The sequence below is a fragment of the Sceloporus occidentalis genome, unplaced genomic scaffold (genome assembly GCF_023333645.1).
Source record: "Sceloporus occidentalis isolate IW3139 unplaced genomic scaffold, rSceOcc1.0.p SCAF_49, whole genome shotgun sequence".
Taxonomy (NCBI): domain Eukaryota; kingdom Metazoa; phylum Chordata; class Lepidosauria; order Squamata; family Phrynosomatidae; genus Sceloporus; species Sceloporus occidentalis.
In genome coordinates this window covers 153,978-226,066 of record NW_028317029.1, presented here as the reverse complement: position 1 = coordinate 226,066, position 72,089 = coordinate 153,978, and the positions used below count along the sequence as shown (strand labels likewise).

The window sequence follows — 72,089 nt, the reverse complement described above, 5'->3', positions numbered from 1 at the left end:
TTCGAGGCCAGCGGCCACTGAATCATGTACATGTAGCCCCGAGCTGGATATGCACTGCCCCATGCTGTGCTCTTACACTGCCTGGGGACTCCAGGTGAAGCACCGCTTAGCCAGGTCACCACAGAGAAAAGCTGGGCCGCCGGGGCACCATTGCAGCACGTTTTCAGTGGGACCGCCCATTGACATCAGCAGGGCCGCCCATTGACATCAGTAGGGCCACTCATTGACGTTAGCAGGACCACCCATTGACATCAGCAGGACCACCCGCCAACATTAGGGGACTGCCCACCAACATCATCACAGCAGCCAACTTAAGTCTGGGTAGCCGGAGTCTGGATGTTCCAAGGTATGACTATAGGTGGCCCGTGTAATCTGGCACCGACCTACAGGATAATTGCCAGATGGCCAGACCGGGCCTGGATTCACCAATACCCGATAAACATTTTGAGTGCCTACAAAAGAGGGATGTCAGAAAAGGAGGGCCTGGAGGATTTGGGTCCCAGAGAGGGACTGTTCTTCTCTCCGATTCCTTCTCTACTTATTTTTTCTTATTTCAATATAGATGCTGTCCTTATATGTTTCTCTCTATGACTGCAGTGCTAAATATGTTATTGTACTTTCCATTGCACTTCATATACCATAGCTGGTTGTACTGCAGGCCAAACATTCCTTCTCTAAATGGAATGTTTCGAAAGCGATCGAGTATTTATACAGGGACAAGAGTGAACCTTTTCAGAAGAGAATCCTTATTCAAAAGCTTGCTAATATAAACACCCATTGCACAGAATAAACCCATTTAAGGACCTCTGCTTTTATTACACACCCTATATTTTTTTTTTTATAGGAATGTCTTTTTGCACTCGAGTATCAAACTTTTGAACCATTTGGGCTTATTGGCTGGACTCATGAGAACTCATCGCAAGCTTCAACCAACATGTGATGAGATGGGGTGATGTTATGACCGCAGGTAACTGGTCAGGCAGGAGTCTCTGTGTAGCGAGAGCTTCAGGCTTAAACCGCAGCTTGGGGCAGGCAGGTGTAGATGCGCCCGGTTGCAGGCCGCTGAGCAGTCTGGCAGAATTGGCAGTCGGAAACGGAGTCTGGGGAAACTGGCAGACAGAGAGTCAACGGTCTGAAGCAAGGCAGCAGGCAGGGGGGACCGGCAGACGACAATGACAACTGAGTCAAAGGAGATGAAAGTCAAGCCAAAGTCATTTACGTAGAGGAACAAGTACATGGGACCAAAGGAAGGAAGGTCCAAGCCATAGGTCAAAATCTGGATAACCACAATCAGGCGAGGTATGGAGGGCAAAAACATGATCGCAATCAGAGTCCAAGAGATCAAAACCAGGAGATACATAGAACGACCAAACAGGATCCACAATAATGCAGGGCCAAGAAGTACAATGTGCAAGCCAGGAGCAACCCCGGTTAGGAATGCCCTTGTTTACTGGATGGGCATCATGCGTGTCTCTGGTTCCTGTCACACAAGACAGGGACATGGAGGAGACAAGAATCTCAACAACGATCGCTTCTCGGCCTTTTTGGCTGAGATCAAGTGTAGTATCTGTTTGTTCTTATCAGTTTAATATCTGATACGTCCCCTATCTGGGGACCATATATTAAATGGATTTTTAGAACAGGGAGATGGAAGAAGAGCTTGCTCTGTCCACTCCACGCATTGACCTGGTATTGCAGTACCTCCAGAATCTCAACAACCAGAGAGCCTTCTGGTGGCATCACCCATAGGTGAATGGTCAGCCGTAATCAGGGTCTCTGGTTCAAATCCCGTCATTCCTTACAGGTGATAAGATCCTGCTGTGCAAACTGTCAACCTGGGTAGGGACCCTTCATCACAGCTCGCTAGGATTTTGTGTTATGCCACTGACAAGAACCATGGCTTGTCAGGAGATGAAGGTTTTCTGAATGAAGCCACCTGTACTTAAGCAGGAATTTCAGCTGGAATGTTACAGTGTCATTAAATTAGGGTAGAATACATGTACATTTGCTAAATCAGAAGATGACATGTTTGTCCTAACATGACATACCCCAGTTCTATGGGGACCAATCTCATAGTCAAAACATTATATATAATAAATATTAGAGCAGGCTAGATAGGCCAGTTGGAATAGGAATAATGCTTCCAAGAGCTTTAAAAAGGATAATGACTTTTTAAATTAATTTTAAAATGTGTATTTTTGTAATATTAATTTTTCTTTGATTTACTGGAAAATATAGCCCTCAAAATACCATATGTGGGCAGAATTTTGTCATTGCTTTATAATAACCTTGAGGTATTCGAGAGTCCTAAGCTGCTGCCAAACTTTAAAAATAAAAGCCTAATTAATAAAAAAAAGAGATTTCCATGGGTCTGTATTTGAGCAGCAGAGAGAATAACAAGGAGAAAAACATTTAACGCAGTGATGGTTATTTACAGAAAAATGAATTTACTGGCTAATGGATATTCCGTTTGGACTAACAATTTATCAAGTGATTTTATTGTGTCATTTACGTTTCTTTCCTGTTAAAGGGCATACATCCCAATATCGGTGCTGCCAATTTTTGCATTTATACCACCAGACTAACATGGCTGTCCTCAACAAGGTAACCGTGTGTGTGTATATGTATTATATTTCCATATATATATATATATATATATGTACATGCATGCATACATACATATACACACACTTACACACGGTACCTAAGTATATAAAGTACAGAACTTATTTTAATCCTGAATGTATTTTATTTTCTAGGCTACGTGCACCATTAGTTGGAATAAAATTACGCATGTAAACCCAAAATGAAAATCATGAGACTCTCATTAACAAAATCAGAGTCTCTCGAGGGATTAGTGCCACTAATGTAATCTCATCATGTACTCTGTGCAGACCGGCGCCTGATTCTAATTAATCTTCATGGCAATCGGCTGGCGGAGCAGTGGGACTGCAGGAGTGTAATTATTCGTTCCTGCATTTAACATAGAAATGGAGAGGACTCTAAAATAAGGAGGCCAGGAGAGAGAGAGAACCTTAAATTTTAGGTGAAAACAGGGGTTGCTCTATGTTTTTAAGGGTACTAAACATTTAGATTGGGGTCTTTTCCATATATATATATATATATATATATATATAAGCTGGCAGTGCAGGCGTAATGTAAAACTTCCTGTTTTGGGGGAGTGGCTTTATCAAGGGTTGGGGCTAGCCTTGATTAGCCTTTAAGTGGGTGGGGCATGTAGCAACCTGGGTGTGGAGCAGGCTTGGCCAAATTATGCCCCCCCCCCCACCCAGAGACTGAAGAATTGCTGCACTACACTGTACATTAGGGCCATAAACCGCTAGGGGTCCTCTGACCAAATAGGGGCCCTGAGTGGCGTCTTCATCTATTTACATGATTGACCACCACTGGGTGACAGCCTTACATTTTACCTATTATTTTAAGATCCCGAGCCCCCTTAGTACATTTATGGAATAAAATGTAATCCAATGTAATCAACTTCATGTTTTTAGTGCTAGGAAGTTCTGCCATTACTTATGGAAACTTATGGAAAGAGTCAGAAAGTTACAAACTGACTAAATACATGTTGCTTCTTTTTTTCTTCTTGCCCTAAAACCCACTGATTTAGCCCTAATTAAAAATAAAAAGTAGCATGGAAGGAACATAACCCATCCCGGAGCAGTGCGTTCTACCTACATAAGTGGAGTTTCTAGGCCAACAGATTTGCAACAACACAAAGTCTGTACTTGCAATGGCTAAAGGCACCCCAGGTGGCATGCGCTACGGTGCTCAGGCCGATGAATAGTCCCTTTTGATCTATACCATTATTGTAAACTGACACTGAATGTCATTATTTTTCCATGATCTGACCCTCCACCCCAATAAACCATTATGTTAAGTGTGGGTCCACCCTGTGTTAAAATCATACCAGCCTGATCCAGGACACCAATAAAATATTAATTAATAGAGAACATAAACACACTCAAACACATGCTAACACAAGATAATAGGCAGATGCAACAGTGTCACTGGAATAATGTCTGCTTTCCCTTGTAAAACATTCTTTCCTATATAAACAATGAGTTATTTATTGACAGCATACGCTGCACGCTATTACATACCATGCTCCAATATATACCACACAATTGTTTAAAGAGGCATTGGGTATTTTTCCTTCTTAGGTTGCCTTATTATTGTTTGTGTATTCAACTTTTGTTATTATTGATATAGCTTAGCAGATAAAACCCTTTCGTGCTTCTGATACCATGGTATGGTGGAGATCTTATTGTCCTTGGTGTAACCATTAGAAGACCCTTCTGCATTTTCTATGTTTTCTGGAACCCCCTGCACCCCCGGAGGCATTAAACATAATAGAGTGACACGTCAGAAAATAAGTAGGTCTAGCTGGTGTTTCAACATATTTCCCATTTACTATGTTGGTCCAAAATGGAGGTGGGCACTTGACCATTGCCAACCGAACAAAGGCCTGGCAAGGGACATGTTTTAAATCACTTATTTTGTATATGGCTTTAGATATTTTACATTTTAAATTAAATGCGACAGGCTTGACAGCGCCTAGGGGATGTGCCCTAGTTTTGTGAATTTAATACCGAGAACATGTCCCAAGGCCCCCCGGTTTCCATCAGTTCTGTTTAGTTTATAATGGAGCGGTTTTCCAAAAATGAACATAAGAAGCAGCAGAAGAACCACCACTGGTGTAGCAGGGTTCTTGAGTTTCTTTAAGATGGACACTTTGCATTGAGATCCAACAAGACATAGCGCCCTCAGAGGATTTCTCTCCGAAACGGACCTTCGTTCCTTGTCATGCGACCCGGTTATCACATCACCTGTTTGGCAGCATTCTGAATCGCGCAGGGTCTGTGGACTTTGAAGAATGGATCGTTAGTAAGGGATTAACCCAGTACTCTGCCTTTGTGTTCGAAAAAGAATCTGCCGGTATAGGGGCTCTCTCTCCCAAGCTAACTTGAAATTATCCCCCCATCGTATTGAAATCCCATCCATCTTTTCTTTTTCCTTTCTTTCCTTCTCTAGCTTCTTCTGGTTGCCCGCGCTCATTTAGTTTTCTACAGAATAATTTTCATATTCACAAACATTCATGATCAATATATCTACAAATGTTGTAATTATTCCAAGTGTTCCAGTTTTTCCAGAATATGCATGTGTTAGATTCTTTTAAGCACCTCGTTTTTTTTTGTTGTTTTGGTTTTTTTTTTTAAAGTTTTCCACGGAAATACGAACTAGCTACTAGTACAAGGCTAGAAGACAAGGGTGCCGCAATTATGTATGTATTTATTAGTACCGGTGGGAAGGACGCTATCAGAGCACAAGCCACGATTAGTCCAACAGAAGCCAGCCTTCTTTCGTTTAAAAAGTCTCTGAAGAAGGTGAAACTAAAATTAGCATAAATGTACAAAGTTCCATTTTTAGATTTTATTTTCATTTTTTTCCCCATTTTGATTTACACATTTGCATGATTAAAAATTAATGAAAACCACAAAATACCTTTCCTCCTTTTTTGTAATATCAGTGCAAAACAGAACAAAGAAACAAGAATTAAGAAAGACAGAAACAACGTAAATTCCAGGAGTCAACGTTCAAGCACAAATTTCCTAAAATGCCAATTACTTTTTTTGAATTTGATTAGGTTTACAGGTTTTTATACCCTGCGTAGACGGCACAGGACTGGGGAGGGGGGTGGCCGTAGCCAATGAGAAAGATAACTAAAGATAATCTAAAATACCAATTTATGGATTAGCGTCATGTGATCTAGTAGCGAAAGAATAAGCAGGGGAATGTAAAAATCACCGTAACTGGGAACTCTTGAGAATTTGCTTGGAGGCAAGTAAAAGCCACCGGCTTTCTCACTCAGATCTGCCCTCTCCCCATGCTTGTTCTGTCCTAATCCCAGATTCTTTTGGGGCTTAACCCAACGTGGCTAACCCCATCCCGTCAAACCAGACATACCCCTGTCCTGCCATCTATACCAAGTAAAAGAAGGAAAGCTCCAGTGGGCTAGCCCTACAAAGGTATAATAATCACTAGTGGAAAAAAAAATTATTTAATGGTTCATGACATGGAACCTATTTAAATAAATTGAACATGCTTAACCCTGAAACAACATTCAATGGAGGAAAATGAGAGAACATGCATCTTGTACCCTTTTCAGCTCCTTGTACTACATGAAAGCTGACAGCTCATTAGATCGAGATATATATATATGGAACTCCTATAACATACACTATATTTTACAATATTCCATATGCATAGCAGAGGTGGGAATTTAGTTTTTGGTAAAGAGCAACATTGTGTTTTCTGCATGTTGCGGTAGGTGGTATCAAACTTGACGTTTGAGTCATTTTACTACAATTTTTTTTTATTATTTTTTTTTTTTAAAAAGGGGTAATCAAAAGGCAAAGCCAATTAAAAATAAAAAGGTATATTATATATTAATAAAACCATTGTTTATTTTCAGCTAATCAACACATTAATCATGGGGAGCCACACACCCAATGAAGAGTTTGAGGACGACTGGAAAAAGCTTCTAGAGCAGATGTATGGAATTCTTAAAATGTGCCGTTCCAGCGCTCGGCTCCCACACCTGTTACAGATCTTTGACTCTTATCTACTGCTTTTTAACAAATTATCAAGTATGTAGGAAATATTTTGATCCTCAGTGCCTTTTTGAATACTGATATCGACCAAACAAAGCTTGTAATAAAAACAGATAATTTAATAAAAACATATTTGATCTCGCATAGAATCTTAGATAATTCAATATCCAGTGAAGGTACCCGTGCAGTTGCGCATGCACTATTTCTTTTAACCATGACCGTTTGATCACAGTCCTGGTTGTGGCCGGCTGAGTAGTCATCAACCCAAAAAGTTCCAATGGCTGGAGATTGGTAAAACCCCCCACCCCCCAAAAACAACCCAAAAACAACCAAACTGGTGGGAAAAAAAATTAAAATGGCCTTTTCCCATAATAATAAAACACTTCTGAAATCCAATTAAAAAGACACCTTTTAGTTTAGCATTTTGGATGATACCAGTCCCCAAATTCCTTTATTTCCTATTTTATAGATCACGGTTATGTAGTAAACATTCACAAAGGAGAAAAACCAATAATTTATACATGAAAACCTCAGTTTATTCTACTGTCTCCGCTACGACCTCCAGCATTACTCGTGATTTCCGGATTCCCAGCTGTCCGATGAGACGCGCCGCCGTCACAACACGGAACCGCGTTTCCAACTCCATAATTAAAACCTGTACTTTGTCACCAAACACCTCTAAAAACCCATTAACAGAATACAGCACAAGGTCCTTCATCAACCCCTTCAAAACACACGTCAATGCTACCTAAAAACACCCCCCCCCCAACAATACTGCTCAAGACACAACCGGAACAAAAAATAAGAATGTTTAGACTGGGTGAAAAATTGCACCTTTTGTACATCTCCTGGATATCCACATAATTACGACAGCCAGTACCTAAAACATTAAAATAAAAAAACAAGCGCTTAAGCATACAATAATATAATACATCATTTTGTATTTGATGCCAGGTTCTCTGGAGCTAATGGAACAGGAGCATTCCTTTTCTAGACCATATTATATCCCGTATTAAATTTCTTAAGCTATCAACAAATGTACCCGCAAAAGTCGATTATATATATCACTAAAAAACAAAAACTAAACGTATAACATGCTAGACAAAAGCTGGCGACTGCTGGTCATCATGACATCATGATTAAAGATTTTTTTAGCACTGGTGAATATATCAGATCAGCCTTCAATATTTCCAAAGCTGGTTTATGGGTACTTGCCACGCTCTTATCGGCCTACATTTTCCGACCTTCCATAAGATTTCTTTTCAGTTTTGGAATTCAGCGGTCTTATTATTGCACATTCGTTTTAAGTACATTTTTTAAAAAAAGGATGATTTTTCTCAAAAGGCCAAACTTTTAAATGGAAGTCGGCGCGACTTTCTTTGTTCCTCAGGGAATGTGTCAAAAAAATTAGATTGAAAGCCAGTTGGTAGCTCTTGGGCAAAGTTAATTCAAAGCCAGCATTAGTGATGCATCTAAACAAGTCTAATTCCTGTGGATTTTACTAAGAAAAGAAAAAAAAACCCACTCATAGACATGGTAGGAACTGAGGGTATTTTGGTATGGATTCCACTGGAATTATGAATGACTTACTGTAAAGTGCTAGCACATGAAACCCAATCAGCAGTATCGTCACCATGTATATAGTAATTCAGTCTTCGTATGCTCCTGACTGTCCTACGAACCTCTGGAGGACACTGCTACCGGCAAACGACGCAACAGAGAAAGATCCACCAAAAGCACCAAAGATGGCATTCAGACCCAATGCCAACACGCCCCATAGTCCACTTAATATGTCTATGACAACATCTGGAATGGCACAAAGTGTGTAGTAAGGAAAACTAGCTATGTCACTGAGAAACCTCAACGGTAGCCTAAGTACGAGACACACAGCAGAGAACACATTGTTAATTATTCTTACAAAGCCACAGATAACGTTTCCGATAACACGAAGGACATCATAAGGGATACCCAACAAGACTTTGCACAGTGCAAAGATATAGGTAGTAACGGCGGTCCAGATCCAGTACAACCGCCCCAACACCAGGTTACAGACTTGTTTTACGAGGAACCATACCAGATACAACACACTTTTCAAGATTTCATATACAATACAGATAAGGAACTGAACGAATCGGAAAAAAGGTCCCGTCGCTGCACCGGGGGGTTCTGTGTCGGTCTGAGCTGAGGAGTCGGAGGTTGCTTTTCTCTCTGGATGGGCAGCACCTCCACCGCATTGATTGGAAAACAGTTTGGCGCCACCAAGATACTTGTTCTCCAGCTCCTCCACCGTTAGGTCTTCCAGGTTATCCAAACCTCCGGTTCCCTTAACGATTCCAGCAGACCAGGCATTGGGGACGTTACAACAAGCGGCAAGCCACACAAACTCTGGAACGGACACCTTGTCATTTAGTTTAACGCTGGATGGAACGGCACCGGCAATAAGGTGCAGGTTCTCCCCGTTTTTACAATAAGGTAACAAGCTTTCTTTTACAAATCTGTCAGCATCCGACACCCATTTTTCCTTGAAGCTATTTGTCAACGGCACGGTGTTAGTGAGCGTAGAATGAGCTAAATGGAACAGAGACCCTGGTTGGTATTCCGAGGAGGAATAGTCTTCTTCCAAGGCTTGGTTCCCACCAAGACCACTGATCTGATTAGAGACCTCGTTCCCGCTTGTAGCTTCATCCAGACTGCTTCCTGCATCATCCAGCTGAAATAATAAAATAAAGGGGTTTATAAGCATAAAAAAAAAACATAATAGATTTTTTTCTTTGAGCAGAGAAAAGTTTATTAATATTGTTTATATTATTTATATAGTTTTACTTTTTCCCCCCCCCATTAACTTCTTTTATCTGCACGATTATTGGCTGTAGCAACATTTTGGGTGACTTTCCTTGCTAAAGATCATTCTTTACGTCAATGAAGTTCTGCTTCTCCAATGAAGTCATTACCCCATCATTTTTCATTAGTCAAATTATTAGGCTAGGTTATTAAGACTTTATTTATTTATTTATTTATTATGTAGCCGTCTAAAATAAGTATGTGAAAAGTAGATTTGGTATAAAACAGAAAAGAATACAATAAATTTTGAAATCACCTTTAAAAAATATCCTTTCAGCAGACTAATTACACGATAGAACCATCTAGATTATTTTCTAAAATCTATATGTAACCCAACATATCAGTTATCTTTAGTATCAGAATTTTCAAGGTAGATCTTTCACTTGGTACAATCAATGGTCAAGATATGCAGCGCTCTAACAGCAGCAAAACCGCCTTTAGAATTTACTACAGGACCGGATACAACCAAAAGTGGTGCAAACTTTTCATAAAAGAAAGTGCTCTGTTCTTATAAATCATATTCAACTTAATAAACCTACATTGTGGTGGTTAGAGAGTAAAGATTTTATATACGTATTAGTAACCTACACTACATGTATACCATGGGTGCACGCATCTTATTGTCATATTTGTTGAATCATATCCGTTCCTTGAAATGAGGTGCATCCGTACACCCAGGCTGCCCTTGATCTGCGGAGTGTTTATATGCAAAATATTCCACCCCTTTGATTGCACATTAGCTTTAATGGGCTTATAGACCACTATGTTCTATGAGCATCTGTCCTCCAGCGTCATTACCTCTTCCCACTGCCACGTTCTGGATTTCACCCGCGCTGCGCCCTATCGCTGGAATCCCCGTCCCGTCAGACTTTATCCGTCAGGCACAAGTTTCAAAAGCTTTCTGAAAAGCCCCCCTGTTTCGAGAAGCGTACAACTTTTTTTCCTAACACTCTCAGCCATCATCCTATCTTCAACAGATCATCCGGACCCGATCAACTCACACCCGTTCCAAGCCGTCCTCTCCTACTGTTTCACTTCCTCCTCAACCACAGACTAGATTGCAAGCTCACAAGAGCCGTTTGTTATTGTGTGTGATTTAAAAAAAATAATAATTCGGACCCTGTTGTAACAGCGCTTAATATTTGCCATTAGTAGGAGTTGATCCAAGACGGAAGACAGGGGGCAAGGGCAGAGTTCCTCTTACGAGCACTCATCTTATGTAGCTTTTTCAATTATCCTTAGAGTTTATCGTCCCAACTTCAGTATTTGTTACTAGACGATGTTTCTCCTTACGGATCCGGAAGGGATGCGGGCTTCGTTTTGGTTCTTCATTTCCTGCTCTTTTGCATCGTTTTGCTAACGACCTTGGAATATGACTAGCTGTTCTCTGTGGCCAGGAATCGATCAATAATAGCCATTATCACTGGGGAGGACACAAATGAATCCCACGCCAGAAATAGGTACGCGGATGGAAGCTTTCTAAATCTATTCTCAATTCTTCTCCACAAGGATGTTCTCAACAACAAAATCCACAATATATATATATATATATATAATTGTATAGATTTATACAAGTTTATCACATTTAGAAGACTGCTGTGTGTGCGTTCGGCACAATGTCCCGGATAATGTTAACCCCTTAATGACAAAGGCATTGTTTTCAATGGGTTTAGGGACCGCCCATTGTCCTTAAGGGGTTAAAAACGAATGTAGTCAAACTACAAAACCAAGCCAACTGCTTGTTGTGAAAATAAATGACTCAATTCAGGGCAAAGTGTTCAGGGTTTGGAGCCACATTTTTTTTTTTTTTTCGCCGTCAGATAAATTCTTTTAGGAATTTTATTGCCGTCAAAAACAGGAAGCAGAATTATTTAATAAAAATGTAAAAATAAAAAAAAGATTTGAAAAATGTTCTAGAATAAAAAAAAAAAAAAAAAAAGGAAAAGCAAAAAAACACTACAATTTGTAGATATTCAAATATTCACATAAATGTTTAATTTTTCTCTCTTTATTTGCTAGGTTTAGTTGATTTGGTTAAAGTTTTTTCCGTTATATGAAACAAAAAAATTGGATAAAAGAAATGCTGACTTTTAGCTTTATTTTAAGAAGCGTTTGAAAGAGGTAGGAGTGACTCGCGAGGTTTCTAGCGACATCTCTGTTCTAAATGCATGTAGTCTTACATTCATCTCAAACTCGATCCCATAATGATTTTCTACAGAGAAAAAAAGCGACTGCACTGCAGAGATAAGACTATTACTGAGAAAACCAGGAATCCTTAACAGAAAGAGAAACACAGAACTTAACGGCAGATCAGACCCATCCGGCCCGTCTAGTGCGCCCATTTTTCCCGATGTGAAGACTCCGACCTTAATCAGTCCTTTAGTCTAGTCTTAGATTCTGGAAGGCGATACCATGTATCTACCACTATTTATATTGCATGCTCAGGGTAACTGGTTCTAATGGTGGGCTTCCAGACAGCGTAAGATAGAATGATTGGGAGCAGGGTCTTCTTTACCTAATGTATCGGTTTGTATTAGTCTGTTTAGTCTGTTTAAGACCCTTTGAATGTAGGGACTGTAAGAAGTGCTGCGGAAATTGTTGGCGGCATATAAATAAGATAATAATAATGTGATGTGTGAAAGATTTAACAATGTAAGAATAAAGGGGGACACGTTTACTTACACCTTGGATTTAAAGGGGTGGAAATGAAGACAATGAAGTCCGGGATGTTTAGTGAATGAATGAACACAAGGTCTTCACATCAGTTCTGCTTTTTCAATCGTACATAAAGGGACATTTTCAGATTGCACTTCCAGGAATAGGTTCAGATACTCTTCTGCGCTCCCTTTCCGGCATGACGAATAACTACAAGTCTCTTGATCAGTGCTGTCTCAGACAGAAGGCATCGCAGAGAAATGAGACATTTACCGTTGGCCAAAAACTCACTTATGTACCATCAGTCTTGCATTGTGATCATACACCAGGAATTATCTCAGCCAACCGGGGGCCTCAATTCAGTTATACATTAGAAGAAGAAAAAAAAATAAAAAAATAAACTTTCTTTATCTACTCATAGGCTGTGTTCTCGCTAGGGTCAGGTAGTGCTGCTTGGTTTTCTGCGCATACACGCGTTCTCATGCTCTCAATACATTCTCCTCTACATATATATTAATATAAGCAACAGCCATATCAAAAGCTTTTGTTTAACCAATATGTAGAGTTCAGTCCATTCAGAGACAGGTGTACCGCTGGTCACCAGGCATTCCCTTTCGGTAACCCGGTAATGAGACAATGCAATCCACGGGCGCAGCCGCCCTTCAGAACGCTGAGTTGTTACAAACATCAGAGAGCCCATAGTTACAATGTTACCTGACGGGTTTTGTAGCGTAAACTCAAGCCGTCTCAGAAAACAGCCAACGGCACAAAAGTTACGCAAATACGGCAGATAATTGCCGCTCCTCACGACTGGTTCTTTGCCATGGCTTCAGTCCATGAGAATGCGGCTTGTAGATCTGTGGAACCTCGCGATATCCACGACTGGCTGTTTTCACTGAACACATTCAGAAAGAAAGCTTAAGCATGTCGGTTTATTATTATTTATTGGTGTATATATCGCCATCATACTGCGCTGTACAAACAAGACATGACGTTTGTCATGGTGGAACCAGGGCTGGAGGATTTCTGTATCATTTGGGAGCCACACAAAAAAGTTCATGGGAGATCTTAATATTCAGGTGGAAGGAAGGTATACAAGATGCCCCAAAAGGTGAGGACCAGCAGCACAAGGTCCGTGGCCACCTGACCCCTGTGAGTTGTCCAGCTCTAGTTAAAAGTCTTAAGGCACCTAAACATGCCAAATCTTCCTTCTGATGGAGATCAGTTTATTTAATTCTGTTGGGCTGTAAATTGGTGGGACCTCCATGGATATGGTGTGTCAGGGAACACAAAGGAACACATCTGGACTAGCCGTAGATGATGGAAAAAGGTCCCAGGCTATGTATGACTGGATGGGGCGCAGGCCTCTGGGTCCAGGCTGTCATATAATTCGCAGTCTCAAACTGTACAAGCTCTATAACTGCACAAGAGGCAATTGACCACATTAAAGTGGTTGATGCGACCCATCATAAAACAAGGACTCTCATTCCAGATGCACTACAATGCCTATCATGCCTATTCATGGGATGGCTGACAATCATGAAAGTTGTAGTTCATGATCCTCAACTTTACTGAACACCTTTAACAAACATGCGAAACCGGCTACATTCCACAGGTGTCGGGATTTGGCCCTGTGGGAGGCCAGGCTATGGTTATATTTAAATGACAAAAAAAACACCTTTTATTTTATTTTTTTCATGTTTCCATGAATCATGCCGAGGAACTGATCTACCAATAGATCAGCTGCCAGCATGCAGTGTTGTTTTTTTAATACTTGCTTACGTGGCTCAGATCATCTTTTTGTCTTCAGAGAAGGTCCCAGGGCATTTGAATTGCTTGTTTGGACACGCGAAGCTTCTGCGTACGAGGAAACTCTTGTAGTATAAAACAATGCAAGACTTTCTCCGAGGGTAAGGAGTGCTTCACTACACTACAGAACCAGAACTATGTTTAGTGTGTGTTTGCTTTCAGCAATTGCAGAGATGGTCACTTAGACACAGTTGCCCCCCCCATCTTCTCTTGACCAGCCATGGGTTGCCAAACACCGCTGGCATTTAAATAACGGATGCATTTCAGCATATGCTATTAATTTAATTTACAGTATGTCTGATTGTGCACAAGTAAGTCCATGGCTGACCTTTTTTCTTTGTACAAATGCTCTCAATAAAAAATGCAGACTAACCAAGCTAACACATTACGGCTTGAGGTGCCTGCCCTACTCTTTGTCTGACTCTTGCGCATGCCTCTCCAAGTAAGTAGCCACTAATCAACTACTTTCAATCAAGCCGGACTAGAAAGGCAAGCCAATCAGGCTTTCTGACCAATGATAATTGTCTAGCACCTGATCCCATGATGACCACCAAAGGTCAATCCCAGTCAACTAAGAAGTCCTCGTTTCCCATGTAATTTCTCTCCTATAGAATGCATGGTCTCTATGGTGCTCAAGGGGGTCAAACTGAGCATATATGGTCCACACTGCATCAAATTAGCTTCTACAATAAAGAAAAAACCCATAAAGGGCAAGTTCTTACCCCCCTGTGGCCACAACCTCACTGACATGGATCAGCTGTAGACCCTGTTAACCCACCAAGTGATACATTACAAACCTAATTGAATACTGTGTGATTCAATGATCACTAATGGAAGTCTTGAAGTGTCCCATCATCCCTTGCCCGGTATTCTTAAGAAATAGAATAGCTCAATATAATAACCTAAAACATCTCCCCCAATAACATAGATTTCTACAGCTCTCAGTGAATAACGATACGGCTCTCCAAACAGACGATCAATAATGGTGACATCATCTGTAATAGCTGATGTGCACTTAAGCTTCTGACATACATAAAAAACACGCACTTCGTTAAAATTACAGCTTCCTTGCGGACTCCTTTGTCTAGCAGAATTCCTAATGGGATTTAGGAGACTAAATTAATTATAAGTATATGGTAGACCAATTCGCCCCTGAAGAGTTCCTTACATTATGTAGATACCCAATTTGCATGTTAATAAAAAAAAAAAAATGAAATCTGTATGAAGACCTGAGCCAGTGTTAAAATTAATATAAGAAGGCATTGGTGGAAATAATTAATTTTAATCTATTTTTTATATTGCAGCCATTTTTAGAACGCACAGATGGCATATTGGAAACCGCGAAGGCTCGTAATCATTGGTTTATGGATACAATATGTTAGAATATTACAATGTATATAAAATATCAAAGTGGTATTAAATTATATTTGCACAATGGAAGCTAAACCTTAATTAGTGATGGGTAAATGTATAAAAAATATGGAATAAATTCTAAATTTTAAATATTAATACTAATAATAATTATAATTATATTATATATTAATATAATATAATAATAATTTATTATTATAAATAATAATTTTGCTAGTCTAGAAGAAGGCGATGTTGTATATGTTGTATAATGTTGTATATGTTGTATAATGTTGGATGAGGGTGATATGTGTACAAGAACAAAAGATCAGCAGATACCGATTCTTGATACAAAAGCGACCCTATAGAACGGAAGACAAAAGCTTTACGTCCCCGGAGAGCCGATTCCATCGCGTCTACAAACTGAGTAAATGCTGACTGTCAGGGTGGGGACAGAGCGTGAAAATCTTAATTTAAGCAGAAGAAGCAGATCATTAGAGAGACGTCACTCCAGATATGCCGCCTCTAGAACCCCGGAACCTGTAACACCGCTCGGGAACTCTGATACCGGAGCTGAAAGGGCGTCTGGATGGGAGAAGAACAAGAGGCTGGATCTCACTTGCTGCATCATAATAATAGTGAATAGCAGGTCTTTATATCACAGGCCTGCGCTGCAAAAAGACCCACAATTCATTGCTGCACCATGAACTTAATCTTAATAATGTAGAAGGACATGGACCAGACTGAAGGGATTGTGGCTTCAAGACATCAGGGAGCCAAATATACAGAACGAGCACACGAAAAAACAAAACAATGTACAGGCTTTGCCATGAAGGGGTTAATATCTGAAACTCTATATTATTGCAGCGGCTCATATGGATATTATATTATTTGATTAGTATAGCACCATCGTATAAAGTACCACTGTAGAACTACAAAAGTCGTAGCGAGTAGTGTATCACGTAACATTTTGGAAACAAAAAGGTAAAAAAAAGGGTTCTGCTCCAAGGAGCTTACAATCTATTATCTTACGCCGCATTCCCTAGTATATGGAAAATTCGGTGGACGATCTGCAATTAAAAATCAACCCTATCCACTAAATACGTTAACCCTTTAGTGGCAGGGAAGCTGGAAGTTACCATGTGCTGTCAAGCACCGTATGGTAGGAGGCATGAAAAAAATGTCTATTTTAAGAAACGGGTTATTTGTCGATTTGAAGCCCGTGGAGATTCTTTCTATTTTAGGGCATGATGCAAATGGATGACGCTTATGTTACTGAAAGCCCATAAAATTCTATCCAGCATTTCTGGACGTTTCTGCATTAATTTGGGCGTATTAATGGGTTAACCCTTTAAATGTTATTTGTTGTCAGGGGTTATAACATAGGTTAACCCCTTCCTTCTCTCCCTGGAAAACCAACAGGGGAGCTGGATCTTCCTGGCCTTCTTCTTCTTCAAAAAAAAAAGGGGGACCGCTGAAGTCTTCAAGGGCATATGGGAACCAAAAGCTTAATCCCCACCAAAAAGCCGAGGCCTTCAGGGGCCCGGCTCCATTTTTTTTCATTGCCAGTGCATGCAAGTTCTGTGAACAATTCAATCAAGCTTCAAAAAATAAAAAAAGGTGGCACACGTGGACAAAAACAAAAAAGTGCAGTGCGTTGGGAAAAAACAGCGTAATAGGCCCCGGGTCGTTAATGATGACAAATTTCGGTGCCAAGTAACCCACCCTCCTCCAGGCAAAACAATGGCGCTTGTTCTCAGGCAGACCTCTCTCATGGAATACAAGGAGTTAGTTCTGTTCAGCAGATCCGACAGGATTTTTTTTCCACATAAAATGTTCCGGTTTCCTCGAATTAATTAATACGTCATAAACGTATGGATCACCTGTACGTCACGGTCTGATACGCAGAATTTACCTTATGTGATATGATGCGCTGTCGCCTAGGCTTCCGTCACAGTCCGGGCCTCTAATGATGAGATTTATTAATACACGCTATGAACACCTATAAAATCCCAAAATAGCAGCAATTTATATTTTTTATTATGTTGTTAGTTATTACCAACATGTACCGCCAGAAAGCATCGTCTGGTAGTCACGCTAATGCCGTGTAACAGCACAGGATTTTATTCAGTTAGAAGAATGGACGCTCTGCCACAGTTCCACGTTTATAAATGTAAAATAATGCATTTGGGAAGAAAAAAAAATCAGAAGGGGGACACTGTGCTGACAGCAGTAATATATATATATATATATATATATATATATATATATATATATATATATATATATATATATATATATATATATACACACACACATAAAAAGGGGTTCTGACGCTTTATAGATCTCTGGTCAGACCTCACCTAGAGCACTTGTGCCGTTCTGGAGACCCCATCTTCAGAAGAACATTGACACATTGGAGAGAGATGAGGGGAGAGCTACAAAAAGGTAAAAGATTAGGGGGGCAGCACCGGATGTGTTATATATCCCAAAATGGAGAAACGCAACAGGAAGAACGGGGATCTGATCTCCACTGTGACCACCTGCCCACCTTGGCCGAAGAGCCACCTTGCGATGTTCAGCTTGAGAGTGTCACGAGGTCACCATGTGGGAGCTGCAATGGAGGTCTATGCTGCAACAGTACAGACCTCCACTGATTTAACAGCTCCCTGATCAGAGCATCCCCCCCCGACTGGTCCATGATCCCCAAAAACGGGACAGGTAACTATGACAGTGCCTAAGAGATTTTAGGACAAAAGGCCGTGGTCTAAAACAGAGGGCCATATACATAGGCATAATGTAAAGACGTTTACGTTGCTGAAAGGGTTACAAGATAAGTGGAACTGCCTTCCATTCCAGCAGAAGTGGCAGAGGTTATAGTAAGGGAATTTTAAAACTACAGCTACCTGAACACCAAGGGCTGATTAATTAAGGACAGAATTATTGGGCAGACCAGAGGTGCCAAATGGTTCTTATCTCCTTTCTATTAAACACAGTACATTATTGTTTACGGATTTGTATAGCGCCATCATATTCCGCAGCATTGTACACCAGGTAAAAAGGACATAACAAGTAGGACATCACATACCAATCCGGACAGAAACAAAAGGCGAGGAGCCCTGCTCAAATGGGCTTCCGATCTAGAATCAACTGTACATAATAACACCTAGCGCTGTCGTTTAGTATCTGTCAAAGAGTCCCCCAACTCAAACATTACGAAGGGCCAACGCTGAGTTTTCCTCTGCAAGAACGGCCCATTATACTTCATACTAAAATCAATGGGCGGAGATGTTTGAACTCACCGGTAAACACACGATTTAGTTAATAATCCCCTAAGAAGAAACTAAACTGAGAGGGTGGTAGATACGCGGAACCTCCTCCCAGCAGAAGCGTTAGAGCCTAATACAGTCAGGGAATTTAAACACATACGGGTCAGGGACACGGCTCCTGAATCTACAACGAGACCAAGGACTGATTAAGGTTTGAGTCTTTGCAGCAGGAAAACTAGGCAGACTAGACGGGCCGAATGGGGCCGATCTGCCGTCACGTTCTATGTTTAACCCTGGCACAACCCTTAGTGAATTCAGGCTCTTGGAGATAACAGGGAGGTTGGCCGTTAGATGCCACAACAAACACATAACACGTTAGTGCATTCGGTGGACCATCGTGTTTCTCTATGACAATGGCTGACGTGGGGAGGGGCACAGCCTATACCTGGGGGGCAATTCCGATAAATCTCGCCCTGCCCGGGTGACTATGTAACAAACAGGCTGAAGTCTTTTCATAATGGCAGCCATTCACCGAAATACCCCGTGCACCTGCCTAACACCCCACAAATCATACTACAGATTTAACCCCTAATATGCTAGAAAACCCTTGACTGGCACAGCATACTGTCAGACCCTGCGTTGCTATATATGGTACAGCACTGAGCATTATAAAGTCTGCTAATGCCTCAAATCTAATCACCTAACCTCATGTGTTTGCCCCTCTACGCTACACTCCTCCGCAAAGCATGTTGGCACATCTCCATTTAACCCTCTGATGAGGGCATGGCACTCAGAGGGTTAAATCAGACTTAAATACCCAAATGCCCCATTTGTGATTAAGGCACTTACCTGGGGTTCGATCAGCCAGCCCCCCTGGCCACCGGCAGCCCCCTCTCTGTAGGTGAATGCAGAATACACCGGAGTCTTGTCTTGGGTGTTGTACAATGTCGCAAATTGCTTGTCCCCATTGTATTTCTGGCAGATCTTGGCAAAGGAGGGTCCGCTGAAGCCTTGGGGTGGGCTACCCTGGTAAAAGTAGCCATTACACTCCGCAAAGCCATCCTCGCCCTCCGGCACCAGCCTGGCATCCAGCAGGCAGGGCAGAGCAGCCAGGCAGAGAAGCGCAGCAGCCTCCATGCTGTGAGAACACTGCGCACACTCACACTCACACTCACCACCTGCCCCGGGGATGCAGCTACTGGGCGACGGCTGGGGAGGAATTCGGGGAGGGTTTGTTTAGAGGAATGAAATGTTACAAAAGCCTCACCCCTCCCGAGGCAGACCTGTGCTGACTGCTGCAGTGTCAGGCTGACTGCAGGGGCGCAAGGGCTGCTGGGAGATTCCTCCCCACTCACTCACTCACTCACCATCAGGGAGTCACCGCTCACACGAGCCTCATGCCCACTCATCAGACCCTGTAGTGCCCCCCTTCTATACCTGCTCATATTTATAGCCATCCAAGGGTGGGGCAGGGGACAGCCAACAGCAACAACTCCTATGAGCCTCAGCAAACCTAGGCAGACAGGATGAGACATGTGGGATTTGGAGCTACCTGGTTATACTGGGATTATGTTTATTGTTCTTTTCAGGAGCTGGTTATTTTATTCTATAGTAATAACAAATATTATTCATGCACTCTGGTTCACAGATTCTTCGCTCATCAGGGATGAGCTGGTGTTGAGCCTGACTTCCCAGCCAGGGGACAGCTGGCACCTTCTGGCTCAGGAGGCAGGTGAAGGCAAGCAATCCACCGACCCCTTGACTCCCCCACCCCTTCCCAATATACGAACTAGCACACACACTTACTCTCACACTGTTACACTCAGACTTAAAGAGGCTTATTCTATTATCACACTCTCACAGCCTTACATTAACTTGCCTGGAGCTATTCGCAGACTTTGGGGTCACATATCACCTCTTAACGTGACCCCGCTCCGCTCCAACCTGGACCGCTCCTGTTTGAGGGGCCATAGGCGAGCAATAAAAGTAAGCAGGCTTTGCAGGCATAGTGTATATAAGAAAGGGTTAGAGAATGGACATGGAATTATAATTACCCGCTCCCAGTTCTATGGCCCCACTGAGTGAGTAGGTGGCTGGGTAGGGCTATTTTCTGCATCTGGAAGCAAGCAGAGGCAAATGGGCCAGTAAAGCCCCCCACACTGAATATATAGTTATAAAAAAGACTGCTTGCAAAGTCTCATCAATGGAGCGCAGAGGTGGTTATTCACCAAGGAAGGAGTTAGCAGGAGAGCTGCAGATTTATTTCAGAGACTTCATGTTACATTATGAATGACCAAGAGTAGCTTGGATGCCCCGTGTAACAAATATTTAAACCAGTAAGAGTTCTCAGCCCTTCTTGCAGATAAATTTGTCCCTTTCTAACGCATTATGATTTTAGAGAATTGAAACTACAACTCCCCTGCTAAGTCCTGCTTTAGTGAATAAAGCCCAGAAAGGATCCATTGAATGTGCAATTGCTGCCTAAATAATTTCTTCGTGTAGCCCCCTAGTGGCAACATATGGGCTTGGAAGTAGCCCAAACTCCTAGTAATAGAACAGGGGTTTGGGCTGATCCTAAAGCTTTGCTTGTCATGTTTGCATAACGGGTGCACTTTGTAGACAGCGATATAGCACAATAAAACGATACACATATTTTTAGGATTAATGGAAATCCTTTGTCACAGTGATAGCGACGTCATTAATAATTCACTTGACGCACATATAAAGTCTTCTCTACAGAAGAGCAAACAGGTCATCATCTTAAAACTGTTGTCACGTTGTGATGTGACATCAATTACCAACCAATATTTTGTCATCAAACCAACGTGTCTTATTTGAGATGGATTAACAATGTCATTAGCTGGTTTTAGGAACAAGGATGATCCCATCAGGATTCCATAGAAGAAAGATTATTCCACCAGGATGCTCGGGATTCCATGGAAGATCGTTCCACCAGGATGCTCAGGACTCCATGGAACATCATTCCACCAGGATGCTCGGGATTCCATGGAAGAAAGATCATTCCACCAGGATGCTCGGGATTCCATGGAAGATCGTTCCACCAGGATGCTCGGGACTCCATGGAAGATCGTTCCACCAGGATGCTCGGGACTCCATGGTAGATCGTTCCACCAGGATGCTCGGGACTCCATGGAAGATCATCCCACCAAAATGCTCGGGATCCCATGGAAGATCGTTCCACCAGGATGCTCGGGATTCCATGGAAGATCATTCCACCAGGATGCTCGGGATTCCATGGAAGATCGTTCCACCAGGATGCTCGGGACTCCATGGTAGATCGTTCCACCAGGATGCTCGGGACTCCATGGAAGATCATCCCACCAAAATGCTCGGGATCCCATGGAAGATCGTTCCACCAGGATGCTCGGGATTCCATGGAAGATCATTCCACCAGGATGCTCGGGATTCCATGGAAGATCGTTCCACCAGGATGCTCGGGATTCCATGGAAGATCATCCCACCAGAATGCTCGGTATTCCATGGAAGATCGTTCCACCAGGATGCTCGGGATTCCATGGAAGATCGTTCCACCAGGATGCTCGGGATTCCATGGAAGATCATCCCACCAGAATGCTCGGGATCCCATGGAAGATCGTTCCACCAGGATGCTCGGGATTCCATGGAAGATCATTCCACCAGGATGCTCGGGATTCCATGGAAGATCATTCCACCAGGATGCTCGGGATTCCATGGAAGATCGTTCCACCAGGATGCTCGGGATTCCATGGAAGATCATCCCACCAGAATGCTCGGTATTCCATGGAAGATCGTTCCACCAGGATGCTCGGGATTCCATGGAAAATCATCCCACCAGAATGCTCAAATCATAATGGTTTTATTTTGCTTAGTATTTTACATTCTGAAATACTTTATATAATATCTCATATAAAACACATAATAGCTACAAACATATCCGGTCTTGAAATCTGGAAATGAGGAACGTTCCTTGAATCCATTAGATGAAGGTAGCTCTCTAGGGAAAGACAGCGTACATGCCTCATTCAAGCTAACAAATGGCCAGACGTCTAAAGCATATGTCACAGCCAAGACAAACGCCCTCGGCTATTGGTAAATTGGTCTGCTACAGAAGGCTTCAGACAGCGCTAGCATAGGGTAGCATCATCTGCTTACAGTAATAACCACAAGTCATTATACTGAGTATGAATAATGTATGTCCTCGCTGTCCCTCGTGCATGACTCGATTTAATTGGTTATGGAAGTCTATGCTTCCCCTGATATATGCTGCTTTCAGTCGCTAAAGTCAAGCCAAAAACAGTTATTACTTTGTGATACCGCAGTTTATAAAATGGACCAAAGTCAACATCAAGGTTTCTGTGTATATAGTACATCCACGGCCAGATTAAGGCGTTTGGGGCTCTGGAGCCCCTCTCGTAATGCACCCAACTATTTTTTCAAGTCAACCAAAAATATCGTAAATCGTAAATATAAAAAAAACAAACAAACATTGCAGATTCCTCTACATTTCTTTATGTCACACACTGTTAAGCATTAACTTCACATTAAGTCCCACCTTATCTTAAGCCTGGCCACTGCGTAAATCATGTTTCACAGTAAAATCAGCTCATAACGGTCCAGACTGTCCCATTCATTTCAGGACAATAAAATGACAGAACGACATAAAATGACCCAACGACACTGAAGCTTCTCTATCGACTTATTTCTATCGGCATACCTGGGAACGCTCCAAGTTTCGCCCCGGAGACTCCGCGTGAAGAGTCGCTTCCCCTGGGTCACTAGGGGGAGCAGCCTTGTGGCGCGCCCCACTCCCAGCCCACTTCCCCATGAAAATGGTATGTGTCCCGTGATGTTGGCGGGGCCGCCTGATGATGTCAGCGGGGCCACCCACCTATATCAGCAAGACCACCTAAGTTCCCAGTTATGTGAAAGCTCAAAAAACAGAAACATTAAAAAAACTTTGATAAGGGTGAATGAAAAGGCCAGTATGGAATAAGAGAGATTCTAGAATAGAAGCTAAATAACAAGAAGTGAAGCAATAATCCTTAAACGAGACTTTACAGACCAGGATGAGCTCAGCTCCCAATACAGGAAAATCGCTAATTGGACATTTCCTGACAGTTTATCCTAACAATAAAATTTACTTTACCGGAAGGAAAATCCATACAGCCTCTAATGTCTGCCTTTCTGTCGGGGACGGAATCCTATACGAGAAATATTACGCAAAGCCTATCATAAAGAAAGGGGAGAAGATCAATATTGTGTATTAGACATGTTATATATGTTATGTTATGTTAAGTTATGGCAGTTATGCAGGGATCCATACCCTACATCCCTACCCCAATGGACCCGTGTTATCTGCTTATTAGTCTTTACCCTTCCTGCTCTTGGGGAATCCACACCGTTCTATCACCGTTGGGAATAATCTATGTGAGCTGACTCAGTTCATCAATATTCTATTATTTTGACCCAATGCATGAATTGTCATTTATAGTAACCAAACAAATGGGCATCACTTAGACCCATAAAATAAATTAATGTTAAAAATGTCATCAGCGCATGGTAATTTACTATTAATCACTATACTTTAATCACCCCACAATGTCCCCTACAATAAATAGCTACCACTCGGCACAGGTCTCACTTAGGGTGACCACATCCGCCATGTTTTCCAGGACACATATAATTGTTACATATTGCTGACCAGCTCAGATAAAAAGTATGGCGGATGTGTAGACGCTTGGAAAGGAACCATTAGTCAGTTCTACATCCTCCATACTGCAGGGCAGCATTTTATCTGGGCTGGTCAGCAATATGTAAAAATGATATGTGTCCTGGAAAACATGGCGGATGTGGTCACCCTAGTCTCGCTATCCTGTTCCCAACATGTGCAAATATTGTAAGGCCTTCCTCAGCTGTTGTTTCTGTAAGTCAAATTGTTATGTTATATACTACCTATTATGACCTGTCTACCTGTTGTACAGTGCTATGGAACATGATGGAGCTATATAAAACAATAAATAATAATATTGAGTCATACACATAGCTGAGAGCTTCCCACAAAGTCTATCCAGAGATCTCTCTTCCGGTGACATCGGTTGGTGAAGCGGCAGGGACAGCTGTGCGTAGGGGTGGAGCTAGCCCCATACAGCCTTTACTTGGTGGTGGAATAGAAGGGAAAGTGGGCGGGGAGTAGGCAGGAAGTGGGGGAGTGGGTGTGGCCAAATGCTACTTCCTGCCCCGTGAAAAAAGAAACTGACCCAGGGAAACAGGGTTTTTAACCAGACGCTCCGGTTGAACCCTGCGAGGTCCCAGGCAACATTTTCTCCAAACAATGGACTCGGGAAGCTTGGTGTGACAACCGATTAGACAATAAACGCAGTGAGATTATGTTGAGATTTATGATGAAAATACTTTGGTTTCTGGAGAAATTCCAGATGATAAAAAAAGATGCATAATGGTTATCCATAACTGGACCCTAATTACTTAAATATTTACAATGTGGATTTGCGACAGGGTGGCCCAACGTAGCCTTATCTACTGGGAACACCATCATTTCCTTAGAGAGATAAATTGCAACTTGAGATTCGGATCACTTAGGAGACTAATAAAAAATTAGCAGGGAAAGATGCCAATCGTGCAGATGGGTTACCAGGGCCTTTTACATGAGACATGTCCTGACATTCAGTGTGTGTCTGCTAAATACATCAACTCGTGAAGAAGGTTGGCCGGGGTGCGTGCCGAGCAGTCATTAAAAGGACGGTTTTATTCTAGGGAGATGTCAAGAAAACAGAACGCTAGGATCCTCGCTCATCTAGATCCCCATACTTAATGTCAGCAGTAGCTGCGCATGTGCAATGCCTGTTTAACCCTATTGGCGCCGTGCAACGGGACAGTGGCTTTTGAGGACATAAGTGCAGTGCAGTCCCACCAGAGGTAGGATAGTTAGGGGCGAATGCCATCAAATGCTATACTCTTATGTCTCATTCTGTAGAAAGTCAGCAGATGGACATTTTTATTGCTCCTACCTATACATTCAATAAAAATGATGTTCTTATAATAAAATATTATTCAAATGTGTTTTACTAAAAACAAATTAAACTAAAGATCTAATTATATTTCTACCAGACATATACGTCTCAAACGGCACCTGCTGAATCTGTATGTACGTCCGATCAGTCAGTTATAGTAATATTCATTGTAGGTATCTGGATTTAACGTAATGAAGCCTTATGTCAGGAAGCATTTTTTTCCTCTCATTCCTCGTGGTTCTGTGGCAGATATGACATGTATCTGGAAATTGTCTACATCATATATATTTTTTTCAATATTTTTTAAGCCAGAAAATCAAATTGTGTGTGACTCCTTAAATAAAATATCATTGACTTATTTGAATGTTTTAGAAGATGGGGGTTCCAGGTGACTTTGTCTGATGTTTGGCCCTTTGGCCTTCCTCCTTTTGTTGTCCGCCGGCCGGTGAGCTCTTATGCTCCCTTGCGGTCCTCACACGCTGTCTGGATCTAAGCGTTTCGAAGTGACATCATATCTCGGTGGTCAGACTTAGCATGCAGGGATCGAAGGAGCGTGCCTCTCCGACCCTGGGTGGAGAGGGATTTGGCATGGCCTGGGAGGCATTAGGTCCACCTGGATTGTCTCCACTGGAATGCAGGGGCTGCGGAAGCCTCTGTTATGCCAGTGCTAAGAGGAAGAACAGACCCCAAAGCTGCCCGTCGTTGCCACCTTCCTCTTACCCTGAGCTGGCTACAGGGGTAAGATATAGCGCCTCTACTGAAAGTTTCCTAGGAACCAGGTCACAAAGAAGGGCACAACATGCCAGTCAGGGCATGCAGCAGGAACCCTCTTTATTGGGGAAATGGGGGGCTTCTTATGAGTACTAAGAACAATGTTACTGGGGAAACCTTATTCGATGCTTGGTCTTATATTTAGGATAGAGACGTGCCTATCCTGCGCACGTTCAAATTCCCTTCACGTGCCGTTATGAAATCAGACCTCAGCAGCACGTGAAGAAGAAGCGGTCATCCAAGATCAAAGCCTTCTGGTGTTGCTGCTCTTTGGGTTTTGCCATTGGCGATGCTTGTAGCGGCCGATACACGATGACAGTGTAACAGACATGTGCACACAGCTTCCTGACCCTCAGTGACCCCTCCAAAAAAATTAAACATAATAGCTCCCTCTGTTATAGAACCCATTAAGTGAAGTGAAGTTTGGAAACATGCCAACCTCTGCATTAAGCACAAGGCAAGAAATTGATATCCAGAACCACAGTGATGAAATAACAGAGCAACGGCTGGGAGGTAGTAGCCAGGTCATGCATGCGACAATCAAATTATAATGATGAGACAGCACTGAAGAATATGATGGCGGTATATAAATAAATTAATAATAAGCAGAGAACATGCCTCATAGCCCATATGTAAGCTGTAATATAATAAATAACTCACACAAGTATAATGGCGACAGTATAGAATAGAAGGTTGAAAAACAAAGACTTCAGTCCATCGAGTTCATCCTTCTTCCATGTACCTTCTTCTAAAGTAATAAGGAGAGTATCATTTATAAGTTCCAGCTGTTGAAAAGATGTCTGCAATACAATACCAAGCAAGTGCCCTTTTTTTAGGACACACGGTCCCTCTTTCAGACATAAATGTTTCTTTCTTTCTCTTTCTTTCTTTTCCTAGAGCTCTACAACTCCAATTATATATAGAAATACATTTTATTAACAGTCATCAACATACCTGGGAACTTCTGGGCTCCGGCTACCCGGAGCCTTCCCTTGCGGGACGTGGCCAGGACTGCACACTGACGTCAGTAATTAAACTAATCGTTATGTCCTGATTACCCATGGTACAGCGTCACGGAATATGATGGTGCTATATAAAACAATAAATAATATGATTTTAAACTAACGATTGTAAGTTCTTGTGTAGCTGAACAGCACCCACAGGTCTGATCTTAGTCTCGATTCGTCTGCTGAAACGTGATTTAAAGACAGAGACCCGCCGCCGTGTAAATTTATTTACTTGCACAACATCTCACTACCAGGGCCGGAACGTCAGTGGGCCGGTCGGCAGACCAACATTCATTGCAGCTGCACGGCAAAAACACAGTTTAAAACAGCTGCCGAGCAGCTGCCAGCGCCTAATGAAATTAAAGCGGCTGGCGTGCATGCACTGCGCCGCCCAATGGCCGTGCCTCAGCACTTCGCCCCACGTATTAGTTGAGGCAGGGCCGGCCCTACAATGGAGCCGACTGGGGCAATTGCCCCAGGCGGCACTTCAGAAGGGGCGGCACTTTGCCGCCCCAAGCGGTTTTTTTTTTGTTTTTTTTGAAGCGGAGGAGAGAGAGAGGGGCACCGAGTGGTTTTCGCTTACCCGCTCGGCGCCCCTCTCTCTCTCCTCTGCGGCGAGTTTCCCTGTTCGGTCTCTGTGCCGGCTTGTAATGCAGAGCGCCGGAAGTGACGTGAATTTCCGGCGCTCAGCATTACAAGCCGGCACCGTGGCAGCACAGGGAGACTCGCCGCAGGACTGTTTAAGGGTAAGTACCGGTGGGGGGTGGTAGATAATGCCGCCCCCCCCCCCTCGGCGGGGGGCGGCATTTTAAACTTCGTCCCAGGCGGCGTTAAGTCTTCGGCCGGCGCTGAGTTGAGGCATCACATAAATCAATGCTGGGGGGCAAGACACAAGGGTGTGGCAGAATACATGCACAAAGAGGCAATACACACGGTTGTGTTGTTGGGGGAAGACAGTAATTAATACTAAAGGGGGACCTGGCTGGGGCATCAATACACAAGGGGACAAAAACACAATAGGGGGAGATAATGACAAAGCAGTGTAGAAAATAATTTTTTATGCTTCAGTGTGGCAGAGCCTGTCCTGGGATGTATTTGGTTGTCTGTGAGGCAGAGCCTGTCCTGGTATGTGTGTCTGGGTGTCGGTGTGGCAGAGCCTTTCCTGGTATGTGTTTGGATGTGTCGGTGTGTGGCAGAGCCTGTCCTGGTGTGTGTTTGCATGTGTCGGTGTGGTAGAGCCTGTCCTGGTGTGTGTGTGTTTGGGTGTGTCGGTGTGGTAGAGCCTTTCCTGGTGTGTATTTAGGTGTCTGTGTTGCAGAGCCGGTCCTGGTGTGTGTTTTGGTGTCGGTGTGGCAGATCCTGTCCTGGTGTGTGTGTGTGTGTTTGGGTGTCTTTGTGGCAGAGCCTGGTGTGTGTGTGTTGGGTGTTGGTGTGGCAGAACCTGTCCTGATGTGTGTGTCTGGGTGTCAGTGTGGCAGAACCTGTCCTGATGTGTGTGTCTGGGTGTCGGTGTGGCAGAGGCTGTCCTGGTGTGTGTGTCAGTGTGTGCACTGTACTTACAGTAGTAATAAATTGATTTATTTAATGTTTACTTATCCAGAGATAGAACGTCCTCCTGAATTTGTAGTCACTTCAGAGGACAAAACACTCTAGGCCCAGAAATGAGTGAGAGGGAAAGTAAAGGTTTTGTGCTATTTACTCTTATTTCAATCTGCATATTTTATCACAAAGGATTAATCGCAGAAACTTGAATGGTGGTTGGGATCTTCAGAGGGAAACCCAATTTAGTTGCAAGAACCGATTTCATGTTTCCCGTTGGTTTCACAGTCCTTTCCCCATAAACATACCGCAGACCACCTTGCACCATGAACTCTGTGCATTAAAAATAATAATAATAATGTATCCGGGATGAGGTATTCATTGGATGATGCAGCGCTAGAACAGTTGTGGTGGTATTAATAGCCAAAAGATTCATACAAGAATATCGTGAAGAATAATGTGATCACTGTTTTGTTCCAGTGAATAAAATGGAACTTTTTCATCTAAAAATGTTCGCAGTAGCAAATGTTTTTATTCCATTCTGTGTAATGTATTTAATTTATTAGGGCCTTTTAACACTTTTGCTTTTTGGCATTTTAATACAAATAATGTGATAAAAAGAATGTTTTATAGTTATTTGTACGGGAAATAGTGTGACTCGGGTGTGTATAAGGGGTGCGTGTGGGTATAAGAGCTCGACCGCTAGATAAACTATATGGGGCCGGTCTCCAAATGTTTCCAGGGCTGCTTTTCAGTCCCAGTCCGGCCCGGCTCACTACGCAGAATGACAAGTGAGAAGACAATGAATGCCTTGTTACCCTATAACAGCGCTAGTTACCCAATGACTAATCTGCGGGTATAAATAAACTGCAAAAGTAACTGGAATATTAATAACAGATCTAATCAGCAGTTATGCCAATTGTCACATTAATTATTACGCTCGCTGATTATTATTAACGTTTATTTATATGGCGCCAACAACATCCGCAGCGCTTCTTACAGTCCCTACATTCAAAGGGTCTGACAAAACTAGGACTGATGGACTGAGACAAACCGATAAATTAGGTCAAGAGGACCCGGCTCACAAGCTTACAAACTTATTTGAGAGTTTGTTGACTTTGAGGAGCTAAAATTGTCTGGAAGGCACCCCACAATGTTGTAGTAAGGCTGGCTGAGAGTATTGTGACTTTACGCCGGGAATGACTGGAAAATCAGCAGATGCCGAATCTTAACCCGCTTCTAAGTTAAAGAACACGGTGTATGGGGCTGCCATTGTTTGTTCTTCACCACAGACCTAGCAATGTTGGCCCGATCTGCTCTCAAGGATGCCTTCTGGTTTTGTCCGTCCTCATAAAAGAAGCCGTGGATCGCTAAAAGCAGCTTGAATCGGCCGACCGCTACCAACGCCTTACAGGGGCACTCAATGTTTTCTTCTTTTCAAGATCTGCATTTATTTTTGCCGGTACAATATATCTTTTTGTGTTTTTAGTTTTTATAATGACAAAATTAAAAATAGTCAGGATTACATCTTGTCCGCTGTAAGGTTTGATGAAGATAAAGTAAGCATAGACAATAGACATAGAGAATAGGAGAGAAGGGTTATATACATTGCGGGCATATAGATGACCTCTTTGGGTGTCATGAATTATAAAAGAATGTTAATACAATGAACGGTTCAAACAGAAAGCTTTGACACCAAACGCTGATACAGAATCGTAATACAAATTTCCAATTTCGATGCTAATGCAGAATAAAATTACTCGGTTCCATCACTTCCCACAATACAATTATCATCACGTTCCAAATTCACAAAGCAGGTCTAAACTCCACCAACCGATCAGGACCCCATCGCACCACAAATTGAGATGTAGAATACCAGACACTGAATAAAATATAACATAGTTACAGTATCTCATAAAATTAAGTACACCCCTCACACATTTTTGTAAATATTTTATTATATCTTTTCATGTGACGACACTGAAGAAATGACTCTGTTACAATGCAAAGTAGTGAGTATACCGCCTGTATAACCGTGTACACACAGCCATTAATGTCTAAACCTTGGCAACAAAAGTGAGTCCAAAAACCTTTTTACATATATTCCCTCTTTTGAGATTAAAAAAAAATATATTCATGAATATTCTAGAAATAATTAGCGACGCGGCCGGCGTACGTTCCCAATGACGGTGAATGATAGTTTTAGGGGCAATATAAACTATTGTTTTTTTTCTCACAGATGCATAGATTTTGGGACAGGGTATTAAGGAGATCCAAAAGTGGAGAAGCAGACATTTCTCCTACAAATTGCCATCCAGAGTTTGTTAAAGCAGGGGCCGGACCACCATTCATGTAGCATGGTACCCACGTTGCCGCATTGTCTCCGGCATAAATTACTAGTGTTTGGATAAATCTCGGCCGGTTTGGTAGGAACGAGGTGCCGTCTCATGAGGACTTCAACGAGTGGCGCCCCAGGAATCTCTAAGTGATTTTAGCCGTTGTTCCTCAGAGATGGGAATGCCAACAAACCCCAACTAATCAGATCAGATCATTTATCTGTGTTTGATGAAAAATAACTGTTAGCTCTTTAGTACGGGTCAGATCTGTTTCAGAATAGGGGTTAGAGGACCCCTGTCACCAACAGACCCCCGTCTAAGGTAACGTTCAGCATCCGATCTAATACGAATATAAATAAAGCGATCGCACCCATACAGCCGGAATCTAGCGATAAGAAGCGGAAATGGAACAAAAGAATCTTTAATGAATCTGTAATATCAACATCTACATTTTATTGATTAAGAATACAAAGTCTCCGAGGAAAACTTGTCTGATGCGCCTGCAGGGGTCCAGCTGCCTCTCGTGCGTCCTGAGAATGAGTGATATCCGAGTTCACAAGCGAAATCAAGCGATAACGTCAAATTAAAGTCAAATTAAAAACAAAAAAAGGATTTGATTGATTTTCCGGGCATTCGATTTGTGCGGCCCGACCACCTCCCGTCAGGACACTGGCAGCGCTCTTCTTTCTCCGCTTAGACTGATGTTGGCTCCGCGGATCTCTTTCTTTTAAGAATGACGTAGAATAGCATGATGACGGAAGAAACGAGGTGCAGGATCGCGGTCACTGCGGCCATTCCATATGTCGCGTATAGGACAACTTCATCGGAAATCTTCCCGGTTTTTACTTCCGGATCTCCTAAGGAAAGATTTTAAGTTAAAAAGAAATATTTTGATGTTTCATTAATATTTTCAGTTTACCAAATATTAAAACCCATCAAAAATAGCACATCTATACAAGGCGATAATGTCTGTATAATCACCGCCTACAGAAAAATAATATACATTTCCAAATCCTAGCTGAATAATATTTAGATCAGTCCCGATATTACTTTCCCATCTGGGCATCAGATATGGATTTTATGTTTTTCTGTCATTTAAAAGTAGAAATATCTTTATATATATATAATTTGTTTATTAAAAAAACCAATTAATGTTTATGAGACTTGCTGGGTTTTACTTGGAATCCAAACTTTAAAGATTAAAAAGGTAAAACTGAAAATAAGGTTTATTTAGTTTAAAGAAGGAGAAAAAAGCTATAAAAACATAAAGAAATGAAACTTAAATTAAAAGCCTCTCGTGTTGGGTGTAAATGACATAATTCAGAGAAGGAGAAAAGAACCGTTAAATAATCCAATATAACGCAAACCGTTTATAAAACCCCCGATTACCTTTAGCGCTGGAGCCATCGTGCGATTCTTGCCCCTTGATGGAGGCGCAAACACCGAAAAAGAGAAAACACAGCAGTAGGATTTGTGTAGACATCATGCCAACAACACGGGTCTATACTGACTGTCTAACTCACCGTGACGGCAGCTTCTTTACTGCGCTGCTATTGTGACATCACTGTCGTCATGCTGCAAGCTATCCTTGTAGCTGGTAGTTTATGATGTCATGCAGCTGCAGATGTTAAAGTGATATTACCATCAGTTATAGTTCTAGGTTCATCACTTATTAAACTTTAAATGTATCTGGGCTTTGACTCCGTCTTCTGTTGGACCAACACAGCTTTATCCTTTTCCCAAAGCAGTCCGTGACATTGTCGCGGCTCCCTGACTAATATCACAGAAACATAGAATTTGATGGCAGATCCGGCCCGTTTGGCCCATTATTCCTGGTGTAAAGACTCTGACCTCAATCAGTCCTTGAACTTGTCTTAGAGTCATATGCCTATCCCATGCATGTTTTAAACCCTTTACCACCACTGATGGGTGGCTGTTCCACTTTTCTAATCTCAGCAGGGATATAAGTAAGTGGAAGTTTTAAATGAAAAGTATCTCTACAACAAAACCCGTATCTGCAAATGCAGTCAAGTTAGTCTTTATAAAATCTACAAGGGTGACATGTTTAGACATTTAAGTTGTAAGTTTGTTTGAGCAGGCCCTGTAACAAATTAACTTGTTTTATGTGATGATGTGAAAACATTCTGAGCTCCTAGTAAAGAGGGGCATCCGGGAAGGAGGGACTGTGCCTCTTAAATAGGGACACTTTAGAGGTATGGTGAACGGATTTCCCTTTAGACAGGCTAGACATAAGCCTAGGCTAACACGTTTTAGGGACCATGGAAGGCAAAAGGGATGCAGCTGCTAATCCTGACTGCATTCTGTTGCCTAAAATCCATCTAATAAAGTCATTTTGTTATGGTTTTTTTTAATATGCCGCTCATGTGCTCCCTGCCTACAGCTGCTATGGGTGTCAATCCAACCATGGTCCTCCTTTTCTCCCCAATATTGCATTTGACCTTTTAGTTTAGCTTTCATTTTTCCAGGTTGCTTTACTATAACATTATCTAGGTAGAGGCTGATGAGTACACAGACTGTGATATGAACCATAATATGTTGACCATTGGTTTTATCCACCATTGCTCTATAAAAATGCCCATGCGTATCGGGGAGGGCTGGCAAATTCTGGCCAAAGGAGAAGATAAAGCTTAGTGCCCTTTCCGGCCCCTTGATCCCTTTCTGGTAACATATGCACGTGTACACCCTAACACACACACACCTTCTCGCACACTTACACATAAACACACACGCTAACCCGTCCTCACCCTGTCATCACACCTCACCCTCTCACATCACACCTCACTCTCTCACACCACACCTCACTATCTGACATCACTCTCTGACATCACACCGTTACCTTGCCTGGAGCTGCTCCTTATAACTGGCCGGGAGAGGGGAGAAGGACAAGTCTCTTGAAGCATATAGAGTTTAATCAACAAAATCAACAGTATAAAGTGTATGGCCTACACTGAATAGTGCGGTATACATTTATCTAAATTATACTGCTTTATATAGGGTAAGACGGTAAATTTCACAGAGCACATGCATCATTTAGTGAGGTTGTTTAAACTTGCTTTTCCACAATTTTTTCCATTAATTGACTTTTCTGGTATTTTAGGATAATTATTAACAGTTCTAATAACTTCATTAATCCCTGAGAAGGTTTAATCATATATACACAACACTAAATATTTTAATATGTTTTCTGTGTCTATGGCAACAGCCTATCAGTATCTGTTTTTGTGTCACGTGACAATAACGTATTCCCAACAAAATTTTACATGATAAAATGATTATTACTGGAAAAAGTTTGTGAAGAATGATGTTTCTAATCCTGCATTTAGTTACAAAAGTGTTCAACTCGGCAGAGTAGGTCAAACAGGAGACGGCCTCGATTCAGTGATGTGTTTGCTACGGGTCAAAAATTGAGGCATGATGTAAAAGTGAATCACTGTAAGTTTATGTCGTTAGTGTGATACAGTGATCGCTTTAATTATTGCTAAAGGTTATGACCATGGAGTATGGTGGCGTTTGGGTACAGCCAGTGCAGGTTCCAATGTAAAAGATTAGCGGCTAGGACAGAACATTTTAGCTACGAACACATGAAGACGGATCAAACTGTTTGTGTTAAACCCCTTAACAACCCTATGGATATACAGATACGTCCACAAAAAAAGGTAACAGGGTGCCCCTTAGGGTATACCTTTATGTCCTGACTTTTTTTTTTAACTTATAATGACAGCCTGGACTCAGCTGACAGATCGGGTAGAATGGTGCTCAGTGTGAGCACCGGTACACCGCTACAGTATGAATGCCCGATAGTTTCCCTTTCAATAGGTTTCAAGGCTGACACCTGCCGAAAGGTCTTTGGAGAAGAGACTTTATCGGGAGCTCAGTGATGTCACAAAGGCACTATTGGCCTCGTTAAGAGACCCCCCCCCCTCAAAAAAAAAGAATGATAAAAAAAATGAAAATATATTTTTTAGCATTGCCCCAATATTCTTTAGGGTCATAATCATACAAAATAAAACATTTCCATAATCTCAAAGGGCTGCATTGGCTATTGAAGGGGAATAGGGTAAAAAACCTATTAATTGTATTATATATTATGAAAAAGTATAGATCACTGAGAAGTGTTCAGTAACATCGAAGTAAACGTTCCGTGTTGTCACGCACTCCGAGCAGCGTTTACCTGACAGCTGCTTCCTGATGTTATTATAAGGGGACCCTATGGCCCCTTTAATAGGGGGTACTTTCAAAAATGATGCATTTACTTGGCATGGAAGATGGGTCTTTGTCAAAATTAGGGTCTTTGTCAATGCATTTTACTCTCTGAGAATCTTTGGCGATTTCATGCTTTTTCATAATTAGTTTTAGTTCATTTATATGTTATTGTGCTGCCTGTGCACAGTCTAACGCAGGGGCGTCCAACGTGCGGCCCTCCAGCTGCTGCAGGACTACATCTCCCATAATGCTCTTTTGGCTAAGGGGCTGGCTGAGGAGTATGGGAGATGTAGTCCTGCAGCAGCTGGAGGGCCGCACGTTGGACGGCCCTGGTCTAACGCATTGTGCATAGAAAGCATTTTTGCACCCGGACCCAAATTTGATGGAACAGGACCCAAAAAAAAGGGACTGTTGGCAGGTATGCGCATGGTGTTGAGCAGCGTGTCGGGTGATTATATGTCGGCTGTTGTGTAGCAAATAAAAACCCCACTACGTGTTTATATAGAGCACGAAAACTCCATTATGTGATAATAAATAACACGGGATGATCGATATTATCATATAGCGGTATTGTAGGCAGCGCGGTTTTGCACTACAAGAGCGCCCACTAGCGGCCACCCGTGACCCATCTACAGTCCTAAATATTTCCTTAGGACTGCCCCTGGCATCCGCAAAGCTTATGACGTAAAAACATAGCGACGTACGCTCATTACAACTCCGGCGCAGCTGTAGAGAGTTACCCGTTATGGTCTCACTCTCTGGAGCCATCTTGTTGGAGACAACTGAGTAAACACCAATTAGCTTTGGTCTTCGTAAAAATGGCCGACAGACGTAGAGCTCTGTAGCGAGCACACGGAGACGCCGTTTAGAGTCGCTCGGGTTTACGCTTTACGGGGAAACGTGTCGTGCCTGTGACGTCGCCTCATCGGGATACCCGTGTTGCGGGCGCTGTTCCGGGTCGGAGAAGCAAGGTTTTGTCGCGGGAGCGGAGGCCTCGGTGGTACGTGGGGCTCTAGGGTAATGGCGGGTTTCAGTGAGACACCAGGCCGCAGTGTGTTTTCTGTGTAAAGTAGTGTGTGTTGATATTGTATACCGTGTGTTACACGCTGCCATATACCATCGAGTCGCCTATAATGATATATAAATGATATCGAAAACATATACCACACCGTAGTCTAGTAATTCTATATACAATACACTTTACTATGCATGCTTTATAAACTGTATGGCGCGCAACATCACTGGGTTTCTGTATTGTATAGCTATACATATATAACATTGGGTTAGTGAGTATTGTATATAATCATATACGTTATTGTAATTATATATTATATTGTATTGAATATAAGAGTAGTGTAGCACACAAAAACAATAAATATATATATGTAACATAAAAGTACGAGCTACAAAAGCCTGTAGTGTACACAGCACTTTACAATGAAGTAACCCAGTATTGTTTTATGCACAGGGTATAACTGTATAATAATGTTATGTGTAGGGGGTATAACTGCAATAATGTTAAATGCACTTTATGCTACAGTAACCCAGTGTCCTGTATATAAGGATCCGATAGGCGAGTGATGTAATACTATGGTGCAATGTATCACAATATGATAAAACAATACCTACTGCGCGGCAGATGACAGTACTCTTATTATTATTTTACTGGCTTAATGTGTATTCCCAGACACTAACTATATATATATATATATATATATATATATATATATAATTTAGTGAAGGAACGACTTTCTTCTTTCCTCGCGTCCCTAAGCGGCAGCGTGTATGTTGCGTAATACATTCGGCCGGCGGGGAAGGTCGTGGTCTCGTGGATTAGATGGAGATGAGTGTTACTGAGAACTCACATTAACCCTTTTCATTTATCTCCCTGCGCTGAGTTTTTGTTCTCTGTCCTCCTCCTAACCAGACAACAAAACGCGGATTTCTTTTTGTTTTTCATTTAGTTGTTTGAAAGATGACGACCGCGGCTAGGCCAACGTTCGAGCCGGCTAGAGGCGGCAGAGGGAAAGGAGAAGGTGATCTAAGCCAGCTCTCCAAGCAGTATTCTAGCAGAGACCTTCCTTCTCACACCAAGATCAAATACAGGTAAACCTAACCCCCTCCTCATAGCTCACATCTCTCTACGTCTCGGCAGATCACAAACTGCATCATCGAAATGAAGTCACTTTTTTTGTGTGATGATTTTCCCAAGTCAGTGCCGTAATCTGGCCTGGGGTGGCAGATCCTTGAGGGGTGGAAGCCCCTCTGCCACATAATTGGGGAGCAGGTTGCCCTATTGTGCACTATGGGCCGGTTGGGGAGATCAGATCTATCTCTTTAATCCACGTTGCCCGTCATAGAGGACGCCTGCCGCAGAGGTGTTTGGCGGGGCGTCTGGGTCAGGCCTAGATTAGCACCCGGCCGCAATACGCCACTGGCTCTGGTTGCGTGTGAGCTCCTAAAATTAGAGTTTATTCTCACCAAGTGAAGTAGATGCCACTTTGGTGCATGTAGCATTAGACACTGTCATATTACATTTGTCACAATTACCGGACTATGTAAAAGCTTACAGCTTTAACGTTGTATATATTCTATGGAAATACATGGTCCCTGGCTCCTATTAGATAAATCTGCCATTGAATTTTGAAAAATCGGTGATCTCTATCCCCCTGCAGGCAGATACAGAGGGATGGTGTCTGCTTTAATGGATTGGAGTTGTACGTGTTCTCTGCGTTATCACGGTCTGTGTAATAGTTCCGCGTGTTGAAATATTAAGGTTTTAAGGACAATATTTGATGTTCAGTAGTCGTTGGGCACACTTTCTGTAAGCTAAAATGTTCAAACTTTCTAACAACGTATCTGACATTGTAAGAGCATGATGTTTATTTTAATTCTTTAAGAAAAGTAATTTATATTAACCACGCTTTATAGACAGACCACCCAGGATGCCCCTGAGGAGGTGAGAAGCCGTGACTTCAGAAGGGAGCTGGAGGAGAGGGAGCGCACGACTGTGAGAGACAAAAATAGAGACCGACCCACAAGAGGTACGACTCAAAAGCTTAAAGGGATCTATTCACTAAAGTGGGAGTTTGCGGGAGATCTGAACATTTCACGTCACTGGTACCAGTATGCGTTATAATCCTCTCCTACAAGACGTTAAACCGGGTCGGTGGATACTGATGTTAGCGAGTATGTAAAGCTGCACTGAATGAAATGGTATTTAATCCTAATTTAAGACTTTAGTCAAAAATGTGATTTAAGATGGTTTTAGGAAAATGGAAATCTCTTCTGTGGTGTGAAGTATAAAGTCGTGTCTTGTAACAGCAGCCTGTTTACTTTTAATGATAAGAATTATTTTTTTTTAGAGCACGCATCTTCCATATCTAAGAAACCTCGTCTGGATCAGATTCCAGCTGCAAACCTTGATGCGGACGATCCTCTCTCTGATGTACGTTTTCCTCTCCATTGTCGTCGTAATTTGCCTCCCAGTTTTTTGATGCATTAGTTATGGTTACACTCATTTGTGTCGCGCACACACTAGTGATGGCTGCATTCTTCTGAACCATATGCTATAAATAAGGCTTTTTCTTCTTCAGCCGGTAGTCTTTAGCGGCCATTAAGCCTCTATCAGCTTCTGTTTTTCTGTGTGGTTTTTTTCCAATGTCTGGACTGGCAGTGTAACCAGGCACTTGGTCAAATCCACCTCCGCTACCTAAAGTGTAGCCAGGGCTTCACTAGCGGGTGGACTGCTCATCTCTACCGATCGGTAAACTAATAAAGCATCTAAATCGACAAAATTCCTTGGGTGTGTTCATGATGAAGACACTACTGAGCTTCATCCTTAGGGTGCATTCATGCTAACGTTTTAAAACATTGAGGGGATTTGGTTTTATAGAGATACAAGCTTTAAATATCTATCCCCTAAGCTGTGAGTAAATTGTGATGTCAATTACACAAGGTATGGTAAAAGCTGTGACGCCCCCGTTCCCCTTTAGAAGCCCCCTTTCCCCTTTATCTGAGAATTAATAAGCATTACTCTGCTCCCCAGGAAGATGAAGACGATGATTCAGATGAAGACAGTGATGACGATTCTGCTGCTCTCCTAGCAGAGCTGGAGAAAATTAAGAAGGAACGAGCAGAAGAGCAAGCGCGGAAGGTAGGAACCTTTTAATGCTAACGTGGCTGAGACCACCCAAGTGCCTGTTCTGAGATAAGTATGGGTTGGAGAGTCTAGAAAGGGATGTTCCAGCCCTCGTGCGCTTTTAATGCATTTGATACATATGTCTTCCCCTTGCGAGTGCATGGAGGGATTTATCAAAAAGCATTTGCATTGTTTTGTGGAATGCATCTCCTGCTGACCGGTGCGCATGCATCATGTACTCGCTGCCGGCCTGCTCCAGCGCTGGCTTACGCAAGATTTCTAGAGGGTCATTGGGGGATCTGCAACGTCTCCTAAAGATACGTGGCATTTTATTATTTTTATTGATACATACTAGGCATTCAGTGGCGGGGCTGTATGGGACATAGGAGGGTCTCTTTAATGCTGCTACATATAACAGGTTATCTAATGTTAGAAACCTTGTTCTGTTATCTGGTACAATGTGGGCTCCTTTCTAGTAGGGACCTTATAATTTTCTCTGAGTATTTCTGTGTTCTCCTTTTGGATGTGGTTTCTTAATTTAGACTTTCTTTATCCACAGACCAAGGGGCTGCCGTTGTTATCAGTCTTGTGATCTTTTGAGTGGCTTTCTTTGCACGCTGAGCTGATTCTTTATCTATTGTTCCCCGCTCCTGAGCAATATGGTAACGCATCGGGGTGTAATAGATTGGGATAAGATAAAACTAGAACTGCCCAATATTAAAAATCTGTCCTTTGCTGCTTGGACATGTTTTGTGGGTCTTTCTCCACTAGGGGGAGATGTTGTTGCATCTGTGAAATGTACCATCTGAGAACGTTTTGATTGGTAACACATTGGTATTCCGGTTACATTTCTCTGATGCTTTTCTGCAACTAAAGTAACCCATCTGATCACAAGCAGTAATAAATTCATAGATTTCACTTTGTACATTGGCACGACAACTATTAAAGTAATTGTCGTTAATTCTATTAATATAGTTTCAGGCAGTTTCTTAATGTCGGTGGTTTCAGAATCTCAAACACCCGAGTTCCTGTGACTACAGCCATAGCAGATTACTGTGTTAGACAAGTATCTAAGCGTCGTCTATGCCAAATGTTAGCACCATTTTTGTTAACGTCGCATCTTTTGAGAACTGACACTATTCCGATAATACAGAATTTGTCTTTGGTGTTGTGAGTCCTTCTGACCGGTGTGGACTTCATTCTTTGTTGCTGCCAGGATGAGCTGCAGGATCTCCCTGCTTTGTGCACAAGCATCAGGGTTCAAGATTGAGCTCCTCCAGGCCCCCGTAAGCCTGTTAAACGGTCTAAAGGCCATCAAACTGCAGTGAGAGAGTCAAATAGAGACAACAAAATGTTACCATGTTAAAAAATGACCGGACTATTCCTTGCACGCCTTCTGCCCACTTCAGCAGATTACGGGAGGAAGGAATGAGGCAATGAAAATGCATTGGTGGAAATCAGAAACGTGCTGTTTGACGGCAGATAACCGTTCGGCCCGTCTCTTCTTCCTATTTTGTTCTTGCTGTGAAAACCTCAGACCCTATTTGGCCCTCGCTGGACTCCAGTAGGAGTTTTATTAGTACTCGTGGTTGGAGACTTCCTTGTATGAAGCCCACCACAGGTTCGGCATCCTGGGTGGGTACCCTAGAAGGTACTGCTAGTCTGTGGCATATGACTGTATGTGGGTCAGGGTGAATGGCGTGTTACTCGCTTTGAGATGTCTGTCGGATGTATCCGCCCGACGATGCTGCTTAATTATGTATTGTGCCTCTGTAAAGAGAATAGACGATCAAAGAGCGCGAGCGATCTCCCTCTGACAGCTCGGCATGCCGACCCGAAGTGCTGGCTGCCGGTTGGGCTGCTGGCAGGTAAAACACGTTTTATTCTCCGGCTGGGATGGATTCCGGTTGCTTTTGATTCATGTGTTTCTTTTCATTCAATGTAAAAGATAACACTCGGCAGCTTTGCTTCCCTCTTCAATATAAATCTGTTCCTTGCGAACAGGTTAACGGTATCGGCACGTAAAGTTCCAAAACCCTGTCATGTTGTGATCAAAAGACGCTTCTTGAGAACAATTGTTGATACGTGGTTTCTAAAGCTCTGGGCCATCACCTAACCCCCAGAACAGGCATGGATCTAATTATTAACTAATTGTAGGGATCTGAGAGCCCTGCTAGTATCCCGGCTCCCAAAGGCCTGGATGGGACAGCGCTCATTCACACGCGTATCATTTCTGTTAATAGGAGCTGGAGCAGAAGGCAGAAGAGGAACGGATCAGAATGGAGAACATTCTCAGCGGGAACCCTCTGTTGAACCTTGCAGGCCCTGTACAGGCTCAAGCGACTTTTAAAGTGAAGCGGAGGTAATTCATTCATTCATTCATTCATTCATATTTTACAGCAGTCCGTTATCGGTGTATCGGGCCATACGCAGCTGTAACGTCAGATCGGTCTCTTTCCTGGTCCCCCTGTGTAAAGGTGCTTGTGTATCACCAGCTGAGATTATTGGGAGCAGTCATCTTCTCTTACTATTCTTAGAATTCACAGCATTATTTCTCTCTGTTAAGGTACTTTTTATTTAAATGTTTAACTTTTGCAACTATGACAGAGCACCTCAGGCTGGTGAAATTAATTATGGGAGTTTTGGCTGCTTCGGGTTCCCCTGCTTTAAAACAAATGAAAGAAAGGATTAAACAAATAGTAATACAAATGAAAAATAATCGTGCAGAGCCGGGGATGTCACCGTAATCCGGGATACCCTATAGATAAGATTTTTGTGTTGGTAAAATAAACTTCGAAAAGGACAATCATGGGTGAGCAAACATGTGATAATTGGCAAAAGAGCTCTGGCCTTTAGGGTATGAAAAACATTTGGTCATGATGGAGTTAATCAGAATATCTACTAAACAATTACTTCTTGAATATGAAAGAGTGTAAAGCGGTCTCGGTATACGACGCGTGATGACGTTTGTTGGACGGCCTAACGCGAATCTTCTACCGGCAGGTGGGACGACGACGTTGTTTTTAAGAACTGCGCTAAGGGAGTCGATGACAAGAAGGACAAACGATTTATAAACGACACTTTACGCTCCGAGTTCCACAAGAAGTTTATGGAAAAGTATATCAAGTAGTGCAGTTTTATGTGCTTCGTCTGTAGGCTACTTTTAACTTTGTCGGGACCGTGGAAGGGGATCCAGGGACTCGCGTCGGTGTCGCCATCTATAAATCGATAATGTCAGACTTGAGTTTCATCATAGCATGTTTTCCAGGTCATATGTGAATAAACGATTTGTTTTTTCTATTTTGTGTTGAACAATTTTTTTTTTTTTTTCTTTTTCCCACATTTTCTTTTAATATTTTTGAAAAATACTCAGAAATGGTCAGTGTGTGAATATTATTATTAATGTACATTAAAGCAGTGTTCCCTGTTTATTGTATTTTTTTTCCCTCAATGACCAGCTTTTACAAGGCAGTCAAAACAGACCTTTATCTTTGAAATGCAAATTTTTTTTCTTTTCCTTTTCCCATGATGGCCTTAGTAGTTTTTTTTTTTTTTTTATTTGAAGCAAAAGAGCAGGAAAAAGATCAAAAAGTTTTGTACTTGTTTTCCCGTTGGGATTTACCTGCAGTAATTGATAACGGTTGTGTTGCCGTTCCTAGCTGGCTCGGAGTCCAGCAGAACCATCAGACCAGAAGCCATAACCCTGGCAGAAAAAAAGGCTTAATGCTACGTCAAAAGTGAATGAGACTCAAGACCGTGATGACGGTTCATCATAATTTAGCAGAAAAGCTGCTGATCACTGATGGGCATTCCTAATCTGCACGTAAATATTTTTCATGCGACGCGGGTTAATGAGTTGGAGATCAAATGTTTTGATGGGGGGGGGGTATTTATTCATTGGGAGTGGGTGGTCAATCAGTGGAACAGCAGAAGTATCAGAAGATAATATAATAAGAAATGATAAACATGGATGAGCTGGACTGCTGTGTGTCCGGTGCTGAGGAGATCCACAGAGACAATCGAAACGGTCTGGGTGGAATGCTCAGGATCATGCGTATTTAGCTCTGTTCTGAAAGGCTGTCTAAGACAGCAGACATATAAAAGCCTATGTGACCACGGCTAAGGAATCAAGATGTAACACGCCTTGTGTCTGTGTGTCCTGGGCATGTCCACGTTGTGATAATTGTGTTTTTTTTCTTCCCATGCGTGAGATAGAGGTAAGGCTATCCCGAGTATAGACGAGACCAAACATGTTTACAGGGTTTGCGACCGGTAGATGCGCTATATGACCAAAAGTATGTAGACGCCCCTCTGCATTGAGTTTGTTTCAGCCGCACCAGTGGCTAACAGCTGTATAAAGGGAGCACATAGGCAGCTGTCTCCATAGACTAATATTGGCTGTGGAATGGGTTGTATTTAAGTGCTCAGTGACTTAAAATGTGGTGCTGTCATAGGGTGCCGCCATTGCCATGAAATTTCTGCCCTGCTAGATCTGCCCCTGTCCGCTGTAACGGCCATTACTGGGAAGTGGAGGCGCCTAGGAGTAACAGCTCAGCCACAGAGCGGTAGAGCACTCACACTCACCGAGTGGGGCTGCTGAGTGCTGAAGAGCGTAAAGATCGCCTGTAGCGATCAATGAGTACACAGATCCAAACTGCCTCTGGAGGCAACATCAGGAACAAGCGCTGTGCATTGGGGGCTTCATGAAATAAGTTTCCATGGCTGAGTATCTGGAAGTCCGACGGAGTAATCTGGGTTTAGCGGATGCCAGGAAAACACTACATACCGTAATGAATGGTGTTTGGTGGAGGAGGGGATAATGGTCTGGGGCTGTTTCTGGGTTTGGGCCCCTTAGTTGCAGTATATAAAGTTGTTTTGTTCATGTTCCAGCCTGACTGTGCCCCAGCACACAAAGCAAGGGCCGTAAAGACATGGTTGGATGAGTTTGTTGTGGAAGAACTTGGCCGGCCGCACCGAGCCCGGACCTCAACCCCGATGTTCTCGTCCAACATCAGCTCCTGACCTCACAAACGCTCTACTGGACGAATGGGCAAAATTATTTTATAGCCACAAAGGAGAGGGGGCAATGCCTTATTACTGCCCTTGGTTTTGGAATGGGATGTCCATCAAGCTCACACAGGTGTGATGGTCCGGTGTCCTCATACTTTTGGTCAAAAAGTGGGCAGATTAGGCGCCTCAAACTATTTGATTCTTAATGTGAAATCTCACGTGCATTAGCAGCAGCAACATACGGTTGATATTTTTTTGACGTATGTAACTCGATAGCAGTATTTTTTTTCCTGGGCAGCTTAAATAATTCTGCTTATAAATAAAAGTAGAAAAAATACTTTTTAACAGTTGTCTAAAAACCATCCTGATCATCTTCAATTACTACTTAAAAATGTACGTATGATTTATATGTGAAGTGCTGCCTCAGGAGGTCCGAGATGGACTCAGAGCGATGCGGTCTGGCTGTTTTTGAAGATGGGATTCATGAGAATACACGCAGAGATATGTAAACCCTTTGAGCCGGTCGCTGCGTGAACCCATCATCAAAAAAATGTCTCTGCCAAGAACTCTCGGGGTAATCTTTCCATCTGGTGCGGCAGAAACCCGGCATCTCGACAATGTCACACAAAGCCAGCCCTTCACATACGCCGTCTACTCCTGTATCAAGCAGGAGCGGGGAGACATTAAAAGCCTATGTAATACGCGTATATATCGTACAGAGGATCTCGTAAAGCATTTCAATGCAGATGTTAAAAAGTTAACTTGACCATAACAAAAAAAAATGGGCTTCATATATTATTTATTAATTATATTCGCCATTTTCTTACCTTTCTTCTAGCAATTAAATAATACAATTACCAATTAAAATTGTTTTAAAAATATAATGCACCAGTGCAACATATATAGCATGATCAAAGCGTGTAATACGCATGCAGTATCTGCTTCCTTTTTCTCTAAAGGCTCAATTGAAAGGTGTTAAGTTGCGGGTCTATTAAGGTATTTCAATTGATACGCCAGCAGGCAGGCTAAAATGATTCTACCGAGCAACCGTCTGGGGAATTCCGTACTGACATTTCGCTCTCTCCTTCACATTCTAAATAAAGAACTTTTCCGCTGTTGGCCGCGTCGCGCATGGAGCTGCATGCCTTCGACATCCATGTAACGACGCACCGCGTATGCGGATTACGATGTCGTCGCATGGGGACAGGTGCTGTGTGCCGGCCTCATTGTGTTTTATGTGTCAGTGCCAACCCCGGAATCTTCGCTGTATTCACAATTGAACAATCTATGCAAGGTGCGAAACTCCACATTCACTTAGAAATAGCGACAATCGAGACAAAACAGCTGCTTTAACCCTTTACATGGGGCTTAAATGTTTTGGGTCAACATCCTCCTTTTCATACTTTACTACTTTTTAATATTTCAAACATTTTATTTGAGGATATTATTTTTATATTGCTTTGGAGTCTTAGAACCCCCAGAGTCCTCTCTTATAAGCAGACAGTACACCTTATGATGTCATAGTGACCTCACAGAGGGCTGTATATTTATTTGTAATTTTGTTATTACGCAGCATGATCTCCTGTGTACCGACCGGTAGAAAAAAAAAAAACCAGTGTACAGAAACTGCAAAAAATATCTTACGTTCTAAAAAAGAAAAGGAGAACATGTACCAATTTACAAGGGTGGGTGTGGGTCAAGGAGAAATCTTTTATTAAATGAAAGGCATCATATAGCAGCATTACTTTTAGTGGTCAAACCCATAATATTGAGAAGGCGGCTACACGATGTAAGTCTGAGTCTGCCTTGATGTAACTTGAAACCAAAATGGAGGGATAATGTAAGCGTGAATCGCTGAAAGGTAAATCAATGCAAAGCGAGGATTGGTTTTATAGGAAGATCCATGCAGATAGTCCTTTCGTCAGTTCGTACACGCTCACTTAACATTTGTAGAGGCTAAGATGAGCCGAATTGCCGTTTCCCGGGTAGCTTGGTGCCAGCTGGCCCGGTGAACGTATCCCTCTCCTGTGTGCACTTCCTCGGTGTCGCTGACAGGCGCTTTAATCCTCCCGTCTTATCTGACACCGAAGGTATGCATGCCTGCCAGGCCTCATTCCAAATAAATCCCTCTCATCCACTCAACAATCTGCCCATTCTAAATCAGTATTTGCTGGGAGCTCCTACCTTTCATATAAAGCACAGAGATTGTCGTGTTATGATGTCATAACTGCCTAACACGGAGAGCAGGAGAAGGGATATCCGGCCCCTGAAATATTTGCAGTCCATGGCCAGAAAAGGTATAATAATGCATGTTGCCGTTAATGGGGCAGTTTTGGGTAGCTGCCCTACTGTCATGCCTACGCAGGCCGGGGGGAGCATGGACCAGTTGGAGTAATCTTTTGATCTCTCCTGACCCAGGCAGGAGACCTCCATCGCAGAACCCGCGAGGTAGTGATGGCACGCTGTGACATCACTAAACACTCTCCGGGGAGGCTAAAGGAGCGTCTCCTAATCTGTTGGTGTAGCAAGTGTTTCTGGGTTTTTTTTGTGGTTTTTTTGCGAGTGGAGGGCGCAATTGTATTCCAGGGAGCGTGGGGTGGGCGTCCAGGGTCCAATCAGTATTAAAGACCAAGCCAAATTGGAAGCTAATCGACCAAGTGAATACAAAATTATGCGAAAAGTTACTTTTTTCCTATTTTTTTATTTTCTGGTAAGAAAGTAAGCACCACAAAATATATAATTTTTTTTTTTTTTTTTTTTTTTTTACACAGGGTTCCCGAATGATGGTCCTGACCGCAAAAAAAAACAGATAAAGGCTATAAACATATTTCACAGACAAAATTCTGTTAGCTTAATTGACTCTGCCTCTTGGCATATGGTAATTACCATAATTAAGCTGTCTAGGAGTTTTAGAGATACAGACTCAACCTGCTGACCATGAGACCAATCGAACAAGTGGTATTTATGGCACGTTTCCGTTATCGTATTTTTTGGTTGAGTTAATTTACAAAAATGAGCAGCCAATCAGAATCAAAGGACCGAGTTACCATACATGTTTTAGGGACAAGAATACAGAAATGAAGAAATAAATATTTTACGATATGCGGACACATTTAAACGTTAACTGGCAATTTAACATATTTATCTGGAGACTGGACGGCTGAGAAATAAATAGCAGATAATATAAATCTTTGCGAGTCTCGATTGTCATCAAATATATTGGTTCCCAACAAACTGGAAGCAGAGAAAAAAAAAATTTGCCAAAGGAAAATTAATTGCTTTGGCAAAATATTTTTATTTTTATTTTTTTTTTTATGCGATTTGACTTTCACTTAATATAAACCGGACATTTTTTGCAATATTAAAAATTATAACAAAAAAAGAATAAAATAAAAAAATTAAACACATTTTGAAATAATTAAGTCAAAAGCTTTTGAAATGTATAAAAAAAAAAAAAAAAAAAAATCACATACGCGACAGAAACATTTATTTCAGTGCACTTTTTTTTCTTAAAAAAGAAAATTATATACATTAGAAAAAAGGAATTCCAATAAAAAAACCCTTTAGATTAAAAAAAAAAAAATCTTAAAAGGTTTCCAAAGAATATATACAAAAAAACATTTTTTTTTCCCTCTACTGCCCAAATAATGTGATCAGTTACATTATTCTATTCTGCACAGGCTCTTCTCCTTTTATTTTAAATTTTTTTAATAAATAGTTTGGAATTTTAATTTGCACCATTAAGAAGACATGTATTGTGCTTATTAGGGATGGCAGCTGGGAGCGTGTTTCACGAAAGACAAAATGTGAACGCTGAAAATAAATTCCAAAACATATTCCCTTGGGCAGATCGCCAGCGAGTAACGGTCAAGTCTCCAATAATTGGGCTCAGTTTAGAAGAAAACTGGAAATATGGCTGCAAAAAACAGAACCAGGTACCCATAATTACGGTAAAAACAAAGTTCTTGTCATCGGAACAAATTCCATCCATAGTCCACTGAAGACATTAGTGGGGAGGTTGGATTTCTCTTTAACCCTTTCCTGTCCATCTAGGTAAGACACGCGGAGCGATTGTGCGGGCGTCCCCTTTAAATAAGCACCTCCATCGTGTTATCTGGTTCGGGGAATTCGGTTTTGGTTGCGGTGTTGCCGATTCTACATTTAAGGTCGAGAGTCTTACCGAGGATAGGGGAATTATCTGATGAGAGAAAAAAAAAAAAAATATGGAAAAGGAAGACTTTAGCCAAGTGAGCAAAATGAAAGAACAGATTTAAAGTCAGTGCCTTTTGTCACTTATAAATAAAAAAATGTATCCCCAGTGTAAATAGCGTCCGCACCTCTGAAAATATCTAGCATTAGAAAAATAAGCACCACAATTAATTATTTATTGGGGAATTAGCAGCCGATAAACAGAGACAGACCTACGTGCTCCTTGTCTGATCTACTTTTTGCACTTAAGTTACTTAGCATTACATGTAGAACCAGAATCGCAAATGTATAAACCCCGTACAAGCGCTGAGACAAAATTACTAAAGGTAATGTGCCGGGACTCAAACTATTTTTGGATGAAACCCCCAATTACAGATTTCACTACACTGTCCCCCACCATAAGCGCAGATGGCTTATATAGAGCTTTCTTTCACTGCATTTGTACATGTGCTGCGCACCTCACACGTACCTAACTTGTCACACCCCTTGTTGGCGGTGTGCCGTAAGAGGGGACTGCTGGAGGGAGTCATGTTAACCCGTCCCTTGCCTGGGAAGGAAGCGCTGTTTGGCCAAAAGAGTTCGGGGTTCTTGTCCGTCTGGGTGCTGTTGTCTTTGCTGCCGGTTTTGGCATGCGAGGCAGTCACAGGTGGCGTCGGAGCCGGAGGGGGAAGCAAAAAGGACGGTGGTGGGAGTATTAAGGAAGGAGAGGGGCTTTCATGGTGTTCTCTTCCCTGAAACAGTCCTGGAAAAGATGGAAGGACATCAATCATCTATTTAATCTACGACATACATGAACTGCGGGTGAGCATCGGACGCACGATAAGGACATTTTATATTAAACGCATCCTTAAACGTCATTCGACATGAAAACTTGCTTTTTAGGTTTTGTTTGTTACATTTCTAACTAGTTTAAATAAATGAATGATATAATGTAACTAATCGACATGTTAACATAACGAGAAGATTGCCGGGGTCTATTGAGAACGAGCTGCGACGGTTGCCATGGTAATAAAAACATTTTTAAATTGGATTTTCACATTACGAGTTAAAAATAGAAACACGAAGATTTTGATTGCTCGAAAGGAATTTGTGTGTTTTTATATTATTTTATTGCTCCATAAATGCGTCTTTCCGTCGGAGAATCCACACAACCCACCTGCGCTCCCTTTGCGTGGCTTCTCCTCCCTCTTGTCCTCTGGCGCCTGATTGCTGGACACGGAAGTCTGCCGAGAGTGGGACCCCGACGCGGCCGGAACCGCAGCCGCTATCCCCGCTATGGACGGCACGGAGCGCGCGGGACGCAAACTGGAGCTATCGTTCTTCCCCTGATCCTTTCGAGACCGCTGGTGAAGGACCTTGATCATCGCGTCCTGCTCAATTATTTTTGCGTGAAGATTTTTTATCCTATTTTGGGAAAAAAAATAAGATTTCATAAAAAAAAAAGGGATGCACACAAAAGATAAAAAATTGTGTATTTCAAACATAACTGTTGCCTGCTTATCTCTTAAAAAAAAATAAAAAAAAAAATGTCCCTGATTATACCGTCTTCCACCGGCATGCTTTAAAAATATAGGATACAATTCTGTGATATATGGATCATTCTGCGCTGTTTAATGACATCACAGCACAATCCTATGACACGGTTGATATGGGTGATTTGTGTGCGTGTCGGGATTTGCCTGCGTGTGTCTTTGGCTTCCACCGTGTATGTGGGTCACCCGCTTTATCTTATGGTGACAAACAAGGCACGTGACGCCTCCTTAACGAGGCAATTTAAAAGTGTTTAATTAAGGAAAGCACAATGAGAATTCCCAATCGCGGGCTTCACGGTATAAACACCGATCAGCGCCTAACCCCCCCCCCCCGCACAACTCATTAGCAGGAACGCCGGGGGCTCTTGGATTCTTCAATCGCAGGTCTCGCCATCGATGTCTAATCCTTCCGCCAATCCTCAAGCAGACTTTCTCGGTGAAAGGGAATTTTTCATAGAAACCTAACATCAAAGGATGTTTTTTAATAACGTTTAATAAAAAAAGGATTATTTACGAGGCTGACATATTCCGAGTGAAGACGGGATAGACGGCTGACCTTCTGCTATCGTACAGCAACATCTCATCAAGTTCTATCCTGCAACAGATCTATCAAACCAACACGCGGACGTCCCCTGCCTTCTCTCTCCCGAGAGGGAATGGCTGCCAACCCTGTTGCCAACCTAAGAATGCTTACTATCTTATCTAATAATAGGGCTATTCAAAATAAGATCAACATACACCAAGGGGCATTTTATTTAATGAGGCAGGTTTCCAATATTTGAGCTCATCCTGAAGATGGCGGCGTGGCTTCAGACAGGTCATTGTTAACCTTACGTGTGCTCCATATCGTGGAACCTCCGGTTGGCCTGTAAGATCTCCTCCTCGTCATGCCACGAGCGGACCTCCAAGGAGCTATCATTGTGGCTTCCGTTCCGGGAGTGGCTGATAATTGTTGTATCCCTAAGAAGACAGATTAAAAGCACGGAAATATATTTTAAATACAGACCAAGGCCGTATTCCAGAATATGATTTGACTACATATGGATCTTCCATGTTATGGACACCTAAGTGCTCCCAATTAATACAGAGGACCTCAGAGCAGGTGCTTCATCTTTTAGATCTGGAGACAGACATAGTGATACGTAGTTTCCGTACCGTTGTGCGGCTGCCGTCGCGGCAGCGTCCATGGCGAAATGCCTCATGGCGCTTTCTTCCAGGTATTTCTGCTCCCACTTGGTCACATCGGCTTCCAGGCCCAAGATGGTCTCCTCTTTTTTCCTCAATAAGTCCATCAGAACCGGGGTGTTGTGCTCTGGCATGTTTGATGACTGATAATTTGTTTGCCGCTGCAAGGGAGGTAAACGACCAAGTGTGAGGTGTGTGAACGGGGACAATAACGGGGATGAGAGGACAACGCTTCGTAGGGGAACTCAAACGTCCTCGCCTGGGAGCTTGAGGGGTTTCACCTGGAGCCTCTGGGTGAAGTGTTATTTGGTATCGCTCACTACATGCCCCTCGTGCCCCTTCACAATTAAACTGGGGCCATGACCCCTTATCACAGGTTTGAATGGTACACCTTTAGTAAAGCAGGAGTGTTGTGAAAGTAGTATTAGTATGGTATGGTGCCAGGATGGAGTCGTCCAACATTGGCATGTGCAGAGGAGCCCCGGTACCTGCTGAGCACGAAGGGACTTTAATTCCGTCTCTAACCGGGTCCGGAGCCGACGCTCCAACTGTTCTCTCTTCTCTCCTGCTGCCTGCAGCTGGGTCAGTGCTTGCTGCAGCTTCTCCACCTCCTCTACATACACTTGCTTCATGCGCAACTGGGGTATGAGGGCAACGGAGGAAACAAGTAAGACAAAAGAGGACAGAATGTAAATTCAACTAAAATGTACTAACTCGGGACATGAGACTGGCGCTGGCGCCCACATCTGCTGAGAGGGACCAGACTCTGGAAAAGCAACGATTTCATATCGCGTCGACGGCCCGATCTCACCTCTTCCTCCAGTTTGACCACCTTGGCCTGCGCATTGTTCAGCGCCTGTTCTAGGATGTCTATGTGCCTCCTCTGATCTTCGTTGGTAGTACGCAGAGCCGACGATTCCCTCTCCAGCCTTTCCTTCTCTCGCAAATGTTCTTTGTCTAGAAACAGAAACACAAAGCAGTAAGAGAACACGTTCTATCAGAACCCCTCGCAGCATCCGGGAAAGAGGCCAGCTCCCCTCCGGCTCCAACAAAATATATAAATATATATATCCAGATTAAAGAGAAAAAAAAAAAGGAGGGCGGCAGATGTTTAGGTGTCCGGGGGGCCTCTGTGTTTCAGTGGCTGCGGTCTGGCAACGATGAGCCCGCAGTGAGACTTGATTACGTACGGCTTTGTTAACCGCATTAAAATCTGGGGGGAAAAAAAACTAGAATCCTAGAAAAATTAGCTAAAAAAAATATATTTTTTTTTCTCCCAACATTCCAGAAGTTCCCAAATATCTAAAATTTTGATTTTCAGTCCTCATCTAGGCCAAAGCACTAGGATGGCACGGCCGGATAATTCCTGAACCGACACCAGTTGCAGTAATTTTTTTTATTTTGGTTCTACTGAACCAAAGCGCAGTTATGCATCCCTGTGACCTCGGCGTAAGGGAGTAGAAGAGTCCGGCAGCCCAAAGCCATACAAGTCCAGGAAGGCAACAACTTTAGAGAATATCGGGCATTGACCCTCCGATCGAGATGCGCTATCGTAACGAAACCCGTTTGGTCGGTGATTAAAGAGCCCCTCTGGCACGGAGTCCTTTTTGTCACGTTTAATTAAGTGCCGGCGTTCCGTGTTTCTTAACATTCTTTTCTGCCCGGAGAAACCCATGAAAACTAAAGTAATGACTTAACATTGCTGGTGATGTCTGCATTGTTCAACAAAGAAAAGAAAGCAAATACTAACAGCTACTACTACTAATCAACTACTAAATATGAAAAGAAAATCTAAACCTAACAGAAGCGGTGAAAGCGCGAGTGGCTGGCGGTTTATGTCAATGGATTGTGTGTCATCTGCCTTCTTATTTGTAAATCTGATTAAACTGTATATGTGGCGTTTCTCCTTCCGACGTTCCTGTGTTAGTTCACCGTTGGCTCATCTGGATTTAATTTGGGGGGGGGGGGGAATCCTTCCGTGAGCGTTTTATACACGCAGGAGGCCACGTGCGGCAGCTGTTACTGGGACGGACCCTCGGTTACTAATTCCGAAAAATGTGCACAAGGTAATTCTATCTGCACACGTCTGCTCCAGACCAGTATAACCCCTTCACGACAAAGCCTGCACATGTACCGGGTCACCATGCTTTGTTCTTAATGGGTTAACGGGATAACCCGGCCTCCAGCAAAACCTTTAGAGTGTAAGACGGGATGGTTACTACCCCGGAAATATAGGAACTTTGCGGATTCTGGATATTTGTGACCAGAAAGAGACAACAAAAACGAGAAAAGAGAGCTGGGGTTAACCAGCGCCTTAACCCTTTAAGCAATAGTCTGCCTGCCTCCCAGAGACACGAAGGGTTAATATCACACAGCCTAACCATCCTGCCAAACACTGCCTTGGCAGAAACAAATCTCCCTTTGATGCTGGACCTGGCAGTGGGCACACGTTGTGCTTCCCTTTATCCCGACGGCAAAATTACAGCCATAATTAAGAGATTCTTGCAATTATGACTCCGATTCCGGGACATGGAACGGCCCCTATAACATTAGCGGCTTAAAATTACATTCTAATGAGAAAGTACAGCGAGAGGACTCTGAAGGAAACATGCAGCGTTCATATGCTTTAATGTGCGTGTTACGGGAGGAGCGCACCTTTAACAAACAATATCCATTACAAATACTCACTTTTTGGTGAAAAATGCCCCTCTTCCGACGAGTCCTCGTGTCCGTTATAATCCCTGCTGGCCAGCTGCCTATTGGCCGTTTCCAGGCGCTCTGGACAAACACAGGAAACCTTGCTTTAAAACGAGATAAGATAATTCAATGCTGAAAATAAATACTGACAGAAGGGGGCCCATTTTCGTTTGCTCTGGCATTTCTCTGCTATGTTCGGAGGAGGTACCATCAGCGAATTCCACTTGGATCAAATCAGGAATAAAACCAGGTGGTCATTTTTTTCACAAATTAATTAAAAGGAAGCCTGTAAGAGTTTTTGTTTTTTTAAGGAATTCACCTTTTAAGTTGTATTTCTGGACTTGGCGGGGCACTTTTAGCATTTGATGTCCTTGCAGTGACAGAACTACCAGTACATCGCCTCGGGACGCTTTATCAAAGATCTGCTCCCCTCCACACCCAAAATTGCCGCAAAAAACGCGCTTCTGCAGGGACTCCTGGTTTAGATCATTTTTTTTCACAAAGACTTCTTCTAAATACATTTCGCATATAACGCTGCCCTCCCCGCAGCCTCCCTGCTTTCTGGAATCCCCAGCTGCTTTGATGTGACGAGCATGAAAAATTAAGCAGTGGCTCAAGATGCTGGCTCGCCTTCGACAGGCTGAACAAAACAATATCTGCTAGAAGCCTAAATCAAGTCGTCGTATGGTGTAATGCGATCTGTAACCTGCTAACGCATTAATCCACAACAAGGCTAAGTCGTCCAAACCGAGCCGGGGACAATCTTATCGTAGGCTGGCGGCTCGTGCACAGTCTCCGGAAACAACGTAGGTCGAGTCGAGAAAGCATTTTAAAACTTCCGACTTTGGGTAACAGGAGTCCAAGACCTCCAAGAGAGAGGAACATTTACACGAGCCGCTGTGTCTGGGGGAGAAATACTGCAAGCAGATGTCAAGAGTTGGGAAAACCAAAAGGTAAAAAAACCTAAAAACCAAATATTACGTTACAGTAACACTAATGACTCGAGGCCTTCGGTGCTGGAGCCAACGGCTTCTCTTTTACGAATGGCTAATGGCCCATCGTCGTCACTTACCTCTCAGATCTCGATTGAAGTCGTGCAGTCTCCGAATCTCCCCCTCCAGCTTGGCTTTCATTGCTTTGTCTAGAGTCTCTCTCTTTGCAGAAGACCTGACCAGGCTCTCGTAAGCTTCGGAAATCTTTTCAATCTCTGCTTCAAACTACATGGAAAAAAGAAAATGGTGCCCAATTTAATAAACCGTCAACAGCGCATGGCGTTAATAGCCAACGTACGGGGAGAGCGGGTTTTAAAAAAAGCTTTCCCCCGATTCCCCTTCGCCAGTCGTAACCCCAGACAGGTCAAAAACTACGGCGTGGGTACAATCCAGGATATATGAAAGAGAGAAGAGAAAGAAAGAAAAGGAGAGCGGAAAAGAGAAAAAGAAAGAGGGGGGAAAAAAGAAAGAGCGGAAAAAAGATAGGAAAAGAGAAAAAAAGAGAGACAGAAAAAGAGCGGAAAAGAGAAAAGGGAAGGGAAAAAGAGAGAGGAAAAGAGAAAGAGGGAAAAAGATAGGAAAAGAGAAAGAAGTCAGCTAGTGGAGAATTCAGAGATGGGAGCAGAGATATACGGGGTGCAGAGTTAAGGGCTCTGTAGATAAGGGTCGAAGGGTTGGAATTTTGTCCCGGAGGCTATGGGGAGCCGGTGGCACAGCGGGGGCAGCAGATGAGATAGGAGAATTAATCTGACAGAGGTGTCCAGGATGGACCGGAGCTCTGGAAGACTTTATTTCTGTTTACTTCACAGAAACCAGTCCTATCTCAGAGGGAAATGACTCGTACACGCGACGCTCCGAAAGAGAATTCAGCGTAGCCTGTAAGGGGATCTCTGCTGACCGCAGAACGCGGTAGACAACAAAACCTCCCCCATTAACGTGGAAGCCGTTATTGTATCATTAGGGACTCATTAACAACATTCGCTTGAATGAACGCTTCGGCCGAGCGCAGTGTCTCTAACTCACTGAATAACTCGCGTGAACGTGGGAGCAGCCGGTGAACACGCAATGACCTCCACCGTTTCTAACACGTGGAAGATGTCAAACGTGACTTCTACTATTCCTTCATCTGTGCTTCCCCGGCTCAAGAAAGGGGTGGCATACAACAAATGGTTAATGAAGGGGATGCCCTTCCTGATTTATTTATTTTTTTAAGAAAATTCCTTTCATCAATTAAATAAATGCAAGCAAAAACCTTATAAACACTCAGCTCATTCTTTCAAATGTAAACCCTTGGAATGATGAGAACCGAAAATGCCATTGGGGTCTGTAGCTGCTGAACCTGTAATTAGTTTAATATAGATTGATAGATTCCTAGAGAATAAATAAACCCAGAGCTGATACAGAAATGCAGACAAGCGTTTAGAGTGAAAAATCCATAAATTAGGAGACTCAAGGGACGTGGAGCGCTGTGAAACCTGGCACAGGACGAATGCCTGAAAACATTAAAAGGCCGATTCATCTCAGCGTTCAAAAGCCCAACCCTGTGACACCAGCGACCGGATCGGGGTCCCCTCGGCTGGCGTATCCGTGAACCAAACTTTTCAGCACAGCGACAAACCGGGAAAAGTCACGCCACTCCTCTGACGTAACGCCGTGGGTTCTCTAGCCATGGGGTCCAAGTTCTACAAAGTGATTGTTGAGTATCGCGGACGAGTGCTGTAAGTTTATCCATGATAATAACAACATATAAGGTACGTGCGATTGAGGGGATAAAGGGTTTTGACCAAAAAGTCGTTATAGCTCCTAGTGCTACTTAGCATAATAATTCAATTCCATGGTTGGGGAGGTGAGACACGGGATGGGCCAAAAGAACAAAAACAAGCATCATCTAGTATACGTTAGCACAGTGGGTCCAAACGCGCTCCCAAAGAGGTCTGAAGACCTGAGGTGGATGGCACCTTGTGAGTGACACAGATTGAGGACTTGGAGGTGGCTTCCCATATGGCCAATCCCCACTCTCTAGACTGGGGGGGGGGGGGTGTTCTTTTTCTCCCATTTAAAAATATATGCCAAATTCTCCTATAGGTGACTTTGGTGCCCACCATTAGAACCTGCTAGTTCCAAAAAAAAGGATCGAGTGAAGCCTGACAACCGCATGCACCAAAACACATCAGAAGGTCCAGGGTGAAATGCCAAGGACAACAGCATTAATGTTTATATATAGTACCACTGACGTACGCATCTCGATAACAAAGCGTGATCAAATCAACTAAGTTGGGGAAGGGGGGCAAACTCCACTGAGGACGGCCCCTTTTAATGCATAGCCAGGTCAAGCGTCCATATGCGTGCCAGAAAGCTGCAGGGGCACGAAGCATGTGCTAGGTGAGCGCGTCCGCAGGCTTTGGGAAGCAGGCTCGATCCCTGCGAATACGCAGAAGGTCTCTGAAAGCCTCCTTTGTTAGGCGCACGCGGTCGGAACACGTTGGGCTTTCTCCGCGGATCTGCAGTTTCCTTTCAGAGCGCTTCTGTTCATTGATGGATCGCGGCTCCAGCCCACTCACGCCGCCTACGCCGCCAATCGCTTCGGGAAACGGGGCCAAAAAGTATTAATTATGCTTTACGGGGAATGTCAGCCAGAAAATACACACACAAAAAAAAAATAGCATTTTGTGATTTATCTTCGGCGTCTTGATGTTTTTCTGCCGTCTTCTACGGGATTGAACTTGCAAACACGGCATTTTTCTGAGCTTTGAATAAATAAGTGGAAGGAATTTTTTTTTAAATACCGTTCTGAGGTTAAAATTGTCCTTCTCGGTTATTTTATTGGCTGCCATAATTTATTCATTATAAATGATAACGGTATATACATACTGACAACCCTACCAACCAACAAGAATCGCCACCAGCCTATCTCCTCCCTACCTGTCGTCGGCGCCCTGCGTCTACCCCTGTTTTGTAGGACATTTGTCCAGCAGCTCCATATCACCAACATGTCTTCTCACAGGAACAGCCTAGTACCCTATTAAGCCCTGATAATGAAGAATACAGATTGTGTTTAGTACTTTAATTTTTTATTTTTTTTTTACGTTTTCATTACACCTGCAGTAAATAAAATAAGAATTCAAATGACGTCAAACATGAGGCTGAAGCTCGTTGACCAACGTTGGCTTCTCCTGAGATTTCATCTAATGCTCTGGATCACAGGTGGACCCGCGTTCCTCAAAGTTCCACCTAGTTTTAGCTTATCCAGAACCTCGTCCATTAACATGGAGACTCTTAATGTGACGCCATTCCAGGAGAGAATGCAAATCCTTGGCCCGACATCTGTGCATGCGCAGAAGACACACTTCATTCAACATCTCTTCCAGAAGGTGGATCCTGGTTGCTCCTAAAAGCTAAATAAGTGAAACACATGAACGGTCCTCTGAAAGAGGGAGCACTGATACGTAAATCCTCTTTACTGGTGAAGACGGTCAAATGTGGTGCATACGAGACATTTTCCCTAGCTGGTGATGCCCGGCAGATACGCGACAATCGCCGCTCTTTTCTACAGAGTTGGGTAGACTCAGAACCTTCTCCATCCCGACTTCCAACGTTTCTCTTATGGTATCCTTAACCGTTCCTCGTCCCAGAGGCCTGGCGGTTTGTCTCTAATAGTTGAGCTCCGACTCACGGCTTGAAGGGATCTGGACGAGGACCTGTTCGCCTTCCGGTCGGGGTGAGAAGACGTTCCGACGCAGTTCCCCCACATAGACACGCTTTTCCCGGCAGCGCTCCGTGCCAGGTCCTGACAACCCCTGCTTTACGGAAACATTCTGAGGAATTGCCAAAGCAAACCGAGCAGCGTTCGGAAATAATCCGCGGACGTCCCGAGAACATTCATACATTCATTCATTCACATTCTCTCTCTCTCTCTGTCTGTCTCTCTCTCTCTCGTGAAGGGATTCAGTGGAACAGCAAACAGAACAAAAGCCGGCGGCAAAGCCCTCCAGTAAGTGTGAAAGCGTATCCCGCGGACAAAACTAAATCATTCTTTCACTGCCGCTTTCATTTTTTCAATAGTTTCCCAAACCTGCTAATATTTGTTTAACTCTGCACATCATCAGCAACAAAAACCATATACTGTCACAAATGTACATCGACGCAGAAACCAATAAACACCTAATCTGCCAGTTCTTAGTCTTGTCTTAGATTCAGGAGCCATATGTTTAAATTCCCTCGCTGTACTAGCTTCTACCACTTCTACAGGGAGGCTGTTCCACTTATCTACCACCTTTCTAGTTCTTGATGCCGTCACCGGTATGTGTGTTTGTTGCAATAACCGACCAATCCCCTCCCGTATGGGTCGCCGAAGAGTAGAACAAATATATGTATGAATATGGGAAATATTATCCCGCCTGATGCCGAACGCGGATAGACCGGAAACAGACGGTTAGAAAAGATAAAAGAACAAAATGGCCAAGAATATATTACACTGTTTTGTATTACATTACGTTATTTTCTAGGCTAAATCCTATAACCCTCAGCCACCATGGCAACAGACAGTTACCCATCTAATGCACAGCAGTTTTCATGCATTTCGTCGACAAAGAACACCCCTTATAACAACCACCTGAAGACCACCTAGCACAGGTCTTCTGACCCACTGACCGGTATCGGCCTGGGGGCCCGTTCTGCCAGCTTTGAATGTCTTGTATGAATCACAAATCCCGTCGGTGCAGATGTGCCGAGGGCCGCGCATGCACCAAGCCAACAGAATGCCAGCACCCCGCGGGCACAGCCAGGGGGCGCTCATGGACAAACCTACGCAGTGACTTCAGCTTCTGATTTAGAATTGTTGGCAGCTATGCAGCTCTCAAGACACTCAGCCGGAGGAAGCGGAAGGCCGTGCTGCACAAACCTTTTGAAGCTTGTCGGCCTTCTGGCAGCAGGTCTGCAGGTGAAGGCGCAGGGCGCCGTTTTCCTGGGTTAGCAGCTCCACGATCTGCTGCACATGGTCCACGTGCGCGAAGGCGTCCAGCGGGGGCTGCGGGCTCGGCGAAGGGGACGCGGCGGGGTACGAGGACACGGCCGCCGGAGCCGCGTGGAAGGAGCCGCTGGCCGAGGAGGCTTGGGAAGACATGGGGCTGTGGTGCCCCTGCGGTGCCGAGGAGTACGGGAGCGGCTGGCATTGTCGGCTGCAAATAAATAAAGAGAAAAGGGCATGAAACACAAAAATATAAATATAAGCCGTCCCAACAAAGCAAGCTCATTTATAATCGCTGCGTCCGTCTCTCCTGCTGCCTGCGCGGGTGGAGGTCTACTGAAGCTGCAGCTCTGCAGCTGCATTTTCTCCCTAAGACAACTACCTTTTTACAATGTGGACAATGCCCGGGCGCTTTCCCATGCCTCGTTTGTTTAGGGGGCTCGCTGGGACACCCGAGAGTCCCTTTAAATCAGCAAAATCTAGAAATTCCCTTCCGATTCGTGAGAACTCGCATATAAATATTAACGACGGCGTCTACGATCCAATGATTCGTTTGCAGACCCCAGAAGGGATCTTTTCTCTTTTCTGCTTTATTTCCTGGGAATAGACGAAGTTTGACCCCCCCCCCCCCGTCTGTTTACAGATGGTAGTTAAATGCCCCGGATGGGTTACACGCTATCAGCGTGCTGCAAACTGCTCGTTTTAAAGGGGCAGTAACCGTTTTAAATGAATCCCAGTTATACCCAGTAATTGCACAGCGTCACTCGGAGAAAAACACATCTCTGCTGTGCCACCGATCAATGGGGTAGTTACAAAGAGTTCTGATCTTCCCAACTGACCCATTTACACTATGGAGGTCTGCGCAGAGCCTGCGCGCCGTTAAGACATGAAGTGCCGGGGTATGACATCATACCCCAGTGCTCCGCAGTAAGAATGGCAGCCACAGAGAGGATGGATGATGTCATATCCCAGCACTTCATGTGCCCAGGTAAGCACGCCGCTGCTCCTTTCTCCTCCCCGGATGCCCCGGCGGTTTGCCGGGTATGAGGGCATTGCAGGGTTCTCAGTAATGTGAATAGAAACAGCAGGAAATGGGTTAATAAAGTAAATTGGGCAAAATACACGCTTCTTCTTAATTATATACATTATATCTATTATATCGCTATCAATAGGTTGCATGAAAGGTTTTGTTAAATGAGCCACATCACCTAAACAATGCGTCCCTATTTAACCATTTAAACACCGGGAGGTCTCTGCCGGTTCCTGGGCGCGGTGGGACTCGCTCGGAGGGGGTTATTTCCTCCGCATTGCGGTGGGTTTTGGAAGTCGTTGTACGGAGTCGTGGATCGGCACGCGGGTTGCTGAAAACAAGGGGCGTTTAACCCCTTCAGCACTGAGGCGGTACCCCCAAATACCGTACGCTTCAAAAAGTACAAAAAGCGTTAACGACGGAGCACCCCTTATCCGAAAGGATCTGAAACGATGCAGAATGATTTCTCAGATAAGGCGTACTCGCTACTAAGGGGGCAGAAAGGAGACGACCTATAATATAGATTTTTTTATTATAAAGTAGTTTATTTCTATTGTCGGTTGTACACTGCGTGCGTCTGCGTGTTACTCATTTTATATTCAAACTATAATGTATACGTGTCAAAAACAGCATGTATGTGTGTGTGTGTGTGTGTGTACTGGTGTGTATGTATGTGTACGTGTATGTACTGGTGTGTATGTATGTATGTGTACACGTATGTATGTATGTATGTGTACGTGTGTGTGTACGCGTGTGTATGTATGTATACGTGTGTGTGTATGTGTGTGTACACGTGTGTATGTATGTGTACACGTGTGTATGTATGTATACGTGTGTATGTATGTATACGTGTGTGTGTATGTGTGTGTACGTGTGTGTGTGTATGTATGTATCGGCTTTTAACACTTCATATTTATTTTAAATTAAAACCATGTACGCTCTCCTCTCCCCCTCATTCTGTTAGGAGGATAACGTGTTCCGTGTTCCGTGTTCCGGTACGCACCGGCTGGACGGATGGAGAGAAAGTCGACCATTTCCAAGTTTTCTAACCTAATAATGAACTGCGGTGGGAACAGCCTGGGAAAGAGCGACTCTCTGGAGTTTTTCCAACACAGAACGTTACTGACGACATTGAAGGGTTTTTTTTTTTTCCCCCTTTAGAATTTTACACATTTTTTACTCTAAATGGGGTCAGGCGGCCAAGAAAGCGAAGACCCCGGAACATGTCTGATTTCAGCAAACGAACACAAGCTTTCTTTTCTCACGACATATTTTCCCAGATCCGGCTTACATCTTAAAAACATTCATCTTTTTTAACTTTACTAATTTCTCTTTTATTGGTGTTTGCAACGGGAATCTCCTGACGCAGGGAAGAAAACGTCACGATCAAGGAACTACTTCCGGAAAGTTTGGGTCATTCGGCAGGAACTTTCTAACGCTGTATTTAGTAGGTGGGACAGCACCTTAAAATCGCGCCTGCCATCATATAGAGGATGAGAGAGAAGGGAAATTCCACCTTTACGTTGTTCTGGCAAACGTATCGGCACCGACATACAAACACGGTGGGCCGTGAGTGCCAGCAATGCTCTCCTAGGGGCCAGAGTGCCCAGCGCACAACAGAGACTGCGGGCATGCGCCAACTCAGCAATCCATCGCTACAAAGCCCAATGGACGCTCCAGTATCCCAGAGAGCCCCCCGGAGAAAGACCGCATACGGAAGTTCTTTAATATGCATTCATTTAATTAATTACCTTAGGGAGAAGCTGCAGTTCCAGAGCTGTGGTCCCTTGAAGTAACCAATGGCAAGAAAGCTTTGCTACTGAAATCAATGGGAGTGCTTTCTGCACATGTCGGGGGGGGGGGGGACTCTAGTTAGACCCCTCTGAATGTTGGCCGAGCCAGCGCTGCAGCTTCCCCTTTAAGGAAAGTAACTCTTTCTATACACATTCACACATTTTTTGGACGGCAGGGAGTTAGCTGTTAAAACAGCGTTTAGCAGAATGAAATCCACTTATTAAAACTACCAATAGTTATGGCTCTAACGGAACAATCAGAATTTCCAGAAGTTCTCCGTGTTCTCCTCGGCCCACCCCTTATAGGCAGCCCACCAAAGAGAAGCACGAGCCGAACACCAGGGGGTCAATAAGACGGATGCAACCGCGGTGCATGCATAGATTATATATATATATATATATATATATATATAGCGAAGGCTAAGACAAAGCATCCATTAGAGGGAAGACAAACGTGAAGTTACCTGCTTCCGCTGTAGTCCGGTGGAGTTTGGTACCGAAGAGCTGACGCTTCGCTCCTGGTAAGTGTCGGGACCTGGCGGGTTCTCGCGGCCTCCTGGACCGCCGTCGCCGTGTGCTGCTGCTGCTCGCTGTAGAGGAGCTCGCGATCCGCCTGTTTCACTTTGTAGGGATAGTCCGGAGGAGGCCCTCTCAGCTCCGCTCCTTTCCCGGAGGACGGAGAAGGAGAGGGCGAGCTGTTCCTCAGCCCCCTGACGCTGCCCGAGGTAGGTGGGTTCTGCTTGGCTCCGTTTCTCTCCAGCGACAGCATTATCCTCTCACTCATGGAGCGAACGTGGCCCTGCTTAAGTTCTTTAAGAGCTTCGTCTTGATGCGCTTGTCCGCTGTTGGCCCGGCTGACCGTCGGCCTGCCCTCGGTTTTTGACTTGTGGTTGGCCACCGCTTCCGCGACCAAAAACCCTGGCTTACAGGTCCCGGCTGATGACCCCTAAAAAACTGAGACTGAGCTTTTGCCTCTTCGTAGGTTGGCAGCTCCTCGTTATTTTGTTGGGGCTGAGCAGCCCTCAGAGTCTTCTCCATCGCCGCGTTGTCCACCTGATGCTCCTGCCCCTGAGGTTCTTGCCTTGCCGACTGGTTGACCATTTGTGGGTCTTCTTGGGCGAGGTTCTCCGTAGACGAAGCGGTAGTCGCAGCGCCGTTGGCGGGTCCTGCACTCCCGGTAGCCTGGTGCTGGATGGCCAGGAGGTTCATGTTCTCGTTGGGACCTCCATATCTCAGCCGCTCTTGGATCAGTCTGCGCAGCACCGTTCCCGCTGAAACATCTTCAGAACCTCGCATTTCCACCTCCGGTATCCCGAGGAGCTCCTGAGGCAGGAAGCTGGGCGGCTGGTCTTCTGCGACACAGAACAAGACACAAAAAGATCAACACATGCGCAAAACACAGAATCAATCTACAAAATAAGGTTTCACAGACGGGAAATCTCCACGATGTAACGGCGTCTACGAGAATAACTAGCGGGATAGACCGGTACTCGGACATCGCTGAACACGCGCAGAGGGAGAGATGATACCCGGGCGGGGGTATTCTGGATTACATTGTAGGACAAGGCTGCCAACATTAAGGCCTCTTGCTGGTTAAAAGCAGCAACACTCAGAATGCTCAGCCAGCAAACGGCTTCCCGATGATTTGACGCATGTCTGCAAACATCCGGCTGAGAGTTCTTCTAACACCCCACGCTATTAACGGAAATACACACTGAGAAACCCTGGTGATCTAGAACACCCACCATCGGCTGACTCTGCCTAATGGGAGTTTGTCTGGCACATAAGCATGCAGTAGAAAGCTGTATACTACTATATTATATATAATATAATATATATATGACCCCAAACAGACGGGACGGACGGACGGCCAGCATGTGTAGTCACGCAGCGAGCACTGAACGATTAATTATGGAATTCACACATTTTAGCTCTTTTTTCCAAGGTTTCGGTTTGCCCGGATCCCAAGGACGCCGCTGCGTGTTCCTTCCAGACTCCCTGGTGCTGACCTCGAGATATTTTCCCCCCCAAACGGCAACAACAGACTAAACTCCCCGGTTCGGTGCCGGAGAGTGCCGCGCTTCGCACATACTCCAAGAAGCAAGGCCCCACCTGCAACAAAGGGTTAAATTAAACGTATATCGAAGCGAAGGAGTGTTTTTAGCGTATAAGCAGACCCCCAACCCCCTTTCGCAGGTGCAGAAAGCCGTCCCATTCATTTCAATGACGCCGCTTCAATAGGAGAGCTGGACTGCAGCTCTGGCGCTGCAGCTTCTCCTAAAGGTCAGCGCAAAGACGGCGTCTCAGTTACTGCACCGGCTAGCGCCCCGCGCTTTGTTTCCAGCAACTCCCGGCTTGCTATAAATATCTGTCAAAATATTTCTCCCCCGCGCTCGCCAGGCATCTCGAAAGGAGCAGCAGCCAAGCTGCAGACAGAAGGAGAGAAGGAACCACAGAAGCGATGCTCTCAGAATGGGTCGCTAACATGCAGTATATATATATATATATATATATATATATCATCCGGGTCTTCTTGGCCGTTTCCCTTAACGCCCCCCCCCCCGGGCCGTTTCTCATCGTTGTCGATTCGGGAGGGTTGGTGAGAAGCGAGAGAAATTGGTTAATGCTGGTTCTGCCACGCGCTGCCACCGATCGTGGAGTAAGGAGACGGAGAGATATTGATTGATTGTCACTCGCTTTAAGCCAAAACAAATTCCACTGCGGATATAGCTGGTGCAGTATAAATAAAAGAAAATAATCATAATATATAGAATATAGAAATCTATATTTCTGCTAAAAGCTGCGATGGTCCTATTTATATTCTTTCACCGAATTCTTAGCTCCTCGAGAAGAGGAGAGGAAAGGGGCTCCAAAAAGGGAGGCAAGAAGGGTAGAGCCAGCCCTGCATAATGTATAGTTCAAAGCGCGGGGCGATTCAAAGCCCACCAATTTAGCCACGCCTTGTAAAGGGGTATCGTGGAGCAACTGCCTGAAAACCCCTTAGTGAATAAACCCCCAACGTCCACCGTTGGTAACCAATCACATTTCACCCTGGGGGGTGCCATTGCTGTCAGTCATGTGATATAGGAAGTCCCTTCCTACAAAGACTGCCATTAGTCAGTGTGTCTGGCGGGTGATTAGGACAGAGCAATTCCGCTGTTTGTCTGGTAGATTGGGGGTCAGATAACAGAGCGAAAAAATATCTTATATTATGAAAAAAACTAGAACTGTTTAAAAACAAAAGAAAAAAGAAAATTAGCAAAATATTTATAAAAACTGGGTTTTTAATCTGATGGCGGTAATAAAAAGCTCCGCGATCACGCGCTCAGCGCTTCCATGGAGCGGCTTTACTGTACCTGTCCGGGCATCAAGCATCACAAAAGAAAGTAAGAATAAGACCAAGGAGACCTGCGCTCTGCACTAATCAAAAGACGCCCTCCGGTTACAGAGCCCAGCGGCGACTACAAACTGCGGCAGCTCAGGGCAAAGCGGCCCGGAACATAGAAAATCGGGTTTCACGATGTAAAGAGCCGGACGTTAATCCGCCGCCGGTCTTGTCTTAGTTTACGTCTATCCCGACGCGTGTTTACATTCCAACACTGCCAACCTCTGCCATCTCTGCTGGGAGGCTGTTCCGTTTATCCTCTCAGTAAAGGTACTTTACCTACAATCCTCTGACGCTCTAGTTCTAGATCTTGCCCTCTTGTTCTAGCGCTTCTCCCGCGCTTCACGTGTTTAGACGTTTCCGTTTATCTCCTTCCATCCCGATCCTTTGTTACTTTTTCCTCCTTCGAGGTGTTTCACTTCAAACTGTAACTTAACTCCTGCCACTGACTTCCTAAACACCGACCCGTCACAATCCCACCGATACCGAGATCCACACGTGCCGAGACACCCGGGAACAGCAGTTCTCTCTGCAGCGAAGGGTTAATTCCTCACTTTCCCCCCACATCCTGTCCCTCCTTCGCTTCTCCCTCTCCTCTCTCCTCTTCCTTCCTCTTTCCTACACAAATATACGGCTCAGAAACACCAACCCCCCCCCCCCATCCAGCACAGCTTCTGGAGAGCAGCCAGCCGGCCTTTATTATTATTATTATTATATTATTGGGGGGGGGGGGGTCTGGGAACTGCTGGGAAATTAAGTTAAATTTATAAAAAAAAAAAAGAAAACGCAGAAAGAAAAGCAGGCTTTGTCTAGAAAAAAAACGCAGGACGATGCCCCCGATTCACCCGCGGACGGGGCGAAATAAATTCATTAAATACCAACCGCCCTAGAAAAATGTAAAAATAATAATAAAAAAAAAAAAGAATAATAATTAACCCGTTAACACTGCCACCAGAACCTTGAACTTCCTTCCGTTATAAAAGATGCAGTTTTTTATTATCATTATTCATTTATTTTAAGAAAACGTATGAAATGTCAGTTTTTTGTTGTGAATTTGGGAGGCCGGTCCCGCTTCACGCGCTCGGGATGTTATCAGCTATCGATCGTCGCGTTCCGCAGCCGCAGGGAAACCGTAGTCACAGCTTTTAAAAAGAGGACAGAATTATGGAAATAATTGTAGGGAAAGCTGTAAGGGGGGGGGGGGGGCTCATCACTGGCACCCAAGGGGTTAAAAGGAATCTCTTCTTCATTAGTATGTGGCCCCCGCTTTAGACTGCTCTATACCCCCCATTAGTGGGTACTTTAGACCGCTCTATACCCCCCAATAAGTGAGTACTTTGGACTGCTCTATACCCCCCCCCCATTAGTGGGTACTTTAGATTGCTCTATACCCCCCCATTAGTGGGTACTTTAGACTGCTCTATACCCCCCCCCATTAGTGGGTACTTTAGATTGCTCTATACTCCCCCATTAGTGGGTACTTTAGACTGCTCTATACCCCCCCCCCATTAGTGGGTACTTTAGATTGCTCTATACCCCCCCCCCATTAGTGGGTACTTTAGATTGCTCTATACCCCCCCATTAGTGGGTACTTTAGACTGCTCTATACCCCCCCCCATTAGTGGGTACTTTAGACTGCTCTATACCCCCCCATTAGTGGGTACTTTAGACTGCTCTATACCCCCCCCCCATTAGTGGGTACTTAGGACTGCTCTATATGCCCATTAGTAGAAAGGTACCGCAAGCTAATAATCACGGCAGACCAGTGCCATTTTTCCGCCCCGGCAGCGGTTAGAGCGGCGTCAGATTCCAGATGCTTTGATGTTGTGTATTATAATGCAGCAGACGGGGCCGGAGAATGACCCGGGATCAGAGATATGTAAATGACGCCAACAATCAATAGCTTTGATATGCATGATAGTGTATACAGATCTACCGACCCCCCGATCCCTGCGGTCTGTATGAGGGCATAACCTGCATGCACGGATACCGGGAGATTTACGCCAATTACTGTTAATCACATCCAGTAAATGGAACTTTGTCTATCCCCTCACCCCTAGGATTTAGGGCTGAATACGGAACCCTTCAGCAGGCATTTCTTATATGTTGCAGACATGATGGGGGGGGGGCGCGCTGCAGCTCACATCCAGGCAAATAGGTGCCGGGGGGGGCACAAGGTACCCGGCATGCATAATGCATCTACCAGGGTTCAGCCTGCATGAGGTGGGCCGGGATAGCATTGCTAGCTAGGGGTAGTGAGAGTTGGACTCCACAGAGCTTTGCCTGCAGTAAAGGCTTAGCCCCGGTAAGGTATAGTCCTAGCGGTCTGCGGCATTACCCACACCCGACCCCAGCGCGGGGAGGCCCCCCTGAGCCTACCTCTCGGACGGGTCCTATGGATAAAGTTTGCAGGCGGAGGGGCTGCAGGGCCCGGGTGGGTGAGGCATGGCTCCCCGTGTCACACGCACGCAGGGTTGTCAGTAGTAGTGGGAGCGGTGCACCGCCTGCAGGGCATGATGTGCAGCGAGAAGCGGCCGCAGCGCGCAGCCCCGTATGGGAGGAATGAGAGGAATGCGCCGAGCGCTCTACCTACAGGAGCCCCCGACCGCCTCCCCCGGGTCCTACCGCCGGGACGCACAACGCCGCCCCCGGGTCCTACCGCCGGGACGCACACCGCCGCCCCCGGGTCCCAGCGCCTGGCAACAGTCTGCAGGGAGGGAGCTCAGCTCTCCTGGGTCCTGCTGCCCACCCACTCTTGTACATACCGCCAAAATATACATTTATATGATTAAATAGCTATATACCGTATATATATATATATATATACTGTATGTATGTATACTGTATGTATATCATAGCAGCCACTGAATGTGTGATTAACATCTATAGTGAGGCCTAGAATAAAACTGGGTAAATGCCTCTTTTTACCCTACTTTTGTCTCAGTGACCAGGAAATTAGTGTAAAAGAGTCGAAGCTGAAACTTTTGGATTTGGCCGACGCAGAAGAAGACATAAAATCACATAATCTTTGGGAGCTTTCTGGGGAGGCTAAAATACTTAAATAGGGGTCTTTATGTATTTATGCCTCTGACCTCCAGTAGTTATTACGAGCCGGTATATCAATCACCCAGCTGACCGCGATCAACGAGAGTCCAAAGCCGAGGTCCCCAATAATGTAACGTTCGTCATTCACATCGGCAGACCTCGGGTTTACCTGGAGTCTCAGGATGAAGGGCGGATTATCTGGATCTGACTCCTTCATATTCTTCACCGCTGTGATCATATATAAGACTCCCAAAAAAAATAGGAAAAAATTGGGAATTTAAAAAATATTTTAGCTATGGTAAACGGTACGCCACTAATGTTAATAACCGGAAAAAAACCACTAAAAATATATTAAAGGGACCGTCTAATATCCCTGACACCCCCTATAGTACTTTATAGTACACATCTCCTGCAGGGCATTTATCGGGGGAGGGGAAAATGTATATGGGGGGATTCTGCGGAAGGACCACACATGCATTAAAGTACATATGACGGCTGGAGTGTCCTCTTAGTTTACTTGTCTTGACTTTGTAAAGGTAACACATGCTGGGATTTGCACCTCTCTTTGAAGTTTACCGGCAGCTTTTTCTAAAATAAATTATGCAAAACAAACATGAAACATAAGCGAGCGCATAACTTAAAAGAGCTAAAATATATAAATCACAACAAAAGATACGATTCCCCCCAACAGGGCCGGCCCTACAATGGAGCCGACTGGGGCAATTGCCCCAGGCGGCACTTCAGAAGGGGCGGCACTTTGCCGCCCCAAGCGGTTTTTTTTTTGAAGCGGAGGAGAGAGAGAGGGGCACCGAGTGGTTTTTGCTTACCCGCTCGGCGCCCCTCTCTCTCTCCTCTGCGGCGAGTTTCCCTGTTCGGTCTCGGTGCCGGCTTGTAATGCAGAGCACCGGAAGTGACGTGAATTTCCGGCGCTCAGCATTACAAGCCGGCACCGTGGCAGCACAGGGAGACTCGCCGCAGGACTGTTTAAGGGTAAGTACTGGTGGGGGGGTAGATAATGCCGCCGCCCCCCCCCCGGCGTCGGCGGGGGGCGGCATTTTAAACTTCGCCCCAGGCGGCGTTAAGTCTTCGGCCGGCCCTGCCCCCCAAATCCTTATCTTAGATGTGTGGTTCAACCCACTCCTTATCATAATATATATTAAAAGAAGAAAAAAAACTAAAGATGAGCTGACGCTTCACGGTGTCAACAAGAGACAAACAGCACAAAGCGGTGTCGAGAACGATATTCCGAAACGATCATCCTAAACCACATGAGAACCTTCTTCGCTCCTGCCCGAGAACTTCAGCAACCATGGATTCCAAATTCTAAGATAAGAATCAAATCTTATGTTGACCCTACGGTAGCCTTTTCTTTACACGCAGCTTTAATGCTGCTCTCTACAATAGGCCCCCAAAAGAGTAGTTACCCTGGTGGTTTTTCCACCCCTGGGATGCAGCCAAGTTTCCACAAATAAAATGGGGGTTTTTTTTATTTAAAAATTGCCCCTTCTTTTTTTTTTTTCATCATAGCCAGATATCGAGAGACAGGTCAGACCTCGAGCATGTGCGCTTAGTGTTTCTTTAATGTATATCCGAGGCTTATTATTGCACCATTCTCAACAGTAGTCTCTCAATTAAAACGACCAGATGGCCCATAACACAGTTCCTCCAAGCCAAATAAAATATAAGTATGCCGAGGCCGGCGCGCGATTTTCCATAGAGACGAGCGTACATATTATCCCGACCTCTTTAGAGAAAAGCTGTCACATTACAACCTGTGGAAAAAAAAAAAAAAAAAAAGCAACATCTGTTTTTCCCGTTTGGCCGCTGAGATGGGGCTCGTGTTTAATAATGTGACCTGCTTCTTTCTTGGCCTGCCTGATGAAGAGCAAAAGTGGCACGCTGTCCAAATTATTGCATCTGAGCCGATCCAGAGATTAGTTCTCAAGGCTAAAAACAGCTGTGTCTGCTATAAGAGCATTGGGAACCTCGCTGAGATTTCCATCGAGGCGGCTTTTACTTCTCTAACGCTATCTCTCTTAACTCCTTAAAGTGTTCTACAGCAGATGGCTAGCAGATGAACACTCAACATAATACCCTACATTCAGAAGATCTAGGGCACATATATACATATATAGCCGGAAAATACCAGAAAATGATGTGTTTAGAACATGAATGCTAAGTTTGTATGTTGCAATGTGGTTATGTGTGTGTGTTTTGCCGGATTATATGTATTTAAAAAAAATTTTTGGTTAATTCACAGAAGAATATTCCCTTTGTTTCAGATTGTTAGAAAGGCACGCTGTGTTTTTGTTTGTCCAAATTAGATTTGTGCATTCAGAAGTTCATTCATTCGTATCAATGTCCAGAAAATCAAGAAGAACCCCAAGGAAAGAAACAAAAACGAAGCAGAGATCTCATTTCATATGCATTTTTGTTGCTCTTTCACTCTTACTCACTTTTACTCACTGTCACCCTGTATTCTTCCACACTCGCTCTTACTCTCCCACACTCTCGCACACTTACAGTGAGTGAATGAATAGAAAGCCCCAAAAAGGGAGCACAGAATTGACCCAATCAGGATGTAAATGCTGCCTAATGTTCTTGTTACTGTGGACACCCTGGTGGCTGTATTTGGAACTGCAA

General features: G+C 43.8%; 1 protein-coding gene, 1 non-coding gene and 1 pseudogene across 2 annotated transcripts; 2 read left to right on the top strand and 1 right to left on the bottom strand.

The window, feature by feature from the left end:
• The first annotated feature begins 1,527 nt into the window (after positions 1 to 1,527).
• LOC149288801 (U2 spliceosomal RNA) lies at positions 1,528 to 1,723 on the top strand. Its single transcript, XR_016277392.1, has one exon. It is a non-coding gene; the product is annotated as a U2 spliceosomal RNA (small nuclear RNA).
• Positions 1,724 to 37,436: 35,713 nt separating this feature from the next.
• On the top strand, positions 37,437 to 42,732 carry LOC149288800 (protein CWC15 homolog). The gene is made up of 6 exons (XM_089491271.1): positions 37,437 to 37,567; positions 38,393 to 38,505; positions 38,827 to 38,909; positions 39,510 to 39,617; positions 41,846 to 41,964; positions 42,606 to 42,732. Exons 1-6 carry the CDS (start codon positions 37,437 to 37,439, stop codon positions 42,730 to 42,732), a joined length of 681 nt encoding a protein of 226 aa, XP_089347397.1.
• A 5,968-nt stretch (positions 42,733 to 48,700) lies between these two features.
• Positions 48,701 to 64,315, bottom strand: LOC149288799 (angiomotin-like protein 1; annotated as a pseudogene).
• Between the last annotated feature and the right edge of the window lie 7,774 nt (positions 64,316 to 72,089).

Excerpts from the sequence above, each read along its gene's own strand:
- LOC149288800 (XM_089491271.1), top strand. The coding sequence starts at position 37,437 with ATGACGACCGCGGCTAGGCCAACGTTCGAGCCGGCTAGAGGCGGCAGA. Across the intron at positions 37,568-38,392 it reads CACACCAAGATCAAATACAG|ACAGACCACCCAGGATGCCC; the intron begins GTAAACCTAACC and ends CACGCTTTATAG. Across the intron at positions 38,506-38,826 it reads TAGAGACCGACCCACAAGAG|AGCACGCATCTTCCATATCT; the intron begins GTACGACTCAAA and ends ATTTTTTTTTAG.